The 72,089-nt window shown below is 43.7% G+C and overlaps 2 protein-coding genes and 2 non-coding genes across 4 annotated transcripts in view; 2 read left to right on the plus strand and 2 right to left on the minus strand.

Annotated features, from left to right (window-relative positions):
* Positions 1–608: 608 nt before the first annotated feature.
* POLR2A (RNA polymerase II subunit A) lies at positions 609–46,777 on the plus strand. Its single transcript, XM_060779851.2, has 29 exons — positions 609–1,024; positions 7,979–8,111; positions 9,688–9,824; positions 11,722–11,895; positions 17,743–18,024; positions 20,634–20,795; positions 21,116–21,336; positions 21,447–21,579; positions 22,322–22,446; positions 23,663–23,873; positions 26,050–26,259; positions 27,484–27,652; positions 28,183–28,277; positions 29,711–29,914; positions 30,017–30,239; positions 31,580–31,763; positions 32,276–32,447; positions 34,031–34,136; positions 35,564–35,769; positions 36,387–36,611; positions 36,727–36,973; positions 38,037–38,137; positions 38,249–38,353; positions 38,491–38,673; positions 41,105–41,308; positions 41,424–41,610; positions 43,423–43,536; positions 43,799–43,948; positions 44,694–46,777. The coding sequence occupies exons 1-29, from the start codon at positions 935–937 to the stop codon at positions 45,848–45,850; spliced, it is 5,910 nt and encodes a 1,969-aa protein (XP_060635834.1). The 5' UTR covers positions 609–934; the 3' UTR covers positions 45,851–46,777.
* Positions 46,778–59,647: 12,870 nt separating this feature from the next.
* On the minus strand, positions 59,648–59,719 carry TRNAG-UCC (transfer RNA glycine (anticodon UCC)). The gene has a single exon. It is a non-coding gene; the product is annotated as a tRNA-Gly (tRNA).
* A 193-nt stretch (positions 59,720–59,912) lies between these two features.
* Positions 59,913–59,994, minus strand: TRNAL-UAG (transfer RNA leucine (anticodon UAG)). The gene has a single exon. It is a non-coding gene; the product is annotated as a tRNA-Leu (tRNA).
* A 10,077-nt stretch (positions 59,995–70,071) lies between these two features.
* TNFSF12 (TNF superfamily member 12) overlaps positions 70,072–72,089 on the plus strand; it is a 78,794-nt gene continuing 76,776 nt past the window's right edge. Inside the window, exon 1 of the mRNA XM_067469558.1 lies at positions 70,072–70,641. Coding sequence (XP_067325659.1) covers positions 70,072–70,641 — 570 coding nt within the window. The remainder of the gene's footprint in view (positions 70,642–72,089) is intronic.

Raw genomic sequence — 72,089 nt, forward strand, 5'->3', positions numbered from 1 at the left:
GTGCCAGTCAGGTTTCGTATGATATTGTTTCTAGCGCCCACTTTTTGCTTGATATTCAGGCAGTGCTTCTTGTACATCAGAGCACCGAAGCGACCAGCATATATATATAGTTTATTGTACTATATAATATAGTTTATTACAGTACTATCTATCTCTCTATTATACTGTAGTATATTATTATACCACAATATATATACTATATTTGATATAATGTAATATGATATAATATATATATATATATATATATATATATAGTTTATTGTACTAGATCATAACCCAGTTCAAAGCAGATATTGTGGGACTTTCTGTCTTGATATTGTGGGTTATACGATCGTGTGGAAGAGGCAGATCTCCAAAAGGAAACAAAACATACTTCTGTTCCCCCCCCCCTCCTGAGAATTGGTTTCGCCCTTTTCCCCCTCCACAACCCCGCCTTCGTATTTCCTTGCTCTCCGGCTAAGCCCCGCCCTTCGCTTTCTCAGAGACGACGCAGCCGCGGCCCCGCCCACAGGCGCCGTCACCACCCCTGCCGCCCTGGCCGTGCAACCCCGTAGAGGGGGTGAGCCTATTTAAAGCCGCGCCAGAGCGCCACAGGCTCAGAAGCGCTGTAGAGCGCGGAGGGGAAGGATAGCAGGGAGGGGAGAAGGCGGCTGGACGTGGTCGCGGTGGGGGCGAGTGGAGATTGTCAGACGGTCGGCCGGCGGGAGGAGTTCGGGAGTAGCGGCGTGAGGCGGTGTATCGTTCGGCGAAGTGTCTGTGTGAGGAGGAGAAGCGGCGGGGAAGGGGAGAGAAGAGGAGAGGAGAGAAGGGCGGCGCTCCTCCTCCGTGGACGCCTCCTTCCAGACTGGCGGCGGGCTTGTGAGGCGGAGGCAGAGCTGAGGCGGCTGCGTCACGTGACCCCGGGAGGAGCAGAGCCACTGCCACCGCCGCCAAGATGCACGGGGGGGCGCCCTCCGGGGACAGCGCATGCCCACTGCGCACCATCAAGCGCGTGCAGTTCGGCATCCTCAGCCCGGATGAGATGGTACGCACCCCCCCATGCTGGTGCACCCCCCCAAAAAAGACAAACCAAACAAACACACAATAATTACAATAATAATGGCACCCTTTCTTTCCGTGTTGTCATTTAGCTTTGCAATGGATGGGAGGAATAATTGGGTTAACGATTCCCTATTTTACATATATTTATATTGTTTTTTAATACATTTATATTATTTGTTTTGGCATGACATCTGGAGGCGTTTTATATTTATTTTTACCATGCATTTGCAAGATTTTGTGCATTCTTGCATTATATTGTAATTTATAATATATAATTATATATTATAATTGCATTCTCCATTATATTTTGGGTTTTCTTATCCATTTATTTACATTTATATGATGCTTTTTATTATCTTTATTATATTATATATTTATTACATTATATATTTATTATATTTGCAAGAGTTTATGCATTCTTGCATTATATTTTGGGTTTTCTTATCCATTTATTTACATTTATATGATGCTTTTTATTGTCTTTATTATATTATATATTTATTACATTATATATTTATTATATTTGCAAGAGTTTATGCATTCTTGCATTATATTTTGGGTTTTCTTATCCATTTATTTACATTTATATGATGCTTTTTATTATCTTTATTATATTATATATTTATTACATTATATATTTATTATATTTGCAAGAGTTTATGCATTCTTGCATTATATTTTGGGTTTTCTTATCCATTTATTTACATTTATATGATGCTTTTTATTATCTTTATTATATATATTATATATTATATATTTATTACATTATATATTTATTATATTTGCAAGAGTTTATGCATTCTTGCATTATATTTTGGGTTTTCTTATCCATTTATATTTATATTACGCATTTTATTATATTTATTATATTATATATTTATTATATTATATTTTCAAGAGTTTATGCATTCTTAAATTATATTTTGGTTTTTTGTATCAATTTCTTTATATTTATAATATGCTTTTTTATATTTATTATATTATATTTGCAAGAGTTTATGCATTCTTGCATTACATTTTGAGTTTTCTTACCCATTTATTTACATTTATATTATGTTTCTATTTTTATTATATTGTATATTTATTATATCATTTGCAAGAGTTTATGCATTCTTGCATTGTATTTTGGGTTTTCTTATCCATTTATTTATATTTATATTATGCTTTTTATTATATTTTTATGTTATATATTTATTATGTTATTTGCAAGAGTTTATGCATTCTTGCAATTTATTTTGAGTTTTCATATCCATTTATTTATATTTGTATTATGCTTTTTATTATATTTATTATATTATATTTGCAAGATTTTATGCACTCTTGCATTGTATTTTGGGTTTTCTTATCCATTTATTTTATGCATTTTCTTATCCTTTTATTTTATTTATATTATGCTTTTTATTATATTTATTATATATTTATTATATTATTTGCAAGAGTTTATGCATTCTTGCATTACATTTTGAGCTTCCTTATCCATTTCTTTATATTATTATTGATATTTATATTATGTTATTTTTTATAATATTGCATTAATTCTTCCATGACATTTGGAGGCTTTTATTTATTTTTACATTTGTGAGAGTTTATGCATTCTTGCATTACATTATGGGTTTTCTTATCCATTTATTAGACTTTTATTTATTTTTACCTTGCATTTGCAAGATTTTGTGCATTCTTGCATTATATTTTGGATTTTCTTATCCATTTATTTATATTTATATTATGTTTTTATTATATTATATATTTATTATATTATTTGCAAGAGTTTATGCATTTTTGCATTACATTTTGAGCTTTCTTATCCATTTATTTATATTATTTATTTTTATATTATGTTATTCTTTTATAATATTGCATTAGTTTTTGCATGACATTTGGAGGCATTTATTTATACCTTACATTTGCAAGATTTTGTGCATTCTTGCATTACATTTTGAGTTTTCTTATCCATTTATGTTATTATAGTCCTTTATAATAATGCATAAGTTTTTAAGACATTTGGAGGCTTTTATTTATTTATACCTTGTTATTCCTTTATAATAGTTCATTATTTTTTGTATGACATTTGGAGGCTGGTATTTATTTTACATTGCATTCAGAATATTTTGTGCATTCTTGCTTTACTTTTTAAAAAAAATCTGTGTTATGTGTATGTATATATATATATTGCATGATGACATTTAGAGGCTTTTGTTTATTTATTTTCACATTGCTACTGGAAACATTTATGCATTCTTGCATTACCTTTTGGGGTTTTCTATCCAATATATTATTTTATTCATTTATATTATTTATTTTTGCATGATATTTTGAGGCTTTTATTTATTCATTTTAGGCATTTCATATATCCTTCCACTGAGGGTTTTATTTAATTTTTAATTTCATTGGAAGGCTTTTATTCATCTTGTTTCCCTTTGGGGAGATAAAGCAGAATAATAATACTCAATAATAATACTCAATAATGCTCAAAGTTGAGGCAGTCTCCAAGTTATAGACCGGTTAGGTTCTGCTTACCTATCTGAACGCATATCCCTTTGTGAGCCAGCTAGAACATTAAGATCTGCCGGGGAGGCCCTACTCTCGGTCCCACTGCCTTTGCAGGTGCAATTGGCAGGGACAAGAGACAGGGCCTTCTTGGTGGTGGCCCCTCATCTGTGAAACTCCCTCCCTACCAAGATCAGATTGTCCCCTCCCTCCTAGCATTTAGGAAACAATACCTGGTTGTTCAAGAAGGCATTCAGTGAATGATAAATATGGAAATAGTTAAGATATCCTCGTGATCGATGCAAGACTTAAATGTTTATGTTGTGTTTGTGATTTATAGTTTAATGGTTTTAATCTATTATATGTGGCTAATTTGATATGTTTTATATGTGTTAGGCATTGAATTGTGCCATGGATTATGTTGGGAACTGGTTTGAGACACCCCCCTCCCCCCAGGGGTGAGAAAAGTAGTATATAAATAAATAAATTCAGTAGGTTTGTTCTTAAGTTGAATTTGTATCTAAGTCAGAACTAAGTATTACTCCAGCCATATAGATAGATGCGCTTTGGATAGCATAGGGAAACAAGGATTGGTGATAAGGCTTTAGTTGAGAGACTTTTTCCCTTGATAATATTCTTTCAGGAATGAATTTCCCATCTGAGAGGGAGATCTCTTTCACTTCCTGTTGTCTCAGCCCTATTCTTAACTAGGAGTCATCTATAAGTTGGATGTCTGTAACCTGGGGATTGCCTTTACCTGAAACTTAAAACTGTGAATGTTACTCCACCTCTCCCTTTATTATACATAAATGAGGGATTTTATTTGGGAAGAACAGTAATCAAGACTCCCTCCAAGATTACTTCTATGCAGCGGTCACCACTGGCGTCTGACCCACTTCTATGGGTCATTGAAATCAATGGTGTTTCCTAACATAAAACATCAAAAGTCCATGTTTTATATGTGGATTTATTTGTATTTTGGTGAGTATTTTCAACCTGTTGGTGGTTGTATCCATAGCTGGAGAATCTGGGGATATGGGGGGCCAACTGTATTTCTGTAGCGTTCCCCATTCTTGAAGTACTTTGGCCACATCATGAGGAGACAGGAAAGCCTAGAGAAGACAATTATGCTGGGGAAAGTGGAAGGCAAAAGGAAGAGGGGCCGACCAAGGGCAAGATGGATGGATGGCATCCTTGAAGTGACTGGACTGACCTTGAGGGAGCTGGGGGTGGTAACGGCCGACAGGGAGCTCTGGCGTGGGCTGGTCCATGAGGTCACGAAGAGTCGGAGACGACTGAACGAATGAACAACAACAACCCCATTCTATCAGGCAGCATTTCTCAACCTGGGGGTCGTAAGGAGGGGTAAAAGGAGTCGCCAAAGACAAAAATAAAACACAGTATTTTCCGTTGGTCATGGGATTCTGTGTGGAAAGTTTGACCCAATTTTATAATTGGTGGGGTTCAGAATGCTCTTTGATTGGAGGTGAACTATAAATCCCAGCAACTACATCTCCCAAAGGTCAAGCTTTAGTTTCTCCAAACTCCACCAGTGCTCACATTTGGGCATATTGAGTATTCGCTCCAAGTTTGGTCCAGATACATCATTGTTTGAGTCCATAGTGATCTCTGGATGTAGGTGAACTACAACTCTCAAACACAAGGTCAATGCCCACCAAACCCTTTCAGTATTTTCTATTGATCATGGGAGTTCTGTGTGCCAAGTTTGGTTCAATTCCATTGTTGGTGGAGTTCAGAATGCTCTTTGTAGGTGAACTATAAATCCCAGCAACTAAAACTCCCAAATGACAATATCAATCCCCCGCCCACCCTCCGAACCCCACCATTATTCAAATTTGGGCATATCAGGTATTTGTGCCAAATTTGGTCCAGTGAATGAAAATACAACCTGCATATCAGATATTTACGTTACAATTCATAACAGTAGCAAAATTATAGTTATGAAGTATCAACAAAAATAATGCTATAGTTCGGGGTCACGACAATATGAGGAACTGTATTGAGGGGTCGCGACCTCTGAGGATGCTTGCCATAGATGCAGGCGAAACGTCAGGAGAAATGCCTCTAGAACATGGCCCTATAGCCCGAAAAAAACCACAAGAACCTAGTGATTCCAGCCATGAAAGCCTTCGACAATACATTGACATTAGGAAGGTTGAGAAACACTGCTATAAGGACTTCTGAGGTGATATTCCTTCAAGTGTGGAAGCATTTGGGGATTTAAATCCTGTAACACTCATATTTTCATATAACACGGTGACTTGGTTTATCTAACATTGTTATTTGGAGGCTACTGTCGAGTTGGTTTTGGTATGAGTCATATATTTCTATAGCAACCAGAGCTGCTGGACACGGAGTAAATATCGAAGACTTAGATTTTTGTATAAATTGTGTATTTCTATTCGAAACCTCTTTGATTTTGTCCAGAATCTCCCTGCATAAATCTTGCATTGCACACAACACTTCCAATGGTTTTCTTTGTTGTCCTTCCTTCCAATATGTGCAGTGAGAGAAATATGTAAAACCAATCTCTCAGATCATGCTGCCCTTTGTTTCTGGCTGTGTACTTGGAACTCTTTTTACAGTTACAGAGTTGAGTTGACAGGAGAGAATAGCATCGAATGTGACATTACACTTTGTATTGGAGCATTTAAAAATTCTTGCATTAAATAGCTGCTTGGTGGGTGAACAAATTTGTGCCCCACTCTCTAGTTTTGGAGTGCAGCTACACTGTAGAATCAGTGCAGTTTGACAACCCTTCAAACAGCCATGGTCCAATGCTGTGGAATCCCAAAAGTTGTAGTTTGATTAGGCTTTTAACTTACTCTGCCAAAAGAGTCCTGGAACTTCATGAAGCCACAACTCCCAGGATTCGATAGCATTGAGCTGTGGCAGGAAAAAGTATCAAAACTGGATTCATTCCATAGTTTTGAAGGCCTCCTTAACCCATCAGAATAAAATTCATTTGGGAGATTATTAAGGAGATATTTATTTATCGTGTCATCAGCAACCATACCATTGTATTACATTTCAACAGAACAAAAGAAACAAACAGATTAAAAAACAAACACAGATTTTGCAAACTTGGTAGTTGATTAAATGTCCTTTGACCAGTATCTGGCCTCTTGGAGTGCCTCTGGTGTTGCCGCAAGAAGGTCCTCCATTGTGCATGTGGCAGAGCTCAGGTTGCATTGCAGCAGGTGGTCAGTGGTTTGCTCTTCTCCGCACCCGCATGCTGAGGATTCCACCCTGTAGCCCCATTTCTTAAGATTGGCTCTGCATCTCGTGGTGCCAGAGCGCAGTCTGTTCAGCACCTTCCAAGTTGCCCAGTCTTCTGTGTGCCCTGTGATAATGCGGCATGTCTCATTAAGGGCCACATCTACTGTTTTAGTGTGGTGAGATGCGTTCCACACTGGGCATGCGTACTCAGCAGCAGAGTAGCGTAGCGCAAGGGCAGATGTCTTCACTGAGTCTGGTTGTGATCCCCAGGTTGTGCCAGACAGCTTTCATATGATGTTGTTTCTAGCGCCCACTTTTTGCTTGATTTTCAGGCAGTGCTTCTTGTAGGTCAGGGTATGGTCCAGAGTGACTCCCAGGTATTTGGGTATGCTGCAATGCTCCAGTGGGATTCCTTCCCAGGTAATCCTCAGAGCTCAGGATGCTTGTCTGTTCTTAAGGTGAAAGGCGCATGTCTGTGTGTTAGATGGATTAGGGATCAGCTGGTTTTCCCTGTAATAGGCAGTAAGAGCACCTAGAGCTTCTGAGAGCTTCTTTTCAAACCATCTCAAAGCTCCCTGCTTGAGCGGTAATGGCACGATCATCAGCATAGATGAAGCTTTCTGTCCCTTCTGGCAGAGGCTGGTCATTTGTGTAGATGTTGTACATGGATGGAGCAAGCACGCTCTCCTGAGGCAGGCCGTTCTGTTTCCGCCATCTGCGTCTCTGGCCCTGGAACGCAACAAAAAAGCTCCTGTTTTGTAGCAGGTTTCCTATGAGGCGGGTGAGGTGGTCGTCCTTTGTGATATACATTTTCCCATTAAGGAGATAGAATAACTGTAATGTACTGTAGTGTTCCATTTCTTATTTTCCTGTGCCTAGAGCAAACCTCTCATAGATTTGATGTGCCTTATGGTTTTTGGGTACTCTTGGATAAAAATACTATATTTCTGCAATTCTGAGATGCATTTTCCCCATATAAACGTCTTTAACAATTGAATGCATCCTAGAATTAAAGAAATGCAGTAGATCTGTTAGCACCACTTCTCTAAGTTTTTGAAATTTGCATTGTCTTGTTATATTGGCTATAATACCAGGCATGGGCATGGTTAGGTTGTTAGGAATTATGGGAGTTGAAGACCAGAATATCTAGAGGGACAAAATTTGCCCATGCCAAGGCTATACTGATTTTGTCTTTGCTTTTCCTTTCCAGAAACGGATGTCGGTGACGGAAGGGGGGATCAAGTACCCCGAGACAACAGAAGGGGGCCGCCCCAAGCTGGGAGGCTTGATGGACCCTCGGCAAGGTGTCATTGAGAGGACCGGGCGGTGCCAGACTTGTGCAGGTTAGTCTGTCGATTAAGGCTTTCATTAACACCTACTGTCAATAAAGGTGTACAGATTCACCCTAACCCTTACACAGCATTCATTTATGCTTCATATACAGCTCATAAACATCGCCAGAAGGTAATTTTATACATTGTTTAAAAGTTTTGGTTGGTTTTTTTTTACTTGAAACAAATTTTGCTTACATTGAGCAGTGGTGACACTTTCTTACTAGACACAGTAATTCAATTTTACTAGCAAACCGGAGGTTAAGCCAGTCCCTCCCTTATAAGAGATATGAACACATACATACTGTATGTATTCCAGTATAAGCCTAGTTTTTCAGCCCTTTAAGGCTGTAAAAGCTCCCTTCAGCTTATACTCGAGTCAAAAGTTATTTATTATTCTACTGTGTTATTATTTATTACATTTATTTTATGCTAATTATTATATGTATTATTTTACTCTATTATTTTTATTATTACATTTATTATTTTATTATATTGTTATATTATTTTCTCTATTATTACATTTATTATTTTGCTCTATTACTGTTATTACATTTCCTTTTTACTTCAATATTATTATTTTTATTACAGTTATTATTTTACTCTTATTATTGGAAGGATACGTAAGCACATTTACATTGAAGAAGGTTAGAATAATGGTTTAATCAGAGTTGGACAGTCTTATCTTAAATTACAGGTTTATGTAAATATTCAAAAACATTTAACCTACCGATGCTCAGTTAACGTATTTCTATTTTGACATTTACCAGTAGCAGCTGCATTTCCCATCCTCGGCTTATACTTTTTATACTTATAGGTTTTTAATTGCGTCATGTCATTATTGTTTTGTTTTGAGTTATTTATTGTTGTATTGTTGCTGTTATGTTTTATGATGTATTGGGCTCAGCCACTTGTAAGCCACACCGAGTCCTGCGGGAAATGGTAGCGGGGTATAAATAAAGGTTTATTATTATTATTATTATTATTACTTGAATTAATAGGTTTTCTCAGTTTTTTCTGGTAAAATTAGGTGGGTCGGCTCATACTCGAGTAAATACGGTCAATTGAAATGTAGGGGGAACACAACATATCTCATTAAAAGTTTTCATTTATATTTTTAAAAATACATGAATCAGAAGATAAGAACATACCTTTCTAAGTTTTTTTGTCATTTCTCACTACATTCCTGCAACACACCCATGAAGCTCATTGTATCACCATAAGACAACGGGGAACTTGAAGGCACATAGCAACATGTATACACAGACAATGAAAACATTATATTGCATATTAACCATTGTGATTGTAGCATTACATGCTCTTAAAATCGTTCTCAATTAGTGGTTTTAAGGTAGTTGTAATTGTTTTAAAAAATCACTGTTTGAAGCTGTGTAACTTACATTAGTTGGTGTATTTGATCCAATATTGAGAGAGTGGCAGAATCTAAATGAAACAAACGGGTATTGGCTAGAATGCCTTCATTAGGAAGGTAAGACTTGGAGTTGGAAGAGACCAACCACCGAATTGTTGGGTGAGGTTCTCTGAGGAAGAGGGGCTGATGGTGTCTCCTTTCGCTCCCACCCGGCAGGCAACATGACAGAATGTCCTGGCCACTTTGGACACATTGAGCTGGCCAAGCCTGTTTTCCACGTGGGTTTCTTGGGCAAGACAATGAAAGTTCTCCGCTGCGTTTGCTTCTTCTGCTCCAAACTGCTGGTTGACTCGGTGAGTACAGAAGCTGATTTGTCTCCTTGGACATGAATCCAGACAAGATTTTTTTTACTAACCTGTCTAGTAGGGCTCTTTTGTGTCTAGTTGGGCTCAGGAAAGATAACTTTATACCTTTTTCCTCATTGGGCAATAGCTTTTTTGATTGGTTGCTTATAGTTATGTGCCACAGGTGAGACTACCTGTATTCCTTGTATTGTCGAAGGCTTTCATGGCCAGAATCACTGGGTTGTTGTAATTTTGGTTGTGTTCCAGAAGCATATCTGTATTCCTGTTGACAAACTTCAGTGGTCTTCAACATTTCATGTCTTATATCTCAGCAATCTCTGTCAAATTGTCGCGACCCACAGAACACAGATTGTCTTAAACAGCAATTGAGATGCAAATCTCCTCTGCTTCTGCATCACTCCTTCTTCTTCTCCTACTACTAGTAGTAGGTATGGTGCCAGAATGCTGAGTCTCAACACAAATAAATGGTCTCACTAAGACAGAAAAGTCCCCTTCTTTTTGAGAAGAGTATTGGTACTTTGAAGACTTTTTGGTGCTTACCACAGTTAATTGTAAGCTTTAAGGATAAACATTTCAATTGTGTTATCAGAGGACACACTCTCGGCCTCCAAGGAAGGCAAAAGCCAAAATAAAAACAATCCTGTGACCTAGTTTTACCACGTTATAGGTGCAATAACAAGCAAAGGAAATATAATTGCACCGATAGTTAAAAATTGCAGTGGTCATGCTGGTGATCATTTCTGCTCATATAAAAAGGTACAAACGAATTCAAGTTGGAAATAATTTGTCTTTATTTCACTGGCTGATGACTGCGCAGGCAGTCCCCTGAGGCTGCTTTTTGCAAACCAGAAATGGACTCTTGGCCACTTAGCATTTTATTAATTTCCTTTTCCATTGGCTTTTAAAGTGTCCTCTTTCATGGAGAATTTCTACAGGAGGACCATCTGCCCTTCTGTCTTGTCCATGTGACTCAAGCTTAACTTCTTGATATTCACTTAGCTCCCCCCCCCCCCTTCGATGTTTGACACTGAAACCATTTTCCATACATGCAAGGCAACAGAATTAGTGATGCCCCGGAGAAGAGAAGGGGGCAGGGTTCCTTGAGGTAAATTGACCATGGATCTCCAGTAATCCACCAGAGAGGATAACCATATGGAAGGGAGAGAGTTACACCATGAAAGGTGGCCTGTGGCCCTTGCTGCCTGAGGCATTGAGGAAAAGTACTTTCAAGGCACTACTTGTATCTCATTGGAGACAAAGAATACCAATTGGGTCCTACATGACCTGCCTTTCATCTGTGGTCCAGCAATGTGCCTTTACTCTTAACACAGACACGGGCAAACTTTGGCCCTCCAGTGTTTTGGACTTCAACTCCAAGTCCAAAACACTTGGAGGGTCAAAGTTTGCCCATCCCTGCTCTAAGAGTTATTAGGCATAACTGATCCATGGTATGAGACTGATCTTTCTTTAGATTATAAGGAATCTCCATTTTATGTGAATTTATCAGTGAGGTAGGTTTGTATAGCTACAATCTCCCAAACTAGCAGGTGTCAGGAGGCCTGCTGTGAGCTGAGGCTGGACGAGGATGAAGTGTCTACTCACTTCTGATAGAATCTGTGAGGAGCTGTGATTAAATGTTCACATTTTTACCAACTCAAATGCACATGTGCAAATGTAGGTATGAATATATGAAGTTGTTGTAGCACTGAATTCAACCCTGCAGTCTGTTCAGTATGGTTTGGATTACACTGGACACGAACAGATTTCTGGAATTTATATGCAGGTGTTTAGTAATCTGCATGTTTGGGGCAAATAGTGAAGTGTCAGGAAGGTCGGGTTTTAATCACCTTTTCCAACAGGTCTCTGTTTTGCTCTGTTTCTGCAGAACAATCCAAAGATCAAAGATATCCTGACCAAATCCAAGGGACAACCAAAGAAGCGCCTGACCCATGTCTATGACCTTTGCAAAGGCAAGAACATCTGTGAAGGGGGAGAAGAGATGGACAACAAGTTTGGCGTGGAGCAGCCGGAGGGAGACGAAGACATCACAAAGGAAAAGGTCAGAAGGACAAGTCGTGGGGCGCAGGGGGTGTGATGCTCATATCTGAGATGTCGTTTTCTGGCATCTCCTTTTTAAGTATCAGGTTTTTCTATTCTTGACGTCGGCCTTCTTGAAAACATTCCTGGTTGCTCAAAACATTGATGGGATTTTTGCAACAATATTTGCTTTTTGCTCCCTTTTCCACGATGATGTGTTTTGTTGTACGTAATCACATTTGTGCAAAATGGCTGCCTTTTTTCATAGGTAAAGAGGAACAGCTTGTTGGTTGTCAGAAATGTATAAGTTCACATAACGATGAACTAAAGGCAATCACAGCACATGTGCGTATAAATATTTAGTTCATAGAATCATAGAATCAAAGAGTTTGAAGAGACCTCCTGGGCCGTCCAGTCCAACCCCATTCTGCCAAGAAGCAGGAATATTGCATTCAAATCACCCCTGACAGATGGCCATCCAGCCTCTGTTTAAAAGCTTCCAAAGAAGGAGCCTCCACCACACTCCGGGGCAGAGAGTTCCACTGCTGAACGGCTCTCACAGTCAGGAAGTTCCTCATGTTCAGATGGAATCTCCTTTCTTGTAGTTTGAAGCCATTGTTCCGCGTCCTAGTCTCCAAGGAAGCAGGAAACAAGCTTGCTCCCTCCTCCCTGTGGCTTCCTCTCACATATTTATACATGGCTAATTCTCATAATAAAACTTAATGGGGTCATCAAAGGAAAAAAAACCAAGGTCAATGGTTCAGCCATACAGTCTTTAGTTACAATTCAGTTCAATTTTGTTCTGTCCTTGAGCTGTTACATTTTATGCCTCAAGGCAGTGGGTGAAACTGAATTAGGATGCTGACATGTTAACACAGACCTCAGTGCATTCCTTTTCTGTTGTGCCTTGTCTAAAATGGAGGAGATTGAGATGAAGGTTGCTCAAGAAGATGGGGGCACTTTGTTTTTGAAGCCACTCTACATCCCGCACGACAGAGTTCTGAACTAAAAATCCCTTCTCAAAAGTGAAATTAGTTAAGGGTGGGGAACTATTGATGAACAGTCTGTTAAGGGGCCCCTTTACTACTTCCTGGGATTATAGTTGAGCCCCATTACATGTCTCTGTTGACTCACCTTGCCTGCAGAAATCCCAGGCATTTAATGTGGATTAATGTCCAAAAACAAAAGGGAAGCAGGAGGGTGTAGAATGTCAAGAATGGCTAGCAATAGGAATATACACCCAGGAAAGTTGAGCCAACCTCACCTTATGTACCAATCTCACGGACAACACAAAATACAGCAGCAAAGACACTCTGAGATGAATCTGAGGGTCCTGTTTTCAATGCTTTCTGCAACAGATTTCCAGCAAGTTCCAGTCCTCCAAACCAGGTCACAGAAGGCAGAATCTTCTGGCATTTGGCCCACATGCTGCTGACTCCCAGCCCCACTGCCAATTAACTCCAATTAGCAAAGTGCTGGTTTGTTGCCTTTGAGGTCTCCAGGCAACTGATAAATTTAGGTGCACAGCTTTAGAGCTTGCTCCATTTACAGTGGGAGCTGCTAGAATCAAGTGCTCGTAGCTCTGAGGCTGTTAAACCAGGAAGCTTAAAAAAACCTTTATAGGATAATGATATCGAGTAAATGTGTAAATTCAGGCATTAGTAACTTATTACCTTTTAAAATAATTAGTTGCAATTCAACCTGGGTCTATGTTGCAAGTCATAAAGTACGCTACAGTTATGTGAAGTGAATAGATATGTATCTAAATAAATTTGTTACATTTTAAACCAATAGTTATGCTTGATATTTAAAAAAATGGCTTATTATCAGTAATGTTATAACTGGATATGTAATATTTTACAAAAATGGTTTTGGAAATTTAGTTTATTATTTACAGAACTTATATTCATAGAATCATAGAATCAAAGAGTTGGAAGAGACCTCCTGGGCCATCCAGTCCAACCCCATTCTGCCAAGAAGCAGGAATATTGCATTCAAATCACCCCTGACAGATGGCCATCCAGCCTCTGTTTAAAAGTCTCCACCACACTCCGGGGCAGAGAGTTCCTCTGCTGAACGGCTCTCACAGTCAGGAAGTTCTTCCTCATGTTCAGATGGAATCTCCTCTCTTGTAGTTTGAAGCCATTATTCCATTGCGTCCTAGTCTCCAGGGAAGCCGAAAACAAGCTTGCTCCCTCCTCCCTGTGGCTTCCTCTCACATATTTATACATGGCTATCATATCCCCTCTCAGCCTTCTCTTCTTCTCACCCCAAAGGAGACTCAGGGCAGATCATAGAACACATATACAGCAAACATTTAATGTTGATTATAAAATGACAAGACAGACAACAGATAGAGGTATATATAGGTTTTTTTCTCATCATTCGGCATCTTTGGAGGCTGTGCTCGGTTCCAGCTACAGGGGGGTGCTATCGCTCCATGTCCTTGCCAAAGAGCTTTCTTTGTTTGTAAACTTTCCTTCGAAACGCCATGCCTAAAATACCTCCCTGCTTAATGCAGTTCCTATTCATCTACTCGCATTGCTGTTTTCGATCTGCTAGGTAGGTAGGGAGCTGGGCTGAAGGTCAGGAGCTCACCCTGACCCAGTCTTTTGATTGGCAAGATTTACTACAGCTGTTGAGTAACCTGCTATTCTAAAGCCGGCTCTTTAGATCTCCAAGGAAGTACAGTATGCTCATATTTGTGGAGGATACAATTCTGAACTTGTGGAAAGAGGAAACTGAATAACAGTATACCATATTGAAATAAATCACAAGTTACCTTAAAACTAGCTTGAAGGACCTAGAAAACTCCTAGGAAGGTATTCTCTAGGATTTTTTTAGGTTCTCTAGCATAAATCTGTGGTAATGCCTAGTTGAAGCATAACGGAATTGTATGGAAGACCTAAAAAATTGGTAGGGATGACACCTTTTCCCTAATGTGGATGATACTACTGATTTGGGGGCCGTGGTATATCTGTCATTAGAGGTGGGTCATCCACTAAAATTATTGCTGTAAAATTATAAGATACTTGTTACATTTAATACTGAGTCAAAGGTAAGAAATTAGGGGAAGGGTTCATAATTTTTCTCAGCATAGGACTTCAGACTGAACCTGTCTGCCACCGAGCAGAATTCAGAGTGCTGGCTTTAGCCTATAAATCTCTAAACAGTTCCAGTCCAGCTTACCTGTCTGAACGCATCTCCCTTTATGAGCCAGCTAGAACACTAAGACCTGCCTTGCTCTCGGTCCCACTGCCTTCACGGATTCGATTGACGGGAACGAGAAACAGGGCCTTCTCAGTGGTGGCTCCCTTGGGAACTCCCTCCCTAATGAGATTAGATCAGCTCCCTCCCTCCCAGCATTTAGGAAAGAACTTAAGACCTGGTTGTTAAAGAAGGTATTTAGTGAATGACAGGAGTATCAAAGTATGGAAACAAAGATAACCTCAATACTGATGCAAGACTTAAATTTTTATGTTGTGTTTGTTGTTTATTGCATTATAATTTTAATGGTTTTAATCTATTGTTATATGTGATGCTTTATACATGTAAGGCATTTGATTTTGTCATGAGTTATGTTGGGAACCGCTTTGAGTCCCCCAGGGGTGGGGAAGGCAATATATAAATACAGTAAACAAACAAACAAACAAGTAAAATACAGTAAACAAATAAACAAACCCATTGAAGAACCAATCAGCTTCCCTCCAAACAAAGAGGCTTCTGGACATCCAGTCCAACCCCTTCTGCCTATCAGGAATATATACCGTATATACTCAAGTATATACGGCTTATACTCAAGTATAAGCCAACCCAAATATAAGCCGAGGCACCTAATTTTACCACAAAAAACTGGGAAAACTTATTATTTCTAGTATTTTTACCCTGTCACTTCTCTACCCTCGAAGGGGGACTCAGGACAGCTTACAATGGGCACCGATACGACGCCCATTGGCACCGATACAACTACATAACAATTATAACAATTACAATTGTTACAATGGGCAATTGTAACAATTACAATTACAATGGGCACCGATACAACTACATAACAATAATAATAATAAAACTACAATTGAACACAAATCATAATTAAAACAATACATCAGCAATTATTAGAACAGTAAAACAGTCTCATCAGCCATATCGCCATTCCAGTCAATGTCCCTCTAAAGTGCTCCATACATCTACAGTCTGAAAGCCTGGTCCCAAAACCATAATTTTAATTTCTTTCTGAAAGCCAGAAAGGAGGAAACAGGTCTTATCTTATTGAATTGAGTATAAGCTGAGGGTGGGAAATAAATAGAATCAAATAAGAAATGTAGTAGTAGTAGTAGTAGTAGTAGTAATAGTAGTCATAATAATATTAATAATAACGACAACAACAACAACAACAAAGTAAAATAATAAATAACCTTGACTCGAGTATAAGCCGAAGGGGACATTTTCAGCCTTAAAAAAGGACTGAAAAACTAGACTTATACTTTTTTATTATTTTTTTATTAGATTTTCCACAATTACAATAAAAGAAAGAGGTCAAAGCAGAGGAGTGGGGGGGGGGGAAGGTTTACATAGACATTGGGATGGGGGTAGGGAATAGAGAAAAAGGGGTGAGGACGAGGTAGGGAGGGGATACACTATGTGGAAGGTAGGGGGGAGGAGGGGGAAGATAGTTTTACTTCCAGGATTGCCCAGGTTGTCTCTATCCATTATATCAGTTATACATGTTTGTCCTTGTTTATATCTGTTCAAATTATAACATTATTACAGGATAATACATTTTTCTTTCCATAATCTTGTTTGAAAAATCAATTAAATCGCAAACATATTAATCTCTTCGCTTACTTCTATTGTTATCTATTTTTTCTTTTATTATTCTCCTTGGGTTTCAGTTACAAATCCATAATATATATCTCTTTGTTCTGTTCTCTAACGAAATCTAAGACTGCTTTCTAGTCCGTTTTTTGGGGCTTTGCGTTACTGAGTGAAATTTTTTGAGTTAGTATATCCATACTAATTATATCCATTATCTTTATTGTCCACTGTTCTACTGTTTTCCACAATTTTGCTAGTGTCATCCTTGCAGCTGTGATTAAGTAGAAAAACACTTTATCTTTATTTTTTTCTATTTTGGTGACTAGTATTCCCAACAGTAGTGTTTCCGGTCTTGGGTTAAATTTTATATTTAAGATCTTTTCCATGTTTTTGTGGATTTGTAGCCAATAGTTTTTTATTTTTCTACAGCCCCACCACATGTGAGTGAAATTGCCTTTTTCTTTTTCGCATTTCCAGCATAGGTCTTTCGTTTTACCCTTATTAATTTTTGTCAGGCTTATACTTGAGAATAATAATAATAATAATAATAATAATAATAATAATAAGCTTTATACTCCGCCACTATCTCCCCAATGGGGACTCGGAGCGGCTTACATGTGACAGCAAAATAAAACTGAAACATAAACAACAAGCAACATCATCTAAATTACATAGAAAAAAAGGTATAAATACAGTAACAAAATAACATTCCAATAAACACAATCACGATAATAGTGGGCAGGCCACATGTACAGGATAAAATGTTAAAAGACTCTAATGAGATAAAAATAGGAGCAAATTATTTGCAGGGAGCTCATAAAAACACACAGGGTTGTGAAACTAAACTTCCCAGCCTTCCTGACACGTGACCATTCAGCCTCTGCTTAACATCCCCCACCACCACCCCCAGCCTGAGAAGGAGACTCCACAGTAGCATGTTCAGTTGCTGAACCTCTCTTGCCATCAGGAAATTCTTTCTAATGTCTAGGTTGAATCCTTTTTTTCCTGCAACAGTCCTCCCCCTGATGCCTCTTCTTCCTTTCTCTTGCTGCAGGGCCATGGCGGATGTGGGCGCTACCAGCCGAGGATCCGCCGCTCGGGCCTGGAGCTGTACGCTGAGTGGAAGCACGTCAATGAGGATTCCCAGGAGAAGAAGATCCTGCTCAGCCCGGAGCGGGTGCACGAGATCTTCAAGCGCATCTCGGATGAGGAGTGCTTCATCCTGGGCATGGACCCCAAGTTCGCCCGGCCAGAGTGGATGATCTGCACGGTGCTCCCCGTCCCACCGCTCTCCGTCAGGCCGGCCGTGGTCATGCAGGGCTCCGCGCGGAATCAGGTAATAAAGCAGGCATGGCATGGGGCAAAGTTCGGCCCTCCCTCCAGGTGTTTTGGACTTCAACACCCACCATTCCGAACAGCCGGTAGGCTGTTCGGAATGGTGGGTGTTGAAGTCCAAAACACCTGGAGGGAAAGCCGAAGTTTGCCCCATGCCTGGAATAAAGGGATGGACTGGGCCAGTGGAGTGGACTGTTGGCTTGGCTTTGACTCCCAAGCCCTCCCAACAGATAGCCATCCAGCCTCTGTTTAAAAAGCTCCAGAGAAGCTAGACTCTCAGGCTGTAGTAGATTCCACTGTCAGATGGCTCTTACCGTCAGGGAATTTCAATTGGAATCTGTTTTCCTGCAGTTTGAATTCATTGTTCCATTGTGATCTGGTCTCTAAAGCAGCAGAAAAAAGCCTTCTCCATCTTCAATAGGATATCCTTTAGAACAGGGGTCCTCAAACTAAGGCCCTCCAAGGTCATTGCTCTTGCTCAGGGTCAACCTAAGTCTGAAACTACTTGAAAGCACACAACAACAACAACAACAACAATCGTATCTCATGAGCCAAAAGCAGGCCCACACTTAGAATCATAGAATCAAAGAGTTGGAAGAGACCTCATGGGCCATCCAGTCCAACCCCATTCTGCCAAGAAGCAGGAATATTGCATTCAAATCACCCCTGACAGATGGCCGTCCAGCCTCTGTTTAAAAGCTTCCAAAGAAGGAGCCTCCACCACACTCCGGGGCAGAGAGTTCCACTGCTGAACGGCTCTCACAGTCAGGAAGTTCTTCCTCATGTTCAGAAGGAATCTCCTCTCTTGTAGTTCCGCATCCTAGTCTCCAAAGAAGCAGAAAACAAGCTTGCTCCCTCCTCCCTGTGGCTTCCTCTCACATATTTATACATGGCTATCATATCTCCTCTCAGCCTTCTCTTCTTCAGGCTAAACATGCCCAGCTCCTTAAGCCGCTCCTCATAGGGCTTGTTCTCCAGACCCAGTCGCCCTCCTCTGGACACATTCCAGCTTGTCAATATCTCTCTTGACAAGCTGGGGTGTGTCCAGAGGAGGGCGACTAAAATGATGGGCGACTTCCTATTGAGATACGAATAAGTTTATATTTGTTAAATTGTTCTTCATGTTAATTATTGTATTGTTTTTAAGTGATTTTTGCACTACAAATAAGATATGTTATAATCCGGCCCTCCAACAGTTTGAGGGACTGTGACCTGGGCCTCTGTTCAAAAAGCTTGTGGACCCCTGCTTTAGAATATGGTTTTAAAGATAATTTTTACCCTACTCTTCATTCATAAAGTCGCTTAGAATTGCTTGCAAAATGTTAATTTGCCCTCAGGCTTACAAAATCTTAGAAAAAAAAGATGTAGTACAAGGTGAGGCAGCATAACTTTCTTTTTCAAAACTTAATAAAACCCATTGTATGAGTCAGATTTTTTTTAAAAAAATGTATAATGTAGGTGCATACCTAAAGTTTTGTTTTACGTAGTTTTGAAGATCAAATTAGGTAGGTGCCGTCCCCCATCTCCATACACTGAGTAAACCGATTTCTGGTGTTTGTCATGACTCTTGCCAGTATAGCAGGCGTTCTGTTGGCAATTTCTTCCTGGACGTTGGTCTTCAAATCTTGTAGGGTCCTTGGACACGGTTCACATAAACACGGGATTTCAAAAAACCCCATAGAAAAAAATTCAAAGTGCTGGCGTTGGCCTATAAAGCCTTAAACGGTTCCGGCCCAAGTTACCTATCCGATCGCATCTCTGCCTACGAACCCACTAGGACTTTGAGATCTTCCAGGGAGGCCCTGCTCTCGATCCCACCTGCAACACAGGCACGGCTGGCGGGGACGAGAGACAGGGCCTTCTCGGCGGTGGCCCCTCGGCTATGGAATGCCCTTCCTACGGACATCAGATTGGCTCCATCATTAATAGTATTTCAGAGAAAAGTGAAAACCTGGTTATTTGAACAGGCGTTTGAATAGGCAGTGCAATGAATATAGGAACGGAACAATGGATGACGAGTTTGGATCATGTTTTCAGTTATGAGACGCCAGTGAATGGTTATTGTGTTAATTGCTTAATCTGTTATTGTGTTAATTGTTTTTAAATATCCTGTTGTTGTTAGCATTGAATTTTTGCTGCTATTGTTGTTGACCGCTGTGAGTCGCCTAAGGGCTGAGAACAGCGGTATACAAATAAAGCAAATAAATAATAAATAAATAAAATCACAAGGGGCCAAGTCTGGAGAGCGGGCCGGCCACTCTGCTCAAAAAGTAGGCCTCAACGGCAAAAGCACGCTCCTCACTGTTCCAACGCATGATGGCAACTGAACTGTGTCAGGATAAAACTTTATACTCCCGCCTCTCGAACGGGACCACTAGCGCTCCGCTACATCTTGAACCGACTGAATGGCGCACATTTTTAAAAAGGAAGTTATGCTGCTTCACCCTGTATATAAGACACGATGTAACTGTGTCTTGCTGGCTGCCTCCTTCCCACTCAGAGGCCAACAGAATAGCAGTTAAGCATATGTTCAACACCTGCAGAGGTGTACATGTACACATTTGTGTTCTAGCATGTATATCTTTCCTTATCCTTCCCACCATTCTCCAGGATGACTTGACTCACAAACTGGCCGACATTGTGAAGATCAACAACCAGCTCCGGAGGAATGAACAGAACGGGGCAGCTGCCCATGTCATTGCTGAAGATGTCAAACTCCTGCAGTTTCACGTGGCCACCATGGTGGACAACGAGCTGCCCGGGCTGCCTCGGGTAAGTGCCTGGAGCAGATTTCCTCCATAGTAGGAAATCCGATTGCTACTCTGCTTCCTCAGCAGGGGAAAATTGCACTCTGTTGCCTCCTTTCCATGGGCACAGCAAGCAGGGAGACATTGGGTTGTTGTAGGTTTTTTCGGGCTGTATGACCGTGTTCTAGAGGCATTCTCTCCTGACATTTCGCCTGCATCTATGGCAAGCATCCTCAGAGGTAGTGAGGTCTGTTGGAACTAGGAAAAAGGGTTTATATATCTGTGGAATGACCAAGGGAGACATTGCTTCAGCTTTCGTTGACTTTTCTCCCTCCTGGTTCACAGGCCATGCAGAAATCAGGGCGACCTCTGAAATCCCTGAAACAGCGGCTGAAGGGAAAAGAGGGGCGCGTGCGAGGGAACCTAATGGGGAAACGAGTGGATTTCTCAGCCCGGACTGTCATCACCCCGGATCCCAACCTCTCCATCGACCAGGTGGGAGTGCCTCGCTCCATCGCTGCCAACATGACCTTTGCAGAGATAGTGACGCCCTTCAACATTGACAGGTGAGGGTCCATGCACCATAGCTGCTGCACCTGTTGTTCGGATTTGGAGTCAGAGGCCTAGATCTTCATTCCTCTGAACTGTTCTTGTTCACTCTCCCCATCTCCTCCAGGCTCCAAGAGTTGGTCCGCAGAGGGAACAGCCAATACCCGGGAGCCAAATACATTATTCGTGACAACGGGGACAGGATTGACCTCCGTTTTCACCCCAAGCCCAGCGACCTCCACCTGCAGATTGGCTACAAGGTCAGTTCAGCTTTCTGCAGGGAAGGCTTTTTAGGGAATCCTATTGAATGGGAGCATCAAATGCCTAGGACACTATTTCTCAACCTGGAGGTCAAGACCTGGGGGGGGGGTCACGAAGGGGTGTCAGAGGGGTCGCCAAAGACCATCCAAAAACACATTCTTTTCTGTTGGTCATTGGGGTTCTGTGTGGGAAGTTTGGCCCAATTCTATTGTTAATGGAGTGCAGAATGCTCTTTGATGATAAGTGAACTATAAATCCCATCAACTACAATTTCCAAATGACGAAATCAACCCTCACCCAAACCCACCAGTATTCAAATATGGGCGTATCAGGAATTTGGATCAAATTTGGTCCAGTGAATGAAAATATATGCTGTATATCAGATATTTACATTACAGTTCATAACAGTAGCAAAATTAAAGTTATGAATTAGCAACAAAAAACATTTCATGGTTGGGGGTCACCACAACATGAGGAACTGTATGAAGGGGTCATGCCATTAGAACCACTGGCCTAGGAGATGTGCCAAGATAATGGCAGACCAAGGAAGGGTGTGAGAAGGCAAAAGAAACCAAGGATCTCCTATTCTACATGTATATTTACATCACATATATTTTTATCATCACCGTTGAGCCCTAGGACATTTGCATTTGACTGCAGAAATGTGTACATTTTATTTCAGTGTTCCTTTCTGATCTTGGAGGTTACTAACAAAGGCTCTTCCATTCTTCCACCTTCCAGGTCGAGCGACACATGTGCGATGGGGATATTGTCATTTTCAACCGGCAACCCACATTGCACAAAATGTCCATGATGGGGCACAGGGTCCGGATCCTGCCGTGGTCCACCTTCCGCCTCAATCTCAGGTGAGCCCTTGTTTTTCCCCCTTCTGTTTTGCAATACTCCATTGCTGTCTGTGTGAGAGCAGAGAGAGGGAAATGAGAAGGCGGAGCAGGTGTGGTGCAGATCTTGGAAATGTTGCTGTGAGGCAGATAAGTCCAAATGCTTGCTACACTGAGTTGCATTGCATCCTCCTCCTTTTAAGAACCAGTGATTTGCTGTTGACATCTTTAAGGTTTTAGGAATTACATAATCCAAAACAGATTTTGAACACCAGCTTGAATGTAAGTTTAAGAAGCAATAGATGAAGTCGCTATATAGTTCAAGGGTAGGAATCTAAGGACTTCACCATGTCCATTATTCTGCCAAAATACCCGTTGCTAAAAGATACTTGAGAATGCATCCCCCACCCAAAAAAAACACCAAATGTCCCTCCAAAAACAATCAAGAATGATCCAACATCACTTCAAGTTAACCTAAATGGCTCCTGCAGTGCAGCAAGGTGTGCCTGTCCTCAACTGATGCTCAAGGCAATGCATCAGGGGCATTAAGCTAGGACATTTTCAGTAGTAATAGCCCCCAGTCTGGTTGAGCATCTCAATCTAAAAGGTTACTATGCATTTTCCATCAGTCCTCTTTGGTTGGGATTCAATGTTTACTTTTAAGCTCTTTTTTGTATTTATATTTGAATTATTGTATGTTTACTTTTAAGTTTTTTTATTGTATTTCTATTTGAATTACTCCTAAGCTTGTTATTGTATTTATATTTGAATTATTATCTCATGTTTATTATTGTATGTTTAAATTGATATGTTAATTGTTTAAATTAATGTATTATGTTTATTATTATATGTGTAATGCGGCATTGTATGCCATGGATTGTAAGCCACCCTGAGTCCCCCACTGGGGTGAGAAGGGTGGGGTATAAATGTAGTTTAATAATAATAAAAATAATAATTGGTCTTTTGTACTGAGAAGAAGTTAGTTTAACAATAGGGACACAGTGGTTTCTTGGAGAGAACCTTGTCAAAGTTGAATAAGAAATCCACCGCTATTGTTGACAGTTGTTGTCTTTAATATTATATATTGTGGGAATTACATAGATGAACACAAGTTTGTTTTGGGCACCCTTCAGCCTGTAAGGAAGGCCTTTGAAGGATGGGAAGGTGCCTAGAGTGCAGTCCCTAGGTTGGCTCTGGATCAAGGCAGAGGCTTATATGGCTGTCTCTCTTGTCCTGGCAGTGTGACCACCCCGTACAACGCTGACTTTGATGGAGACGAGATGAACCTGCACCTCCCCCAGTCCCTTGAGACCCGGGCAGAAATCCAGGAACTGGCCATGGTGCCCCGTATGATTGTCACTCCCCAGTCCAACCGACCCGTCATGGGCATCGTGCAGGACACCCTCACGGCCGTCCGCAAGTTCACCAAAAGAGATGTCTTCCTGGAGAGGGTGAGTTGCGACAGGGGGGGGGGATGCTCTCTACATAAGGGTTCTGTTGGGTGATTGGGCTTCTTAACAAAAGACCCCTTCCCATAATTGCACAACACAGTAACTTCTTTGCAGCAGCGTGACCCAGTACCAGTAGCCAAAAGTGATGAAAAGAACAAAAACACCCAGACCAATGTTATCTCTTCCTTAGAAGGCTTTTCTTTGTAATAAAATAATATGGTCACACTATTTACAAAAACAACAACAATAATAATAATAACAATTTATTTATACTCTGCTACCATCTCCCCAGGGGACTCGGTGCGGCTTTCATGAGGCCGAGCCCAGAATACAACAATACAAGCAATAACAACAACAATACAAGCAATTTAAAAACAACAAAACAATAAAACAATAACATAAGCATTATCAATAGGACAACACACTTTAAAATCTACGGGTAGGCCAAATGTAATTAAAATTAAAAATAATGCTGGACATGGGCGAAAAAGTGATGGGGCGATTTGTGGAAACATACAAGCAGACGTAAAACAATGGAAAGTGCTTTGGAGGACAAAGGGTTATGGGATCATTATTCTGGGAAGGCACACTGGAACAACCACGTCTTCAAGCTCCTCCTAAAGACTGCCAGAGTTGGGGCATGCCTGATGTCCTTAGGAAATGAGTTCCAGAGTCAAGGGGCCACCACCGAAAAGGCCCTCTCTCTCGTCCCCACCAATCGCACTTGTGATACAACAAGGTTTCCATAACACAAATAAAGTTCTTTATATTCTTTCTTTGCTTCCACACTGGGCTTCCTCATACAGATAAATGGCTTCTCTCACACGGAAGCTACACAGGAGCTTCACACAGGAGTTTTACACGCAACTTTACACATGAGGACCTCAACCTGGGGTTTCTCTCACCAAAGTGTCTCATACCAGACCTTCTCATAGGCCTACCTCACACTGTGAGGCGTTTTCACAGACTGAGAATTTTCTCCCACTGAGGTTTACCTCAAACTGACAGCTACTAAGCTACAGGCACACCTACTACAACTTCCATGCCATAGAATGGAACCATGGCAGTTGAAGTGGTGTCAAACTGTATTCATTTGAGATGTACTCATAGTTGTCATGAAATTTGCACATGGTTTTGTGCACAGAAGGCATACTGATATATAGAAATATTGACTCATGTGCAGCACAGGATGCTTCCTGAGGACAAAAGCTTGTTTTTAAAGGTTTATCCTGCACACATAGAATCCTAGAGTTGGAAGAGACCTCATGGGCCATCCAGTCCAACCCCATTCTGCCAAGAAGCAGGAATATTGCATTCAAATCACCCCTGACAGATGGCCATCCAGCCTCTGTTTAAAACCTTCCAAAGAAGGAGCCTCCACCACACTCCGGGGCAGAGAGTTCCACTGCTGAACGACTCTCACCGTCAGGAAGTTCTTCCTCATGTTCAGATGGATTTTCACAATTCAGACATGGGTCTGTTTGCAACCAAACAGATCAGATAACAAACATTTCTGAAATTTTCCCAAACATAACCCCAAATTAAAATAAAACCTAGTTAATTTTAATATTTCTGACAGGTCCCCCCTTTCACATCTTGATTTCAGCATAAAAGTCTCCTAGCCTGCTTTGTTCTACTCTCTCATTTCCATTACAATACCAAACTCTAGAGAAGAATCACAAGTTGGTGGACAAGATCTGAATTCTTTGCACTTTAGAGCAGGGGTCCACAAACTCTTTAAGCAGAGGGCCAGGTCACAGTCCCTCAAACTGTTGGAGGGTCGGATTATAATTTGCAAAAAAATGAATGAATTCCTATGCACACTGCACATATATTATTTGTAGTGCAAAAAAAAAACCTTAAAAACAATACAAAAATTAAAATGAAGAACAATTTTAACAAATATAAACTTACTAGTATTTCAATGGAAAGTGTGGTCCTGCTTTTGGCTGATGAGATAGGATTGTTGTTGTTGTTGTTGTGTGCTTTCAAGTCATTTCAGACTTAGGTTGACCCTGAGCGAGGGCCGTATTCAGCCCCCGGGCCTTATTTTTTGGACCCCTGCCTTAGAGTTTAAAAATGGCCTGGAGATTTCCACAGTGGAGTTCATTTTGGGTTGAGAACTTTGACGTCTAACTTTCCGGCTCCCCTTCTTGTTTTCTTTCCTCTCCTTCAGGGTGAGGTGATGAACCTGCTGATGTTCCTCTCCACTTGGGATGGCAAGGTGCCGCAGCCGGCCATCCTCAAACCGCGCCCGCTCTGGACCGGGAAGCAGATCTTCTCCCTGATCATCCCCGGCCACATCAACTGCATCCGGACACACAGCACCCATCCCGATGATGAGGACAGTGGCCCTTACAAGCACATCTCTCCTGGAGACACAAAGGTACCGTATTGCCAGGAATCAGGCTTTGAGATGAGTGTTAAACAACTAACTACTTGCAAGATGGCTGGGGATGGTGGGACACCCAAGTTGGGGAAGCAGCACATCACCACTTTTCTCCTGCAGATGGCAGTAAGAGCCCTTTATTCCAGTGTTTCTCAAACTTCTTAATGCCGCGATTTGGCACAAATACCTAATATGCCCAAATTTGAATTCTAATAGGGTTGGAGGGGATGGATTTTTGTCATTTGGGAGTTGTAGTTGCTGGGATTTATGGTTCACTGACAATCAGAGCATTTTGAACTCCACCAATGATGGAACTGAACCACACTTGGCACACATAAGTTCTATGACCAACAGAAAATGCTAGAAGGATTTGGTGGGCATTGACCTTGAGTTTGGGAGTTGTAGTTCACCTGCATCCATAGAGCACTGTGGGCTCAAAACAATGATGGATCTGGACCAAACTTGGCACACAGAACTCATGACCAACAGAAAATACTAGAAGGATTTGATGGGCATTGACCTTGAGTTTGAGAGTTGTAGTTCACCTGCATCCAGAGAGCACTGTGGACTCAAACAATGATGGATCTGGACCAAACTTGGCACGGATATGCAATCTGCCCAAATGTGAACACTGGTGGAGTTTGAGGAAAATAGACCTCAACCTTTGGAAGTTGTGGTTGCTGTGATTTATAGTTCACCTACAATCAAAGAGCATTGGGAACCCCACCAACGTTAGAAGTGGGTCAAACCTCCCACACCCAGAACCCCCATGACCAACAGAAAATACTGTGTTTTCTGATGGTCTTTGGCGACCCCTCTGACACCCCCTCGCGACCCCTCCAGGGGTCCTGACCCCCAGGTTGAGAAACGCTGCTCTTCATTCTTGCTTCTCTCCAAATAGGACTGACCACTTCCATCACGCTAGAACATGATGTGGGTGTTTTGGACTTCAGCTCCCACACTTCCTAAGAGACAGTAGGAATTGTGGGAGTTAAAGTCCAAAACACCTGGAGGGCCCAAGTTGGCCCATGCCTGCTTTAGCCTTTTTTAGATGCCTTATTGGTAGGTTGCCAGTTCAGAACTAAAATCATGGCCCCCAATTTTGGACAAAAATTGATCCAGTTGGCAAAAATACCTTTTGAACTTTGGTTTGCATTTTTCTGTTTCTAAGCAGGTGTCTGCTAATAAGTGCCAGGTGTAATTTTCAATCTGCTGCTCTAGGTGATTGTGGAAAACGGGGAGCTGATCATGGGCATCTTGTGTAAGAAGTCTCTGGGCACCTCGGCTGGTTCCCTCGTCCACATTTCCTACCTGGAGATGGGCCACGACGTCACCCGCCTTTTCTACAGCAACATCCAGACTGTCATCAACAACTGGCTCCTGATCGAAGGTGAGTCTATGCTACATGGACATCAAGGGCAGCATTGTCTTGCATTGCTTCTTCCACAGGATCCTTGAAGTCTTAGCCTTATGGGAAGGAAAGGGGATGATGGTGAGGAGGATGGTCTTGATTTATACGCTGCCTTTCTCCCTCTGTATTCAACTGGCAGGACTTGGATACCGGTCTAGCATAGTGAACATCATAAAACCAGAATCTGAGAAGTGGATAGAGTGCTTTAGGGAGGTTCATTTTCCTATGATAGTTTTTTTTGGGGGGGGGGGGGGGCATTTTTGGGGAGTTTTGGCATTTCAGGCCTGAGAACACATACATACATTCATTTGACTGACAGTAGGAGACTCACAGAAAAGGAACTTGAAAGAGGGTTACTTATCACTATGGGCAAACTGCTCCCTTCCTTGTTGGCTTAACTTTCTGTCTACCGTATTCTGTGCAGGGAAGCCTCTCTTTTCAGGGGTGTGGAGAGAACCTTGTAGGGTTTCGCACTTCCTTCCTAGCTTTGAACCTTCCTCCTTTCACAGGTCACACCATTGGCATTGGAGATTCCATTGCTGATGCCAAGACCTACCAGGACATTCAGAACACCATCAAGAAGGCCAAGCAAGATGTGATAGAGGTAAGAGGAAGTGAGCACAAAACTGCAGCGGGTGGTCACCAGGCCATGGAGAGGTGTTGGTTTTTTTTTTTGGGGGGGGGGGGGACATGCAGAGGAAATAATAATAATCATAATAATCATAATAATATTTATTTATAGACTGCTCTATTTCCCCGAGGGGACTCAGAGCGGTTCCCAGTTTAAAAAACACAGAACATACAAAGCAAAAACGACATAACCATAAGATTAACAAAACAAAATATACATAAAAATTGTTGCCATATCACACATATATTAAAAGTAATCCTGCCTGTTCAAGGCAATTAAATTTTTTTAGAAGGTTTGGCCAAGATTTGTGCAAGCCCAAAAATTCTAGGGGGCCCAGGAATTAAATGCAATGCTATGGCAGGAAACAATAATATTAGGTACGGGTCTGTGGCTGTTCATTCCGGGGCCGACTAGAGGAAATGATCTGGGTAATTGGTAGGAAGAATAAGGCTGTATTCGACAATGTATAGGGCTGAGTTAGAATTGGCCATTTTCAAAGGCTTGTTGAAACCACCAGGTCTTCAAGCTCTTATGAAAGGAGGGGAGGGATGGGGCCTGTCTTATTAATCTTTATTTATACGCCAAAGGGATCCGGGGGCGGCTCATAAAGCACTAAAGGTGCAAACACACAAAACAAAAAGTGTAAAAACAATAACATTAAAAGAATAAACAACATAACTCATCACAACTTCACAATCTTCCCTGGTTGAAATCAGTAAAAAAAAAAAAAACAGATTCCAGCGCTTTCTTGGCAGGTTATTTCCCTGACTATGGTACCAGGAAAGAGCTATACTTGTAGCCATGTGTTTTAAAAAAATCTGTTAAGGGAGAGGGTGATGTGGGCCAGTAGAAACCAATAGAGCACAAAATGAGGAGATATGGATAGAAATCATATGAGGGAAGGATTGGGAGCAGAGTTGGTGTTTAGGAGCCCCTGTAGTTTGTGTTGAGTGTGAGATGGTGTACTGTATTCTGTCACTTTCTTTTTCCCACAGACTGCAAAGAGATCTTGTTGCATCTCTTAGATTGAGAAATAAATCAATGGCATAAGCTGTCTACTGGCTTCTGTGTCTCTCATATTCTGTCAAAATACCCATTGCTAAAAGATACTTGAGAATGCATCCCCCCCAAAAAACCCCATATGTCCCTCCAAAAACAATCAAGAGTGCTCCAACATCACTTCCAGTTAACCTAAATGGATCCTCCAGTGCAGGAGGTCTCTGAGGTGCTACATGAGCCCTATGCGTGCAGATCCAGACTAATATGGCAATATCTTTGAATTCTGCCACTCCAACAGTAGGCCACAAATATTTGGGAGCAGAATCAGATTTTAAAAGGAAATAATAGATCCTTGGGACTTAGAGTTTCGGGTCCCAGAGCCAATCTTTTTCCCTTGCTGCCACCAGGTCATTGAGAAGGCTCACAACAATGAGCTGGAGCCCACCCCTGGCAACACGCTGCGGCAGACCTTTGAGAACCAGGTCAACAGGATCCTGAACGATGCCCGAGACAAGACCGGTTCTTCGGCGCAGAAGTCCCTCTCGGAGTACAACAACTTCAAGTCCATGGTGGTGTCGGGAGCCAAAGGCTCCAAAATCAACATCTCACAGGTAAGGTCCATTGAATCCTGCCTCTTGGGTAGACTTGCTTGCTTGCCTGCTTGCTTCATCACAGATCCCTGTGCATGATCCTCTGACTCTCCCTCCCTGCAGGTCATTGCTGTGGTGGGGCAGCAGAACGTTGAAGGGAAGCGCATCCCTTTTGGCTTCAAGCACCGGACACTGCCTCACTTCATCAAAGATGACTACGGTCCTGAAAGCAGGGGCTTTGTGGAGAATTCCTATCTGGCCGGCCTGACCCCAACAGAGTTCTTCTTCCATGCCATGGGAGGTCGAGAGGGGCTGATTGACACAGCTGTGAAAACTGCAGAAACTGGTGAGTGGGAAATGGTGGGATGGAGCATGGGTAAGAGGAAGGGAAGGCTTCAATTGGCAGACAAACCTGTGAGGTTGATGTACCTGCAATTAGCAGTGATGGCATCATCACCATCTTTATTTGCATCCACTTTCCCCCCATCCTGAGAGTTAGAGCCACTTATAAGCAAGAACAAATACAGTTGAGTTAAAGCATAATAATACATTTAAAATGGAATTACAATAAAACATAATTATTCCATTAGTAATACCAAAAGGTTGAATTTTTTAAATTGTTGTTTTACTATGGTCTTGTGTATTTGTAGGATTTTAATGTATGTATTAAGTTTGTAAGCTGCCTTGGGTCCGTGCAGAGGAGAAAGGCAGGATAGAAATATCCTAAATAAATAAATAAAAACAATGTAAACTACACAAAAATAAGCAAGGTTAAAGTCCCTATCAAAATTATTTTTTTGAAATAGTAATATAGAATCCTAGAGTTGGAAGAGGCCTCATGGACCATCCAGTCCAACCCTATTCTGCCAAAAAGCAGGAATATTGCATTCAAAACAACCCTGACAGATGGCCATCCAGCCTCTGCTTAAAAGCTTCCAAAGAAGGAGCCTCTACCACACTCCGGGGCAGAGAGTTCCACTGCTGAACTGCTCTCACAGTCAGGAAGTTCTTCCTCATGTTCAGATGGAATCTCCTCTCTTGTAGTTTGAAGCCATTGTTCCATTGCGTCCTAGTCTCCAGGGAAGAAGAAAACAAGCTTGCTCCCTCCTCCCTATGACTTCCTTTCACATACTTATACATGGCCCTCATCATGTCTCCTCTCAGCCTTCTCTTCTGAATGCTAAACATGCCCAGCTCTTTAAGCCGCTCCTCATAGGGCTTGTTCTCCAGACCCTTGATATCTCAAAAAGTGTGTTAGAATAAAAAAAAATGTGTTGTGTTACACTAAACATACTTCCAATTATTTATTATTTAAGACATTTATATTCCGCCCTTCTCACCCCGAAGGAGACTCAGGGCGGAGCACAGCATATATACAGCAAACATTCCACCTCTTCTCCACCCAACCTGTACTAAATAAAAATAAAAATTACTAATATTCACTTCCCACTGAGTATAGAATGTATTGCAGTTTGTCCATAATGCTTGCAACATTAAATCTATATGGCAATAATTAATTAAAAGTATTTGCCATTCTAATGACAGCAAGGGAGGAGGGCATTCTAGCCTTTCTAGAAAGGAAGCTACAGAGACGAGGGGCAGCCACTAAGAAGGTAATCTATTTGCATAGAAGTAAGCATTACCACCACAATCTTATCAGTGTCGAGTTTCTCTGCCCCTCCCCAGGTTACATCCAGCGTCGACTGATTAAATCTATGGAGTCTGTGATGGTGAAGTACGATGCCACCGTGCGTAACTCCATCAACCAGGTGGTGCAGCTGCGTTACGGTGAGGATGGTCTGGCCGGGGAGAGCGTGGAATTCCAGAACCTGGCCACCCTCAAGCCGTCCAACAAGGCCTTTGAAAAGAAGTGAGTCCAGGGCTTTGGGTTGGGGTCTGTGAAGGAGTTTTAGTGGTTCTTTGAGTTCACAAGGGATTCCTCAACCATCCCATGTATGTGACACTGAAACCCAGATCGGTCTTCCCTCCTGGGAAGGTGGCCGGATCTCAAGGAAGGAGAAAATAGCATGCCAGACATGGGAAGGACTCTGGCTAGGCATTCCTTAGAGAAGGCCTCTTGCCTCACTTTAAATAGCTCAAAATGGTTGTTTATGTGGTGTCTCCCACACAACCCAGGAATGCTTTCCCTCACCCAGGGCTGCCACAGAGCCCTGAAGAAACAAAAGCGTGGTTGTTTCTCAACTCCTCCAAGTCTCTGGAGAGAAGACATTCCAGCCATCGCCTGCTATTGTGCAAAGAGCTCCAACCACAGCTCTCCATAGGATATTGCCTTGGCGTTGTTTTATTTGCTGCAGGGTTGAATGTTTCAACGACCTAGGTCTGATCACAGCATCCCTCCATCTCTTGTTTTTCTGCTCCCAGGTTCAAATTTGACTACACGAATGAGCGGGCGCTGCGGCGCACCTTGCAGGAGGAGATGGTGAAGGACATTCTCAGCAATGCCCACATCCAGAACGAACTGGAGAGGGAGTTTGAGAAGATGAAGGAGGACCGGGAGGTGCTGAGGGTCATCTTCCCCACTGGGGACAGTAAGGTGAGGCCAAGCCCTGGCACCTCCCTGCCTCCCTCTGGAAACACAGTGGGCCCCAGGCATCTGCTGAGGTTTGGTTCCAGGTCTCCTCATGGATACCCAACTCTGTGTGACATCAGTTCAGCTTTGAATTGACCCTATGAATAAAAGTCAGTCATTTACTGTCCTGCTCAAAAATTGTAAACTCCGGACTGCCTTGGCTCCTGTAATTGGGTCAGACCACCTGTCATTCAGTCATCACAGATTCCCACAGAGTTGTGCCAGTCAGCAAATCGAGATAAATCATCCATCTTTATATTTAGTCTTTCTGAGACTGTTCAGCAATGGAACTCTCTGCGCCGGAGTGTGATGGAGGCTCCTCCTTTGGAGGCTTTGAAATAGAAGCTGGATGGCCATCTGTTGGGGGTGCTTTGAATGTAATATAAATTAACTGATGGATTCATTTATAATGTGCTATAGGAAAGGAGATTCCACCTGAACATTAGAAAGAACTTCCTAACTGTAAGGAGAGCTGTTCAGCAGTGGAACTCTCTGCCCCAGATTGCTGTGGAGGCTCCTTTTTTGGAGGTTTTTCAGCAGAGGCTGGATGGCCATCTGTCAGGGATGCTTTGGAGCCCCCGGTGGCGCAGTGGGTTAAAGCTCTGTGCCGACAGGACTGAAGACCGACAGGTCGCAGGTTCGAATCCGGGGAGAGGCGAATGAGCTCCCTCTGTCAGCTCCAGCTCCTCATGCGGGGACATGAGAGAAGCCTCCCACAAGAATGATAAAAACATCCAATCATCCAGGCATCCCCTGGGCAATGTCCTTGCAGATGGCCAATTCTCTCACACCAGAAGCGACTTGCAGTTTCTCAAATCACTTCTGACACGACAAAAAAAAAAGGAGTGTGTGTGCTTTGAATCCAATTTTCCTGCTTCTTGGAAGAATGGGATTAGACTGGATGGCCCATGAGGTCTCTTCCAACTCTATGATTCTATGACCTTTTCAAGTTACTCATCTTGAAAGACTCAGAGATAAAGTTCAGACACATCGTAAATTCAGCTTTCAATGAAAGTGGATTTTCTCCTGTATTAACAAAGCTGTTTACATTGCCATGTTTCATACCCATCTGCACTTAATTAAGTCATGGCAAATAGCATGCAGCACATTGTCTTTCTTTTCCAGTTTGTGCAGGAAATTCCAAATGTTGCACTCTTATCAATTTTACACACCTCCATTGTTTTAACCCATGTACTACTGAAACATGCAGTTTAAACTATTTGCTCTTTTCATTCAAACACTATTATTTACTGATAGTGTCATCGTATGAGAGGTCCTGAAAATCTCAGTCTGGACATTTTGGCTTCTAGGGAGAGTGTAGGCCTTCCTATCTTAGATCGAAAGGAAGAGAAGCCTTCCCCTATATTTTAGCTTCTTCCTTCATTGTGACGTGGAATATGATGCTCTGTTTTGAAGAAGGAATGTGAGGCTGCTCTTGGGGTGGGAGCAAAGAGATGTAAAACTACATCTAGCCCAGGGGGCCATACAGCCGTGTTGTTGGATGCTCATTCCTGCCATCTCATCTGCAAATGTCCCTTTCCAAATAGGTGGTTCTTCCCTGCAACTTGCTGCGTATGATCTGGAACGCTCAGAAAATCTTCCACATCAACACCCGCCTGCCTTCTGACTTGCACCCCATCAAAGTGGTGGACGGTGAGTTTGGGGATGGAGGACCAGGCTGGTGGTATATGGAAAGGAGACCATAATTCTCTATGCATCATAACACCGAGTTGTGCAAACCTAGCCCTAGTATATATTCTTCTTAAGGGTAACGGAAGTGGAATAGTCAGATAGTGTCTAAATGAATATTCATTTCGTGGAAAGCTAAAAAACTTGTGGCAGAAGAACTACCTATGCTCGCTAGGTCCAATTGAGCATAGATATCTCTAGTACGTTGCATGAGCACTTGTTTTGCCCTCGGTCCTAGATCATTCAGAAATTGTAAAGGCAGGCCGACTTTAGCTAACTCATTATTTAGAGCCATTATCCATGATGACTTTTGGTCACGCTGGACATTCCTTTTTCAAGGACAGGAGAAATCTACCATAATCAGAGTAAGCCTTTTTATTCTGAAAGCTATCAAGAAAAGAGGACATGGTATTGTCGAAGGCTTTCATGGCCGGAATCACTGGGTTGTTGTAGGTTTTTTTGGGCTATATCGCCATGGTCTAGAAGCATTCTCTCCTGATGTTTCGCCTGCATCTATGGCAAGCATCCTCAGAGGTAGTGAGGACATTTCTTGAAAGAAGAATCAGGAAAATAAAATTCTGACTGTAAATAGAATGTCAGCTCCTGTCGTCTCCTTTTCGCCTTGTCTTTTATTCGTGTTGTATTTTGAAATAGTCATATGATTGGTCAAATAAATAAATTTTTGCTTGGAAAAGCAAAGATTTTGTTTTTTCTGTCCGAATTCATCTCCCTCTACATCCCACCTCAGAATCTGAGATCATCTGGGGAGGCCCTACTCTCGACCCCACCTCTATCACAAGTGAGGCTGGTGGGGACGAGGAGCAGGGCCTTCTCGGTGGTGGCCCCTCACCTGTGGAACTCACTCCCTGGGGAAATCAGATCAGCAACATCCCTCCGCTCCTTTAGAAGGAAACTAAAAACGTGGTTATGGGACCAGGCAATCTGGCAGTTAAGGACAATGGACGACTAGAATTAACAGGACTGACAATGTGGAATTGAAACTACGGACTATGAGACGGCGAACGCTGAGTGTTAAACTGGTTTATTGACGTGTTGTAGAACTAAGAACCGACTGTTTAATTGTTTTAACTGGAATGGTTTATGGTGATGTTTTGGGTGGTGTAACAGCACTCCATGTAGTCATGTCGGCCACATGGCCTAGGAGGTATCTAGGGACAACGCCGGCTCTTTGGCTTAGAAACAGAGGTGAGCACCATCCCCCAGAGTCAGACCCGATTAGACTTATTGTCAGGCGAAACCTTTACTTTTGGGAGGGAATAGGTGTTTAAGATGGCAGCTAGATAACCAAATGAGGATCGATGTCCTTGTTCTCCATATGGGGATCCCAGGAAGAGTCTTCATCCCCCATCTCCCTGGCCTCTGCTTCTCAGGTGTGAAAGAGTTGAGCAAGAAGCTGGTGATTGTGAATGGGGACGACCCCCTGAGCAAGCAGGCCCAGGAGAACGCCACCCTCCTCTTCAACATCCACCTGCGCTCCACGCTCTGCAGCCGGCGCATGATCGAGGAGTTCCGCCTCAGTGGAGAAGCCTTCGACTGGCTCCTGGGAGAGATCGAGTCCAAATTCAATCAGGCCATTGTAAGTATCAGTCACTGTCTGGAACCCTTTGCTTTCTTCAGGGACAGTACTTTACTTACTTAGGCGATCCCGCGTTGGCCGAGTAGGATAGTCTTCCAGGATCAGTGTTCTGGTGGGTCCGTAGGTGACAGTGGAGCCCTATTCTTGATCTGCTTCTTCTCCCACAGTGAGGGCATTGGTTTCCAGGTGGAAGGCGGTCTCGGTTGGGGTTGGCTTGATGCGCCTTCCTCTTGGCACGTTTCTCTCTTTCACCCTCCATTTGTGCCTCTTCAAATTCTGCAGCACTCCTGGTCACAGCTGACCTCCAGCTGGAGGGCTTCCCAGTTCTCAGTGTCTATGCCAGAGTTTTTGAGGTTGGCTTTGAGCCCATCTTTAAATCTCTTTTCCTGTCCACCAACATTCCGTTTCCCGTTCATGAGTTCGGAGTAGAGCAACTGCTTTGGGAGACGGTGGTCAGGTGGTCAGGACATTGTGTAATTCAGGCTTGGGAAAGCTTCGTCCCTCCTTCAGGGCAAAAACCAGAACTAGCCAAAGTGGGACAGGATTGGCTTGCAGAGAACTCTGAGGCCATACCAAGAGAGCCTCCTGATGTGAAGGGCTGCTTCCTCCCCTCCTAGGCCCATCCGGGTGAGATGGTGGGAGCCCTGGCTGCCCAGTCCCTGGGTGAGCCTGCCACTCAGATGACCCTGAACACCTTCCACTACGCCGGAGTCTCGGCTAAGAACGTGACGCTGGGTGTGCCTCGACTCAAGGAGCTGATCAATATCTCAAAGAAGCCCAAGACCCCCTCGCTGACTGTTTTCCTCTTGGGCCAGTCTGCGCGTGATGCCGAGCGAGCCAAGGTAAGCTGAAGGGGCGGTGGTGCTCATTTTGTGAGGTTGGAGCGGGATGGTCTTGACTCACTCGTTCCCCAAGCGACTGCTTCACCCCATTTCCTCTGTTTTTCCTTTTCTCCAGGACATCCTTTGCCGCTTGGAGCACACAACCCTTCGGAAGGTGACGGCCAACACGGCCATCTACTATGACCCAAACCCGCAGAATACGGTGGTGGCCGAGGACCAGGAGTGGGTGAACGTGTACTACGAGATGCCCGACTTCGACGTGACCCGCATTTCGCCCTGGCTGCTGCGTGTGGAGCTTGACCGGAAGCACATGACGGATCGCAAGCTCACTATGGAGCAGATTGCAGAAAAAATCAATGCCGGTATGGGATTTAACCTGGTTTTATTTGTCGTGTCAGGGCAACCAGTCAATTATATTACATTTCTAACAGAACAAAGCAAACAAACAGACAAAATACAAAATTTGTGGGTTTGGTAGTTGACTAAATGTCCTTTGACCAGTATCTGGCCACTTGGAGTGTTTCTGGTGTTGCTGCAAGAAGGTCCTCCATTGTGCATGTGGCAGGGCTCAGGTTGCATTGCAGCAGGTGGTCAGTGGTTTGCTCTTCTCCACACTCGCATGTCATGGATTCCACTTTGTGGCCCCATTTCTGAAGGTTGGCTCTGCATCTTGTGGTGCCAGAGCGCAGTCTGTTCAGCACCTTCCAAGTCGCCCAGTCCTCTGTGCCCAGGGGGGAGTCACTCATTTGGTATCAGCCGTTGGTTGAGGTTCCGGGTTTGAGCCTGCCACTTTTGGACTCTCGCTTGCTGAGGTGTTCCAGCGAGTGTCTCTATAGATCTTAGAAAACTATTTCTAGATTTAAGCCGTTGACGTGCTGGCTGATACCCAAACGGGATGAGCTGGAGATGTCTCTGCCTTGGTCCTTTCACTATTGGCTGCATTTAACCTGGTGGCGCAACAGGTTAAAACGCTAAGCTTCAGAACGTGTTGACCAGAAGGTTGGCAGTTCAAATCCATGGGCCAGGGTGAACTCCCATTGTTAGCCCCAGCTTCTGCCAACCTAGCAGTTTGAAAGCATGCAGATGTGGGGAGATCAATAGGAGGTGATCGCTGGGAAGGTAACAGTGCTCTTTGCAGTCATGCTGGCCACATGACCTTGGAGGTGTCTACAGACAACGCCGGCTCTTCAGCTTAGAAATGGAGATGAGCACCACCTTCAGAGTCAGACATGACTAGACTTAATGTCAAGGGAAACCTTTACCAATGGGGCAAGTCAGGGTAGGGGGCAGGCATAGTGAGTTGCTCTACGTTGCTCCAAAATCCTTTGTTTTCACAACGGTCTCTTTTCCACCTGGAAGTATAACCTGCCCAGTCTCTTTTTCACCTCGAAGTTTAACCTGCCTGCTTCCTACCTTCTTTTGCAGGGTTTGGGGATGACCTGAACTGCATCTTTAATGACGACAATGCGGAGAAGTTGGTGCTGCGTATCCGGATCATGAACAGTGATGAGAACAAGATGCAAGAGGTGTGAAGATGGGAACTGCATGCAGTGGGCCACCTGGAGAAGTGTTTTCTTTACAAATGGTTGTGCGTGCAAAGCTGAACTGATTTTTCTTGCTTTTTTCCTATTTCCCAGGAGGAAGAAGTGGTGGACAAGATGGATGACGATGTCTTCCTGCGTTGCATTGAGTCCAACATGCTGACTGATATGACCCTCCAAGGCATTGAGCAGATCAGCAAGGTGAGTATGATACACACCTCTCTGTGGGATTTGGAGTTCGGGGCTCCTAGCTCACCCTTCACCCAACCTGTGTCTTCTCTGAAAGTGCCACTCCAGGCTTCATCTTGCTTCTGGTTTTTTTTTCCCTCTCTTATCAGGTGTACATGCACCTGCCTCAGACCGACAACAAGAAGAAGATCATCATTACGGAGGACGGGGAGTTCAAGGCCTTGCAGGAGTGGATCCTGGAGACAGACGGCGTGAGCCTCATGCGTGTGCTGAGCGAGAAGGATGTGGACCCCGTCCGCACCACCTCCAACGACATCGTGGAGATCTTCACGGTGAGCATCGGGTTGAAGCCTAGTGTCGTGGCATTTTCTTAAATGGAAATGGGTAGAATAATCCCCCTCCAAACACCCCACCTGGTCATGCCCAGCACTTTTTAATTTTAATTATTACATTTGGCCCGGCCATTGTTTTTAATTGTGTCATTGTGTGTTGTTAATGTTGTTGCCTTGTTTTTGAGTTATTTTGCTGTTTGTTGTTGCTGCTGTTTTTATTGTATTTGGGCTCGGCCTCTTGAAAGCCGCACCAAGTCCTTCGGGAGATGGTTGCGGGGTACAAATAAAGGTTTATGATTATGATTATTATAATAAAAATACTTTTTTTCTGTGCAATAAGTGGATATGGAATAGTGCAGCGATGACCGAAATGGTTTCAGATTATGATTTTGGACCATGTGGTTTTAATCAATGGTTTTAATGATGAGATGTTTTTAGCTTTTTGGTTTTTTTTTACCGTAAATACTCAAGTATAAGCCGACCCAAAAAAACTGAGAAAACATATTTACTCTAGTATAAGCAGAGGGTGGGAGCTGCAGCAACTACTGATAAATTTCAAAATAAAAATAGATACCAATAAAATTATATTAATTGAGGCATCCGTAGGTTAAATATTTTTGAATATATACACAAAACTGTAATTTAACCGGGATTGTGGCACAGCTGGCTGAGTGTCTGCTGCATTAAGATCACTCTGACCAAAAGGTCATGAGTTTGAAGCCAGCCCGGGTTGGAGTGGGTTTCCAACCAATTGTGTGTAGCCTGTTGTCGACCTTTGCAACCTGAAAGACAGTTGCATCTGTCAAGGAGGAAAATTAGGTACCACCTCAAAGTGTGGGGAGGCTAAATTAACTAATTTATGAGGCCATATAAAAAGACTCCAGCAAGTACTCCAGCAGAAAGCATGCGGGGAATGTGGAAATACTTCATCAGTGTCGCAGATGGACGATGAAAGCGACAGCTCCCCTGGCGGCCAGGAAAAGTTAATAGCCTCTGTGTATGTCTGTATATGTTGTATGTCAAAAATTGGCATTGAATGTTTGCCATATATGTGTACACTGTAATCCGCCCTGAGTCCCCTGCGGGGTGAGAAGGGCGGAATATAAAAGCTGTAAATAAATAAATAAATACTGATAAATTTCAAAATAAAAATAGATACCAATAAAATTACATTAATTGAGGCATCCATAGATTAAATACTTTTGAGTATATGCACAAAACTGTAATTTAAGATAACACTGTCCAGCTTTGATTAAACCATTATTCTAACCTGCTTCAATGTAAATGTGCTTATGTGTCCTTCTAATAAGAACAAAGAGAGTAAAATAATAAATGCAAGAAAAATAATAATACAGTAAACTAATGGAAATGTAATAATAACAGTAATAATTGTGTAAAATAATAAAAGTAATATTAATAATAAAGTAAAATAATAAATGTAATAAAAATTGAATAAAATAAATGTGTTATATGGAAATGTAATAATAACAGTAATAATTGTGTAAAATAATAAAAGTAATAATACTAACAATAATAATAAAGTAAAATAATAAATGTAATAAAAATTGAGTAAAATAATAAATGTATTATTGTTATTATAATTGTCTTTGTTTATGCATCTAATGGTTTCCAGTTGTGAGGCTGCCCTGAGTCCCCCTCCGGGGGTGAGGAGGACAGGATATAAATGTATGAAATAAATAAATGTAATAATAATAATAGAGTAAAATAATAAATGTAATAAAAATAATAAGTAGAATAAAGTTAATGTAATACTAACAATAATAAATGTAATAGTAATAATAATAATTAGGTTCTTGTGGGTTTTTTCGGGCTATAGAGCCATGTTCTAGAGGCATTTCTCCTGATGTTTCGCCTGCATCTATGGCAAGCATCCTCAGAGGTAGTGAGGTCTGTTGGAATTAGGACAATGGGTTTATATATCTGTGGAATGGCTGGGGTGGGGCAAAGAGCTCTTCTCTGCTGGAGCTAGGTGTGAATGTTTCAACTGACCACCTTCATTAGCATTTGAAGGCCTGGCTGAGCCTGGGAAAATCTCTTGCTGAGAGGTGTTGAGATAATAATAATAAATTGAGTAAAATAATAAATAACCTTGATTCGAGTATAAGCCAGGGAAGGCTTTTTCAGCCTAAAAAAATGGCTGAATAACTAGGCTTATACTTGAGTATATACATTATATATTTTATTGGATGTATTTCATGTGACATGAAATTGTTGCCTTTCTATAAAGCAGTTCTGAGTCCCCTTTGGGGTGAGAAGGGTGGGATATAAATACAGTAAATAAATAAATAGACATCTGTCTGATATATTTTATTTGTGTTGAAAAGCATGTACTTAAGCTCTGTGGGATAGTCTTTCGGTCATGTTTCCCATGTGGGAAAATACATTACTGGGATTGCTCTCTATCCCACAGGTCTTGGGCATTGAGGCTGTGCGGAAGGCTCTGGAGCGGGAGCTGTACCACGTCATCTCTTTTGACGGTTCCTACGTCAACTACCGCCACTTGGCCCTGCTTTGCGACACCATGACGTGCCGCGGGCACTTGATGGCCATCACTCGGCACGGAGTCAACCGTCAGGACACGGGACCCCTCATGAAATGCTCCTTTGAGGAGACGGTAAGTTGGAGGCTGTGCAGGAAGGGAAACCACCTTTTCCTCTGGGGGAAAAGTGGGGGATTTTTGAGGGATTGCTTTGAGTAAACGTTGAGGTGTGCTCTGCCTTTTGTTGCAGGTCGATGTCTTGATGGAAGCAGCCGCCCACGGTGAAAGCGACCCCATGAAGGGCGTCTCAGAGAACATCATGTTGGGCCAGCTTGCCCCGGCAGGCACCGGCTGCTTCGACCTCTTATTGGATGCGGAGAAGTGCAAATACGGCATGGAGATCCCCACCAACATCCCTGGGTTGGGTGTGGGCGGCCGTAAGTATTCTGTGGTGCTTTTCCTTACTTATGCAGTGCGGGAAAGAAGAAACTATTGGGCGAGTGGGCTTAATAACAAAAGACCCTCCTCACAAATGCACAGCAGAGTAACTTAGCAGCAGCAGCGTGACCCAGCACCAGTAGCCCAAAATGATAAAAAGAATAAAAACACACAGACCAATGTTATTTCTTTCTTAGGAGGCTTTTTTCGTAGCAAAATAATGTAATATAATTCGTATTATTTTGTAGTAAAATAATATGGTTGCACTATTTACAACAACAAGGTTTCCATAACACAAATAAACAAATACATAGGAGCTTTACGCACAGCAGCCTTCACACTGGAGCTTTCTCACATGAGGTTTCTCTCACACAGAGGTTTAACTTACACTCCTCAGGATGACAGTAGGTTTGGGCCACTATAACAGGCTTCGGCCTACTCACTCTCCTCAGGACGACATTAGCTTTGGCCCACTGACTCTAACAGGCTTCGGCCTACTCGCTCTCCTCTGGAGGACACTAGCTTTGATCCATTGACTGTAGCAGGCTTTGGCCTACTCACTCTCTTCAAGATGACACTAGCTTTGACCCACTGACTCTAACAGGCTTCGGCCTACTCACTCTCCTCAGGAGGACACTATCTTTAACCCACTGACTAACTGGCTTCAGCCTACTCACTCTCCCTTGAGGATAACACTAGCTTTAGCTCACTGACTCTAACAGGCTTCGGCCTACTCACTTTTCTCACAACAACACTAGCGTTGGCCCACTGACTCTTAAGAGGCTTCGGCCTACTCACTTTTCTCACAACAACATTAGCGTTGGCCCACTGACTCTTAAGAGGCTTCGGCCTACTCGCTCTCCTAAGGATGACACTAGCTTTGGCCCTCTGACTCTCAACACTCTTCGGCCTACTCACTTTCCTCAGGATGACACTAGCTTTGACCCACTGACTCTAACAGTCTGCGGCCTACTCACTCTTCTCAGGATGACACTAGCTTTGACCCATTGACTCTAACAGGCTTCGGCCTACTCACTCTCTTCTGGAGGACACTAGCTTTGGCACACTGACTGTAACAGGCTTTGACCTACTCACTTTTTCAGTGCTTGTCTCACATGTTTGTAATTCAAAATAGTTAATTTTAAATATTTCTGAAAAAAACAACTTTACTTGGATTTCCCTTAATCAGCTTTACAGGGAAAGGAGTGGGCAAGATGGATCAAATGGGAAAGAGATGGGACAATTGGCTGCCCTCATGAAATAGAATAAAAACCACAAAAATTAATTCTACACCAGTCTTGAGAACCTACTGCTTCCCCTTCCTTTTTCTCTCTTTTGTTGGTCTGGGAAATTACCAAGCAGCTCGGACACAACATACTTAGCAAAAGGCATCCAGGGATGCAACCAGAGACCAGTCAATGGGGTCAGGATTAGGTGCTTGGTCTATCATTTCCTCCTTAGTGGGATTCTCAGATTTTCCTGGACATATCTAGTGTATATAACAGGCCTGGGTCAATTTGGGCCTTCCTCCAGGTGTTTTGGACTCCAACTCCCACCATTCCTAACAGCTTCAGGCCCCTTCCTTTTCCCCCTCAGCCGCTTAAGCGGCTGAGGGGGAAAAGGAAGGGGCCTGAGGCTGTTAGGAATGGTGGGAGTTGGAGTCCAAAACACCTGGAGGAAGGCCCAAGTTGACCCAGGCCTTCCTTTAAAGAGAGGCAGTGCTTAAGCACAAACTTCCAATCTCTTTTCTCGTGTCCCCAACCCGGCTGGAGCCAAAATCCTCCTTTCTAACTCCTTATATTTCCTTCCAGCCACCGGCATGTTCTTTGGCTCCGCTCCCAGTCCCATGGGAGGGATGTCGCCCGCCATGACCCCCTGGAACCAAGGGGCCACACCAGCCTACGGAGCCTGGTCTCCCAGTGTCGGTAGGTATCAGGGGCTTTGTATTGGGGGATCAGGGAGGAGGCTATGAGCAAGAGAAATGTCAAATTTAGATTTTAGAGTTTTATGTCTCTCTACTTTTTTCCCTGGACCACATGGGGAATAATCATCGTTCCTTCCTGCTTGGAATAAGCAATCTTTTAAGTCATTTCCAGTTCCTTGTTCCCTTTCTTGGAGCCTGGGGGGATTCTGCGGTCTGTTTTCTCCCCTTCTGATTGTGCATATTCACTTTTGTTTCCTCCGCAGGGAGCGGAATGACTCCTGGGGCAGCTGGCTTTTCGCCCAGCGCTGCCTCAGATGCTAGTGGCCTCAGTCCAGGCTACTCTCCTGCCTGGTCGCCTACTCCAGGCTCTCCTGGGTCTCCGGGACCTTCCAGCCCATACATCCCATCACCAGGTAGGTAGCGTTGTTGTTCTTACAGTGAGACTCATGCGTAGCTATCTGTACCGGTTCTGTTAGTTTGAGCAGTGTAATTTTCTGGCAGAAAGATTTACCAGGTGGTTTATCAACCAGTCATGGGCAAACTTCATCCCTCCAGGTGTTTGGACTTCAACTCCCACAATTCCTCTTGGTTTTTTTGGTTTGTTTGTTTGTTTGACATGTTTTCTGTTAGGATTTTTGATTTGGGTCTATTTAATTTAAATCCAGATCATTTCCCAAATTCTTCTCTTTCAGTTAGCCAATTCTGAATATTTTCTCTTGGATTTTCTATTATACAAACTAAATCTTTTTATATGTATCTTATTTTCGTTACCAATAACTCTTTGTCTTCTCTTATATTGTTTAATATTAATTTTGTTGCATTTGTAAATTGGTAGCCCATATCCACTTCTTGCAATAGTAACAGAATAAAATCCCAATTGATATTATCAAATGCTTTTTCAGCGTCTATGAAGATCGGTGCCAATTCTTTTTCATTGTTTGCCTCGTATTCAATTATGTCTAATATAGTCCTCAAATTTTCTGTTCTATGTCTCTGTGGTAAAAATCTGCTTCAGTGTCTGATGGGCAAAAGGAAGGGGCCTGAGGCTGTTAGGAATTGTGGGAGTTGAAGTCCAAAACACCTGCAGGGTTGAAGTTTGCCCATGCCAATTATAACCAATACAGATAATTGACTCTTCTTCCTCTTTCATTTCCACAGGTGGGGCCATGTCGCCCAGCTACTCCCCAACATCGCCTGCTTACGAACCCCGTTCCCCTGGAGGATACACACCACAAAGCCCCAGCTACAGCCCAACTTCCCCCTCATACAGCCCAACATCCCCCTCCTATTCTCCTACCAGCCCCAATTACAGCCCCACCAGCCCCAGCTACAGTCCTACGTCCCCCAGTTATTCTCCAACCAGTCCCAGTTACAGCCCAACTTCACCCAGCTACAGCCCAACTTCGCCCAGCTACAGCCCTACGTCACCCAGTTATTCTCCAACTAGCCCCAGCTACAGCCCCACTTCACCCAGTTATTCCCCAACCAGTCCCAGCTACAGCCCCACTTCACCCAGTTATTCCCCAACCAGTCCCAGCTACAGCCCTACATCCCCCAGTTACAGCCCTACGAGTCCAAGTTACAGCCCGACATCTCCTAGTTACAGCCCTACAAGTCCAAGCTACAGCCCTACGAGCCCCAATTACAGCCCAACTTCTCCCAATTATACCCCCACCTCTCCCAGTTACAGCCCAACTTCTCCCAGTTACAGCCCGACATCTCCCAATTACACCCCTACGTCTCCAAACTACAGCCCGACCTCCCCCAGTTATTCTCCAACCAGCCCAAGCTACAGCCCCACTTCGCCCAGCTACTCCCCCTCCAGTCCCCGCTACACCCCACAGTCCCCGACGTATACTCCTTCCTCGCCCAGCTACAGCCCCAGCTCTCCCAGCTACAGCCCGACCAGCCCCAAGTACACCCCCACCAGCCCCTCCTACAGCCCCAGCTCCCCGGAGTACACCCCGACGTCCCCCAAGTACAGCCCCACCAGCCCCAAGTACAGCCCGACATCGCCCAAGTACAGCCCGACGTCGCCCACCTACAGCCCCACCACCCCCAAGTACAGCCCCACCTCGCCGACCTATTCGCCCACCTCGCCCGTCTACACCCCGACTTCGCCGAAGTACAGCCCCACCAGCCCTACTTACTCACCCACCTCTCCCAAGTACAGTCCCACTTCGCCCACCTATTCGCCCACCTCGCCAAAAGGGTCCACCTACTCGCCCACCTCGCCGGGCTACAGCCCCACTTCGCCCACCTACAGCCTCACCAGCCCGGCCATCAGCCCCGACGACAGCGACGAAGAAAACTGAATGTGTGGGGAGGCCCCAGAGAAGACCGGTTGGGGGGTGACTTCCCTGCCGTCGTGTGCTTTGTCGTTGTGCTGAAAAGCTTCGAAACAGTTTGGGAGACGGGGAAACTTGCCTGAAACCTCTTGTCGCTTTGCGTCGGCTGCAGCCTTGACAATGTGCGGCTGAGGATGGGAATCCCGCGACTACAGATCCCATCTCTCTTTTCCCCCTGCATATCCCCCAAATGGAGGAAGTTTTAGTCTCCGCTCTTCATGTTTTGGTATTTTTATCTTTGGGGAGAAAAAAAAAATAATAATCTTGTAAATAATCAAATAGACTACCTAACCAATCGGGAAATCAGGACCTCTGTGTGAAAGGGGTGGGAAAGTGTGACCTTCCACCCCGCTAAAAGTCAAGTTTCTGGTCTCTCTCTTAACTGTTCAGGAGGGAGAAAAAAGTGGCATTTTGAAGCCGCGATTCCTTTGAGTGCCCATTGATCCCCTAGCTTCTGTAATACTCCTTTTCCATGTCTATTGAGAATTATTTATGTTGAAAACAGTAGGCAGTTTCTTGACTTAGGTGCATTATGTGTTGGCTTTTCCTCTCCTCCTTTTTGGCCGAACGAGAACGAAGGGCGGCCTTTTTTAAGAGGAGCAGGTTTTAACTCTTTAAAACAATGGATCCAGGGTGGTTTGGTTTCCTTTGGTCCTGCGTTGCATGTTGGAAAGTTTGGAATTGGGCCCTGGCTTTGGATGCTTCGAGCAGGTTTTCCTCCTGGTTCTGCTCAACAGGATCGAGAGAGAGAAAAAGGAACGAGGCCGGGCCACAACAGTTAAAAACAACGTCGTTTTGTTGGGTGTTTGGAATTCTTGCTTTTTTTCCCCCTTCTGCACTCAAAAAAATTGTAACTTTCGGGAAGGGGAGGGGAAATAAAAACTTTTTTACTAACTGTTGACCTTGTGTGTGTTTTCATTATACAGTTTTTTAAAGTGTTCTGCAATTTTTTAGCTTTGAATAGCTTTTAGTCACCAGAGAAGGATGACTAAAATGATCAAGGGTCTGGAGAACAAGCCCTATGAGGAGTGGCTTAAGGAGCTGGGCATGTTTAGCCTGGAGAAGAGAAGGCTGAGAGGAGACATGATAGCGATGTATAAATATGTGAGAGGAAGTCACAGGGAGGAGGAGGGAGCAAGCTTGTTTTCTGCTTCCATGGAGATTAGGACAAGGAACAATGGCTTCAAACTACAAGAGAGGAGATTCCATCTGAACATGAAGAAGAACTTCCTGACTGTGAGAGCCGTTCAGCAGTGGAACTCTCTGCCCCGGAGTGTGGTGGAGGCTCCTTCTTTGGAAGCTTTTAAACAGAGGCTGGATGGCCATCTGTCAGGGGTGATTTGAATGCAATATTCCTGCTTCTTGGCAGGATGGGTTTGGACTGGATGGCCCATGAGGTCTCTTCCAACTCTGATTCTATGATTTTAAATTGAGAATTTATAATACTGTTCTGTTTAATTTTGTTTCAGTCTTCGCATATTTGTATATTTTCAATTGTGTGGTCATCCTTTTAATTGTAAGCCGCTTTGAGCCTCTGGGACAGATAAAGCTAGGTATAAATAAACATAATTTTTTTCATGTCAGGAGCAGCTTGAGAAACTGCAAGTCGCTTCTGGTGTGAGAGAATTGGCCGTCTGCAAGGACATTGCCCAAGGGACGCCTGGATGTTTTGATGTTATACCATCCTTATGGGAGGCTTCTCTCATGTCCCCGCATGGGGAGCTGGAGCTGAGAGAGGGAGTTCATCCGCGCTCTCCTTGAATTCGAACCTGCAACCTGTCGGTCTTGCCGGCACAAGGGTTTAACCCATTGCGCCACCGGGGGCACCTAATAAATATAATAATAGGATTGCTGTGAGTTTTCCAGCCTGCATCTATGGCAGGCATCCTCAGAGGCGCAGTGGGTTAAACCCCTGTGCCAGCAGGACTGAAGACCGACAGGTCGCAGGTTCGAATCCAGGGAGAGGCAGATGAGCTCCCTCTGTCAGCTCCAGCTCCTCATGCGGGGACATGAGAGAAGCCTCCCACAAGGATGATAAAAACATCAGATCACCCGGGCGTCCCCTGGGCAACGTCCTTGCAGACGGCCAATTCTCTCACACCAGAAGCGACTTGCTCCTGACACGAGAAAAAAAAATAAAATCCTCAGAGGTTGTGAGGTCTGTTGGAAACTAGGCAAGTGGGGTTTATATATCTGTGGAATAATTTCCAGGGTGGGAGGAAGAACTCTTGTCTGCTTGAGGCAAGTGTGAATGTTGCAATTGGCCACCTTGATTAGCATTGTATGGCCTTGGAGAAATCTGCATTAAAAATTCACACTTGTCTCAAGCAGGCAAGAGTGTCAATAAAGTTTGGCCTCAGAGCAACTGCTAGGAGGCACACAATGAAAACGGAGTGCACAGTCCTTCATCAACTTCAAAGCCTTGAAGCGGCACATTTATTTAGTTACTTTCTAAAACTACAGAAACATAAAAGTTTAACTAGGGTGAGATATAGTTTATAGTTCTTAAAACTATGTGTGCGGTGCAGGATGGCATGCTATGCAAGGGTTAAAGGCATAGATGTGATTTACTGCCTAGAGCCATGATGGCGAATCTATGACACGTGTGTCAGCACTGACACGCATAGCCATTTTCGATGACACACAGCCGCATACAGAGAAGATGGGGCTGCCTCCCAAGAAGGACATTTCATCCTCGGCTCTTACAACAGCATTTTTCTATAATGCCGAGATATATGGCATTATAGAAAAAGCAGGTAAGTTAAATAATTAGTTTTTGCTTTATTAAATACAGTTATATATTACAATAATATATTTTTGTTATTAAACTATAAATACCATGAAATTATGGGTTTTTCTCGAAGTGACACCCTACTGGAGTTATGCTCGGTTTTTTGGCGAGTATTGACACACCAAACTCAAAAGGTCGCCCATCATTGGAGCATGAACTGTGAACGGTTCCGGTATACGTCACACATTCCAGTGACATGGATTTGAGATAATGGACTGCTGGGCATTCTCTTCCAGCCATGCTGGAGAAATCATACACCTGTCTTGCTTGTTCCCCGGCATGGCTGGAAGAGAATGCCCAGTCCATTATCTCAAATCCATGTCATTGGAATGTGTGACGTATACCAGAACTATAAACTATATCTCACCCTAGTTAAACAATTATACTGACAAAGAGTTTTTTTCCCACCCTGGAGATGTGGTCAGCCAAATAGCCTGGGCCTGAACTGTCTAGGGCAGTGGATCCCAACCTTGTTTTGAGAGACCACACTCCAACATGAATACCAAAAGGGTTACAAATCAGTTTTTCGTCAACTTTAGATTCAGTTTGGTTATTTGGGGTGCTGGTTAAAAAAATTGCATTGGATAGACCACACCAGCTCTAGTTTCTGATTCAGAACATATGCCATCCAGTGGTCTCCATCTGCTTGACCACAGAAAACCATATACATCCCGTATAGACTACTGCAACGCACTCTACGTGGGGTTGCCATTGAAGACTGTTCAGAAACTTCAACTGGTCCAACGAGCGGCAGCCAGATTGATCACCGGAGCGACATACAGGGAACACACCACCCCCTTGTTGTGTCAGCTCCACTGGCTGCTGATTCAGTTCGGAGCACAATTCAAGGTGCTGGTTCTGACCTACAAAACCCTTTACGGTTCCGGTCCAGCGTATCTGTCCGAACGTATCTCCCTCTACGTCCCATCCCAGAATTTGAGATCACCTGGGGAGGCCCTGCTCTCGACCCCACCGCTATCACAAGTGAGGCTGGTGGGGACGAGGAGCAGGGCCTTCTCAGTGGTGGCCCCCCACCCGTGGAACTCACTCCCGGGGGAAATCAGGGCATCTACGTCCCTCCTTGCCTTCAGGAGGAAGGTAAAGACGTGGCTATGGAACCAGGCCTTTGGGCATCCTGACAATTAGATTTGGAAACCAGACGGATAGGACCGATAATGTGTGGTAGTAGAACCTAAACTATGAGTCTGTTAAAACTGACTAGCAATGAGGTTTGTATTATTTTATTGTGTATTGCTTTTATGGGTTTTATGGTTGTTTTATCGATAATAATTATTGCCTACGTTAACTGTTATCACTGTTATAATTGTTGTTAACTGATGTTGTGTTTTGTTGTCATGTAATGCGGGCATTGAACTGTGCCTTGCTTGTGTGTAAGCCGCCCTGAGTCCCGTTCCCCCCCCCCCCCCGGGTGAGAAGGGCGGGGTATAAGCGACCGTAATAAATAAATAAATAAATAAATATTTAATAATCTAGAGCTGATGTAATAATCTTTTCATAGAATCATAGAATCAAAGAGTTGGAAGAGACCTCATGGGCCATCCAGTCCAACCCCCTGCCAAGAAGCAGGAATATTGCATTCAAATCATCCCTGACAGATGGCCATCCAGCCTCTGCTTAAAAGCTTCCAAAGAAGGAGCCTCCACCACACTCCGGGGCAGAGAGTTCCACTGCTGAACGGCTCTCACAGTCTTCCTCATGTTCAGATGGAATCTCCTCTCTTGTAGTTTGAAGCCATTGTTTCGCGTCCTACTCTCCAAGGAAGCAGAAAACTAGCTTGCTCCCTCCTCCCTGTGGCTTCCTCTCACATATTTATACATGGCTTTTGTGGGTAGTCAGCCTCTCCCCTCCTGATATCCCTATTGCCTCGGCACTATAAACGTTTCATGAGACTAGTCGTGCTCGTTGCTGTGTGGTTTCAAGACAATGATGTAGTAATGGTAAGGCTGTGGACCATATTTCTGTTCTTGGGGACCAAAGGTGGTTCACAGATCACAAGTTGAGAACCACTGCACTTTGAATTGTGCCAAGAAACAGACTGACAGCCAGTGGAGCCGCTGCAACAGTGGGATTTTCTCCCTATAGCCAGCCCCAGTTGGCAATCTGACCGGAGCTGTTTGGACCAACAGAAGTTTCCAAGCACTCTCTGAAGACAGTCCCATGGAGAGCGTGTTACAATAATCCAGATCTGGCTTCTCAAGGAACAGATACAGTTGGCACATATTTTAGCTGAGCAAAAAAGACCCTCCTGACCACCACAGATCTCTGGAGAGTTCAATGCTGAGTCCAAGGAGGACTCCCAAACTGCAGACCTGTGTCTTCAGGGGGAGTGTAACCCCATCTTGCATAACCTGGATCCCTATTTGCTGATCTGTCTTCCAACTCACCAGAAGCATCTCTATCTTGTCTGGATGGACTTACAGTTTGTCCTCATCCAGTTCATTGCTGATGATAGGCACTGGTTGAGGGTCAGCATCTTTAGCTTTAGGTGGGAAGTGGAGTTGGGTCATCTGCATATACGTGGCGCCGCACTCCAAAATTTCAAATGACCTCCCCCAGCAATTTCATGCATATGTTAAGCAGCATGGTGGACAAATCTAGTGTATATACCAGGCATGGGCAAATTTGGGCCTTCCGGGTGTTTTGGACTTCAACTCCTAGAATCATAGAATCAAAGAGTTGGAAAAGTCCTCCTGGGCCATCCAGTCCAACCCCATTCTGCCAAGAAGCAGGAATATTGCATTCAAATCACCCCTGACAGATGGCCATTCAGTCTCTGTTTAAAAGCTTCCAAAGAAGGAGCCTCCACCACACTCCGTGGCAGAGTTCCACTGCTGAACGGCTCTCACAGTCAGGAAGTTCTTCCTCATGTTCAGGTGGAATTTCCTTTCTTGTAGTTTGAAGCCATTGTTTCGCGTCCTAGTCTCCAAGGAAGCAGAAAACTAGCTTGCTCCCTCCTCCCTGTGGCTTCCTCTCACATATTTATACATGGCTAAACGGCTGAGGGGGAAAAGGAAGGGGCCTGAGGCTGTTAGGAATGGTGGAAGTCCAAAACACCCAGAGAGCCGAAGTTGGCCCGTGCCTTTGTCCTCTTGGAGCCTCCATCAAGGAATCATCTGCAAACCCACATTGTGGGAGCCCAAGTCCAAAACACCTGGAGGGCCGAAGTTGGCCTGTGCCTTTGTACTCTTGGAACCTTGGGGTTAGACTAGATGGCCTTTGGGGATCCCTTCCAACTGGCATGATAGCGTTGCATTAATTCTTTTTTGAGGATATCCACGTAGAGGATTTCCAGACCCAATTTTGACTGACTTAAGTCATTTTTGTCATAACATTGCATGCCAGAAATCACATTCACATCTCACCTTGCACATCATTTATTTTGCAAGCTTTCATTGTTTAGCCAAAGGTTTGGAGCAGGCCTTGGCTTCCTCTGGAGTGCCATGGCATGACCGAACCAACATTGGTTTCTGTGGTCACATTTGGGTCAGAAGACAAGTCCTATTTTAAGGCACATCAGGCCAATGGAGGCCCATGGAAGCAGCTGTGTGCCGCACTCGTGACTTGGCCGAAACGAGAAGCTGCGTGCTTTCTGCAAAAAATCTGGATTTGTCTCATTCTGTGTAAGAGGAAGTGGATTGATAAGCTTTCCCACAAATGGGGAATGGAAGAATTGCAGAGGTTGGAAAGAGGGTTTTTAAATGTAACTTGAGCTTGGACAACATATTTGTCCTGCCCCTCATGCCCAAGAATTCCCTGATTTAATGTATTTATAGGAAGCCTCTGTTGCTCGGTATATTTATTTAGATTGGGAAATAAACCCACGACTTTTGGCCTATTAGTTTGCCTTCATCGTGGCCTCTATGTGTGAGTTTTAGTTCATGTATAATTCGATAGATAATTTTTAGTTCTCCATTGTGGCCAACTGTGAATCGCACATATCGTCATTCCAGCAACAATAACTTCCAAAGGTCAAGGTCTATTTTCCCCAAATTCCATCGGTATTCACATTTGGGCATATTGAGCAAATGTTTGGTCCAGATCAATCACTGTTTGGATCCACAGTGCTCTCTGGATGTAGGTGAACTACAACTCCAAAACCCAAGGTCAATGCCCACCAAACCTATTTTATGTTGGTCATGGGAGTTCCATGTGCCAAGTTTGGTTCAGTTCCATCGTTGGTGGAGAATGCTCTTTGATTGTAAGTGAACTATAAATCCCAGCAACTACAACTCCCAAAATGGCAAGGTCTATTTTCCCCCAACCCCACCAGTATTCAAATTTGGGCGTATGGGATATTTGTTCCAAATTTGGTCTGGTGAATTAAAATACATCCTGCATATCAGGTATTTATGTGACAATTCATAACAGTAGCAGAATGACAGTGATGAAGTAGCAGCAAAAATAATTTTATGGTTGGGGGACACCACAACATGAGGAACTGTATTAAGGGGTTGCAGCATTAGCAAGGTTGAGAAACACTGCCTTAGTGGATGACCTACATAGGGAACTGGGCAGGAGGAGTGTGGCCCTGTTGGTTCTCCTGGACCTCTCAGCGGCTTTCAATACTGTAGACCACGGTATCCTTCTGGGACGTCTCCCAGAATTCCTGACAATTGAACAAGCTTCTGGGAGGCCCAAACATCTAAAGGACTGCAGTTTGAGGATGCCTGCGACCATTGTATCCTTCTAGGAAGCCTCGCAGGAATGAGTCTTGGAGGCACTGTTCTGCGGTATCTTAGGTCGTTCCCGGAGAGCCATTCCCAGAAGGTGTCATTGAGGAACACCTGCATGACTCCGCAACCATTGTCCTGTAGAGTCCTGCAGGGTTCAGTATTGTCCCCCATGTTGTTTAACATCTACATCAGTGTTACTCAACCTGAGGGTCGGGACCCCTGAGGGGGTCGCGAGGGGGTGTCAGAGGGGTCGCCAAAGACCATAAGAAAACACAGTATTTTCTGATGGTCATGGGGATTCCCTGTGGGAAGTTTGAGCCAATTCTATGGTTGGTGGAGTTCAGAATGTTCTTTGATTGTAATGAACTATAAATCCCAGCAACTACAACTCCCAAATGTCAAGATCTATTTTCCCCGGACTCCACCAGTGTTCACATTTGGGCATATTGAGTATTCATGCCAAGTTTGGTCCAGATCCACCATTGCATGAGTCCACAGTGCTCTCTGGATATAGGTGAACTACAACTCCCAAACTCAAGGTCAATGCCCATCAAACCCTTCCAATGTTTTCCATTGGTCATGGGAGCCAAGTTTGGTTTAAATCCATCGCTGGTGGAGTTCAGAATGCTCTTTGATTATAAGTGAACTATAAATCCTAGCAACTACAACTCCCAAATTACAAAATCAATCCTCGCCCAACCCCACTAGCATTCACATTTGGGTGTATTGGGTATTTGTGCCCATTTTGGTCCAGTGAATGAAAATGCATCCTGCATATCAGATATTTACATTATGATTTACAACAGTAGTAAAATGGCTGTTATGAAGTAGCAATGAAAACAATATTATGGTTGGGGGTCACCACAACATGGGGGACTGTATTAAGGGGTCACGCCATTAGGAAGGTTGAGAACCACTGATCTACATAAAGCCGCTGAGACCGGGCTGTGGTGCAGCTAGTTAGTAGCCAGCTGCATTAAATCACCACTGACCGAGAGTCCGAAGCCAGCCCAGGTTGGAGTAAGCTCCTGACCATTAATAGTCTAGCTTGCTGTCGATTTATGCAGCCCGAAAGACAGTTGCATCTGTCAAGTAGGAAATGTAGGTACCGCTTTATGTGGGGAGGCTAATTAATTAATTTACGACACCATAAAACTTTGGAGATATTGACAAGCTGGAATGTGTCCAGAGGAGGGCGACTAAAATGATCAAGGGTCTGGAGAACAAGCCCTATGAGGAGCGGCTTAGGGAACTGGGCATGTTTAGCCTGAAGAAGAGAAGGCTGAGAGGAGATATGATAGCCATGTATAAATATGTGAGAGGAAGCCACAGGGAGGAGGGAGCAAGCTTGTTTTCTGCTTCCTTGGAGACTAGGACGTGGAACAATGGCTTCAAACTACAAGAGAGGAGATTCCATCTGAACATGAGGAAGAACTTCCTGACTGTGAGAGCTGTTCAGCAGTGGAACTCTCTGCCCCAGGGGGAGTGTGGTGGAGGCTCCTTCTTTGGAAGCTTTTAAGCAGAGGCTGGATGGCCATTTGTCAGGGGTGATTTGAATGCAATATTCCTGCTTCTTGGCAGAATGGGGTTGGACTGGATGGCCCATGAGGTCTCTTCCAACTCTTTGATTCTATGATTCCAGCAGAGTGCAGAAGAATGAGGAAGCACTCCATCAAAGGGGCCGGTGTCACAAGTGGACGGTGAAGCATTGGCTTCCCTGTGGCCGAAATTGAGCATACCCCCATAAAGCCGGAAAAGCTGGAATGTTAAATTACCTCTGTGTCTATATATGTTGTATGTCTAAATGGCATTGAATGTTTGCCATGAATAAGTGTATTGTAATCTGCCCTGAGTCTCCTGCAGGGTGAGAAGGGTGGAATAGAAATACTGAAAATAAATAAATAAATCATTCAGAGTTCTGGAGTTTGATGCCACCTGTATGCGGATGACATTCAACTCTATCACTTCTTTCCATCTGCTGCTGTTGGAGTTTAAGGATCAGGGTTCTGGTAAACTAACAAAATGAAGTTCAACAGTGACAAATGCAAGATACTCCACTTTGGCAGAAAAAATGAAATGCAAAGATACAGAATGGGGGACGCCTGGCTCAAGAGCAGTACGTGTGAAAAAGATCTTGGAGTCCTCGTGGACAGGAAGTTAAACATGAGCCAACAATGTGATGTGGCAGCAAAAAAAGCCAATGGGATTTTGGCCTGAATCAATAGGAGCATGGTGTCTAGATCTAGGGAAGTCATGCTCCCCATGCTCTATTCTGCTTTGGTTAGACCACACCTGGAATATTGTGTCCAATTCTGGGCACCACAATTCAAGAGAGATATTGACAAGCTGGAATGTGTCCAGAGGAGGGCGACTAAAATGATCAAGGGTCTGGAGAACAAGCCCTATGAGGAGCGGCTTAGGGAACTGGGCATGTTTAGCCTGAAGAAGAGAAGGCTGAGAGGAGATATGATAGCCATGTATAAATATGTGAGAGGAAGCCACAGGGAGGAGGGCGCAAGCTTGTTTTCTGCTTACTTGGAGACTAGGACGCGGAACAATGGCTTCAAACTACAAGAGAGGAGATTCCATCTGAACATTAGGAAGAACTTCCTGACTGTGAGAGCTGTTCAGCAGTGGAACTCTCTGCCCCGGAGTGTGGTGGAGGCTCCTTCTTTGGAAGCTTTTAAGCAGAGGCTGGATGGCCATCTGTCAGGGGTGATTTGAATGCAAATTCCTGCTTCTTGGCAAGGGGTTGGGCTGGATGGCCCATGAGGTCTCTTCCAACTCTTTGATTCTATTATTCTATGATTCTATGATTCTTTGGATGAGGGAATGATGACAATGAGGTTCATGTAGGTAATGGTGTTTCCAGTGATGAACTGGCTATTGAAGCAGAGAATGGCCAGATCCCTGTTCAAAGTGTATTTTCTTTATGAGAATGTTCCTGAAGGGTTTGGGGATGATGGTGGGTTCCCTGAATTGCTACCAGAGAATTCCCATGGTTTGGAGTCTGAGAATGAAGAGTTTGGGGAGTTTGGGGAGTCTGGAGTCCTGAAGAGTTTAGGGATGATGGTGGGTTCCCTGAATTGCTACCAGAGAATTCCCATGGTTTGGAGTCTGAGAATGAAGAGTTTGGGGAGTTTGGGGAGTCTGGAGTCCTGAAGAGTTTAGGGATGATGGTGGGTTCCCTGAATTGCTACCAGAGAATTCCCATGGTTTGGAGTCTGAGAATGAAGAGTTTGGGGAGTTTGGGGAGTCTGGAGTCCTGAAGGGTTTAGGGATGATGGTGGGTTCCCTGAATTGCTACCAGAGAATTCCCATGGTTTGGAGTCTGAGAATAACTCGACATCTGGGCCAGCTGCAGAAATTAATGAGCCAGTAGATAAGACGAGATGTTATTAGTCAAAATAGGAAAGCAAACCAGTTGCTTAGGCGTTCTGCCTGGCTCGAAGAAAGAATGATAAGGGATTCAAAGCTAAAATGAAACCCATTTCTGGCCGCTTGGGACATAGCGTAATTAGGAGATAAAAGTCCCTAGTACAGGATCTGTCCTCATCAGAGACACTCTGTGGTTCCAGCTGAGTCGCAACAATCAGCCCCCTCCCTCTTAGCATTTAGGAAACAACTTAAGACTTGGTTGTTCAAGCAGAATGACAGAAATCTGGAAGTAGTTAAAGATACTCTGGGATTAATGCCGCTCTTCTCACCCCAAAGAGGACTCAGAGCGGCTTACAAGATAGATAGATATAGATAGATAGACCGACATATATACATACATATATACAATATATTATATTATTAGCATAGTACAATATCAGTATTATATATTACTATATTGTACTATACCATTATATTGCAATATTATTAGTAATATTACATGTAATACAAAATATATAATTATAATATTGTATTATTAGCATTATATTGTATTACATTGTAATATTATAAATATTATATGTATATATAACATATTATATTGTACTAGCCGTCCCCTGCCATGCTTTGCTGTGGCCCACTCTGTGTATATGTGTTTTGTATGTGTATGCATGTGTCTATATATTTGCATATATGTGTTTGTTTGCATATATATATATATATATATATATATATGGGTGTATATGTGTGTGTGTATATGTGTGTGTATTTGTTTGTTTATATGTTTACATGCATATTGTGTATATGTGTATGCTTGTCTATATGCATATTTGTGTGTATGTGTATATGCATATGTATATGTGTGTGCTTGTCTATATGCCTATTTGTGTGTGTGTATATGCATATGTATATGTGTGTGCTTGTCTATATGCATATTTGTGTGTATGTGTATATGCATATGTATATGTGTGCATATTTGTGTATATGTGTATATATTTGTGTGTATGTGTATATGCATATGTATATGTGTGCATATTTGTGTGTATGTGTATATGCATATGTATATGTGTGCATATTTGTGTGTATGTGTATATGCATATGTATATGTGTATATATTTGTGTGTATGTGTATATGCATATGTATATGTGTATATATTTGTGTGTATGTGTATATATTTGTGTGTATGTGTATATGCATATGTATATGTGTGCATATTTGTGTGTATGTGTATATGCATATGTATATGTGTGCATATTTGTGTGTATGTGTATATGCATATGTATATGTGTATATATTTGTGTGTATGTGTATATGCATATGTATATGTGTGCATATTTGCGTGTATGTGTATATGCATATGTATATGTGTGCATATTTGTGTGTATGTGTATATGCATATGTATATGTGTGCATATTTGTGTGTATGTGTATATGCATATGTATATGTGTATATATTTGTGTGTATGTGTATATGCATATGTATATGTGTGCATATTTGTGTGTATGTGTATATATTTGTGTGTATGTGTATATGCATATGTATATGTGTGCATATTTGTGTGTATGTGTATATGCATATGTATATGTGTATATATTTGTGTGTATGTGTATATGCATATGTATATGTGTGCATATTTGTGTGTATGTGTATATGCATATGTATATGTGTGCATATTTGTGTGTATGTGTATATGCATATGTATATGTGTATATATTTGTGTGTATGTGTATATGCATATGTATATGTGTGCATATTTGTGTGTATGTGTATATATTTGTGTGTATGTGTATATGCATATGTATATGTGTGCATATTTGTGTGTATGTGTATATGCATATGTATATGTGTATATATTTGTGTGTATGTGTATATGCATATGTATATGTGTGCATATTTGTGTGTATGTGTATATGCATATGTATATGTGTGCATATTTGTGTGTATGTGTATATGCATATGTATATGTGTATATATTTGTGTGTATGTGTATATGCATATGTATATGTGTGCATATTTGTGTGTATGTGTATATATTTGTGTGTATGTGTATATGCATATGTATATGTGTGCATATTTGTGTGTATGTGTATATGCATATGTATATGTGTATATATTTGTGTGTATGTGTATATGCATATGTATATGTGTGCATATTTGTGTGTATGTGTATATGCATATGTATATGTGTGCATATGTGCGTGTATGTATATGCATATGTATATGTGTGTGCATGTGTATATATATATATGTCTGTGCGCATGTTTATGTGCTTGTGTGAATGTATATATGTGTGTATGTATATGTATGTGTGTATTTGTGCATATATATATACGTGTATGTGAATGTGTTCATGTGCATATGTATATGAGTGTATGTGTATGTGTATTTATGGTATATTTTTGGGTTTTTAAGTCTGTTCTGCTGGGGTTTTGTGTGCGAGTGTGTGTGTGCATGTGCATGTGTGTGTGTGTGTTTATGGGTGATGGACACTCGTTGGACTGTTAGGTGTGTCGTGTCCAAATTTCGTGTCAATTTGTCCAGCAGTTTTTGTTATGTTAACTCAACGAACATTACATTTTTTATTTATATAGATTATTACTAAAGCACAGGAGACAATACATAATAAGATCTCTTGGAGAACAGACCCATGTTTAAAGCCTAACACAATGTATGCTTCCTAAATGTGTTTGTACACATTAGCTTGGAGATCATTTCATGCACAATACCCAAACTGCATTCATTCTACAGTGTGGATTCATCCTCGAATATGTTGTGCTACATTCCTCCTTAGCATGCTTTTGCAACCACAGGCTGCAACAAAACAATCTCAAGGCTGCAGAAAAGCATTTTTTAAAAAAAAAAAAAATTCCAAAATAAGATTGGGAATTAAAAAAAAGTGAATTGCGTTGGCCGGGAATCGAACCCGGGTCAACTGCTTGGAAGGCAGCTATGCTCACCACTATACCACCAACGCCTGCTTGAAAGCAAAGCAGCTGGAAGCTCCTAATATGAGAATACTTCTTCTCTCAGTTGGCAGTGGAAAAACAAATTGGGATTTTAATTTTTTTTACTTCCTTTAGTTCTTTTTTTTTTCTTTGATTTATTTGGCTGATTTTTGGGCAACTCAGCAAAAAAATAATTTTATATAAAATATTCAAAAAAGTGATTGGCAGCGGTGGGATTCGAACCCACGTCCCCGGAGAGACTGGAGCCTAAATCCAGCGCCTTAGACCGCTCGGCCACGCTACCTGAGATGGGGCCAGCCGCAGATTCAGCCCTGGAAATTTTGTTTTGGTGCCATTGTTTTTGCAAACTGGCCCATGCAAACCCACAGATGCAGAGATGGGATGCTTATTAGGTTCTTGTAGGTTTTTTCGGGCTATAGAGCCATGTTCTAGAAGCATTCTCTCCTGACGTTTCGCCTGCATCTATGGCAAGCAACCTCAGAGGTTGTGAAGTCTGTTGGAAGTAGGAAAAATGGGTTTATATATCTGTGGAATGGCTGGGGTGGGACAAAGGACTCTTCTCTGCTGGAGCTAGGTGTGAATGTTTCAGCTGATCACCTTCATTAGCATTTGAAGGCCTGGCTGAGCCTGGGAAAATCTTTTGTTGAGAGGTGATTAGCTGTTCCTGGTTGTTTCCTCTCCGCTGTTTTGCTGTTGTAATTTTAGAGTTTTTTTAATACTGGTAGCCAGATTTTGTTCATTTTCATGGTCTCTTCCTTTCTGTTGAAATTGTCCACATGCTTGTGGATTTCAATGGCTTCTCTGTGTAGTCTGACATGATGGTTGTTGGAGTGGTCCAGCATTTCTGTGTTCTCAAATAATATTCTGTGTTCAGGCTGGTTCATCAGGTGCTCTGCTATGGCTGAGAAAGTGCGGCATTCAAATGCAGCAAATAAATAAATAAATGAATACATTTGGGTTGTTGTAGGTTTTTTCGGGCTGTATGGCCATGTTCTAGAGGCATTCTCTCCTGACATTTCGCCTGCATCTATGGCAAGCATCCTCAGAGGTAGCGAGGTCTGTGGGAACTAGGAAAAAGGGTTTATATATCTGTGGAATGACCAGGGTGGGACAAAGGACTGTTGTCTGCTGGAGCTAGGTGTGAACGTTTCAACTGACCACCTTCATTAGCATTTGATGGCTTGCCAGTGCCTAGAGCAATTTTTTGTTGAGAGATGATTAGATGTTTGTTTCCTCTCTGTTGTTTTGCTGTTGCAATTTTAGAGTTTTTTAATACTAGTAGTCAGATTTTGTTCATTTTCATGGTTTCCTCCTTTCTGTTGAAATTGTCCACATGCTTCTTGTGGATGTCAATGGCTTCTCTGTGTAGTCTGACATGGTGGTTGTGAGAGTGGTCCAGCATTTCTGTGTTCTCTAATAATATGCTGTGTCCAGGCTGGTTCATCAGGTGCTCTGCTATGGCTGACTTCTCTGATTGACTTAGTTTGCAGTGCCTTTCATGTTCCTTGATGTGTGTCTGGGCAATGCTGCGTTTGGTGGTCCCTATGTAGACTTCTTGTCCAAAGCTGCATGGTACACGGTAGACTCCTGCAGAGGTGAGAGGATCCCTCTTGTCCTTTGCTGAACGTAGCATTTGTTGGATTTTCTTGGTGGGTCTGGAGATAGTTTGTATGTTGTGTTTCCTCATCAGCTTCCCTCTGCGGTCAGTGATTCCCTTGATGTCTGGCAGGAACACTTTTCCTCTGGGTATTTATTTGTCGTGTCAGAGCAACCCGTCCATTATATATTACATTTCTAACAGAACAAAGCAAAGAGACAGAAAAATACACATCTTGTGAGTTTGGTAGTTCGTTAAATGTCCTTTGACCAGCATCTGGCCACTTGGAGTGCCTCTGGTGTTGCTGCAAGAAGGTCCTCCCTTGTGCATGTGGCAGGGCTCAGGTTGCATTGCAGCAGGTGGTCAGTGGTTTGCTCTTCTCCACACTCGCATGCCAAGGATTCCACTTTGTAGCCCCATTTCTGAAGGTTGGCTCTGCATCTCGTGGTGCCAAAGCGCAGTCTGTTCAGTGCCTTCCAAGTCGCCCAGTCTTCTGTGTGCCCAGGGGGGAGTCTCTCATTGGGTATCAGCCATTGGTTGAGGTGCTGGGTTTGGGCCTGCCACTTTTGGACTCTCGCTTGCTGAGGTGTTCCAGCGAGTGTCTCTGTAGATCTTAGAAAACTATGTCTAGATTTAAGTCGTTGGCGTGCTGGCTGATACCCAAACAGGGGATGAGCTGGAGATGTCTCTGCCTTGGTCCTTTCACTATTGGCTGCTACTTCCCAGCGGATGTCAGGTGGTGCAATACCGGCTAAACAGTGTAATTTCTCCAATGGTGTAGGGCGCAGACACCCCGTGATAATGCGGCATGTCTCATTAAGAGCCACATCCACTGTTTTAGTGTGGTGAGATGTGTTCCACACTGGGCATGCATACTCAGCAGCAGAGTAGCACAGCGCAAGGGCAGGTGTCTTCACTGTGTCTGGTTGTGATCCCCAGGTTGTGCCAGTCAGCTTTTGTATGATATTGTTTCTAGCACCCACTTTTTGCTTGATGTTCAGGCAGTGCTTCTTGTAGGTAAGAGCACGGTCCAGAGTGACTCCCAGGTATTTGGGTGTGCTGCAATGCTCCAGTGGGATTCCTTCCCAGGTGATCTTCAGAGCTCGGGATGCTTGTCTGTTCTTGAGATGAAAGGCACATGTCTGTGTTTTAGATAGGTGGATCTTCGTCTTGACTCTCGTGGCTTCTTCTCGGTGGTCTTGCAGCTCTTCTGATGTCTGAGGTGGAGTCTCCCTTGGCCTGGAGAGCCCAGTGGAGGTGGTTCAGTTCATCTTGGAGGAGGTGGGCTTCGCAGATTCTTTTTGCACGGTCTGCCAAGGCTTTAATGGTGCTTCTTTTTTGACTTGGGTGAGAGCCGTTCAGCAGTGGAACTCTCTGCCCCGGAGTGTGGTGGAGGCTCCTTCTTTGGAAGCTTTTAAGCAGAGGCTGGATGGCCATTTGTCAGGGGTGATTTGAATGCAATATTCCTGCTTCTTGGCAGAATGGGGTTGGACTGGATGGCCCATGAGGTCTCTCCAACTCTTTGATTCTATGATTCTATGATTCTATGGTTGGAGTTTTTATGTAGATATCTATCTGTGTACAAGCCACGAGAGTCAAGATGAAGATCCTGGACACACCCATTTTCCTACTTCCAACAGACCTCACTACCTCTGAGGATGCTTGCCACAGATGCAGGCGAAACGTCAGGAGAAATGCCTCTAGAACATGGCCCTATAGCCCGAAAAAACCCACAAGAACCTAGTGATTCCAGCCATGAAAGCCTTCGACAGGAGGCTTATTGTTTGCAGATGCCTCTCTGGGCCTTTGGGACCCATTGTGGCTTTTGGGGGGAATGGAAGGCAGGGCAGAAATAAAACTGCGGGGAGTTTCAATGTTTACAACATCCGGAATCAAACCAGTTTCCAAACCTCCCTCTCCAGGCCTGGCAAAAAAAGGCTTATGTGGCAAAAACTACAAGCAACACATTAAAGGAACAGGTCCAGAATCTCCAAACATGGATTTCTGAGTTGCAACTGACAGAAATCCCCATAAATGCTGGAAGTTGTAGTCCCAAAAAACTAAATTTTTGCAGTATAGCTGGGATTGGGTGTGGGGAGTTCTGGGATTTGTAGTTCATAGCTTTTCCAATATGGTTTCTGTTGATTATATGCTGGGATTTGTAGTCCATAACCTTTTGTATGATTCACACTCTTGGATGGGGATTGTGGGAGTTGTAGTACCCAAAGCAGTCATTCCTCCTTGGCACACTTGATTGCAGGATTATGGGAGTTGCAGTCCTCAAAGCAATCCTTTGTCATTGATCTCTTGATTGGAGGGTTATGGGAGTTGCAGATCCTAAAGCAATCATTCGTCATTGGCACTGATTGCCGGATTATGGGAGTTGCAATCCCCAAGGCAGTCCTTTATTATTGTTCATTTGATTGCGGGATTATGGGAATTGCAGTCCCTAAAGCAATCATTCCTCTTTGGTAACTTGACTGCAGTATTATGGGTGTTGTATTCCCCAAAGCAACCATTCCTTATTGGCACACTTGATTGGGGGATTATGGGAGTTGCAATCCCCAAAGCAATCCTTTGTAGTTAGTCACTTGATTGGGGGATTATGGGAGTTGCAGCCTTCAAAGCAATCATTTGTTGTTTGTCACTTGATTGGGGGATTATGGGAGTTGCAGTCTCCAAAGCAATCCTTTGTACTTGGCCACTTGATTGGGGGATTATGGGAGTTGCAGTCTCCAAAGCAATCCTTTGTACTTGGCCACTTGATTGGGGGATTATGGAAATTGCAGTCCCCAAAGCAATAATTCCTCCTTGGCACACTTGATTGCAGGATTATGGGAGTTGCAGTCCCCAAAGCAATCATTCCTTATTGGCACACCTGATTGGGGGATTGTGGGAGCTGCAGTTCCCAAAGCAGTCATTCCTCCTTACCCACTTGATGGCGGTTTATGGGAGTTGCAGTCCTCAAAGCAATCATTCCTCCTTGGCATACTTGATTGTGGGATTATGGAAGTTGCAGTCCCCAAAACAATCCTTTGTTGTTGGGCACTTGATTGCAGGATTATGGGAATTGCAGTCCCCAAAGCAATCATTCCTTATTGGCATACTTGATTGCAGGATTATGGAAGTTGCAGTCCCCAAAGCAATCCTTTGACGTTGGTCTCTTGAGTGTGGGATTATGGGAGTTGCAGTCCCCAAAGCAATCATTCCTTATTGGCACACCTGATTGGGGGATTGTGGGAGTTGCAGTCCCCAAAGCAATCCTTTGTAGTCAGTCACTTGATTGCAGGATTATGGGAGTTGCAGTCACCAAAGCAATAATTCCTTATGGGCACACCTGATTGGGGGATTGGGGGAGTTGCAGTCTCCAAAGCAATCATTCCTCTTTGGCACACTTGATTGGGGGATTATGGGAGTTGGGGTTCCCAAAGCAATCCTGTGTAGTTGGTCACTTGTTTGGGGGATTATGGGAGTTGCAGTCCCCAAAACAATCCTTTGTAGTTGGTCACTTGATTGGGGGATTATGGGAGTTGCAGCCTTCAAAGCAATCGTTTGTTGTTTGTCACTTGATTGGGGGTTTATGGGAGTTACAGCCACCAAAACAATAATTATTCCTTGGCACACTTGATCATGGGATTATGGGAATTGCAGTCCCCAAAGCAATCATTCATCGTTGGTCACTTGATTGGGAGATTATGGGAGTTGCAATCTTCAAAGCAATCCTTCACTATTGGTCACTTGATTAGGGGATTATGGGAATTGCAGCCTTCAAAGCAATCGTTTGTTGTTTGTTACTTGATTGGGGGTTTATGGGAGTTGCAGTCCTCAAAGCAATCATTCATCATTGGTCACTTCATGGGAGGATTATGGGAGTTGCAGTCCTCCCTCCTTGGAATCATTGCTGGGGGATTATGGGAGTTGTAATCCACAAAGCTGTGTTTCCTGCTTGGCCTCTTGGCTACGGATTCTGGGACTTGCAGTCCGTGTTTAACTGGGGATTCTGAGATCTGAAGCCTAGGGAACTGACTTTCCCAGCCTGGTTCACCGAATCCTTGGCTTGGTTCACCGAATCCTGGGAAGGAGCTTCCCCGCCCTCTCCGTTTTTATGGCCTCAAGTTCAATTCCCGGCCAAGTGCAGGAAAGTTGACTTTTCCGAAAAAGCACTTTAAACCCCTTTTAATGGCTCCAGGTGGGTTTTAGCAGGATTTCCCTCCCTCTTGGGAGCCGTTAAACCGGGGAGCAAACAGAATAATCTGTTCCTGGACGGTTCGGTTTCAAGCACAGAGGGAGCTGCAGAGGAGCGCTCACAGAAGTAAGAAATTCCACACTTTGTGTACAATCCCATCACTTTTACAATATCCTTTCTCTAAAAATCAGTGAGGATGCAGCTACACTACAAATCCCAGGTCTCGAACTGCATTACTTTTACAGGGTAGTAGATCAAAGTTTGGGACCACCAAGCAGGCCACGCCATGAACCCACTTCCATCACAGTGACTCTGGGCGCATCCACATTGTGGAGTTTATTTATCGTGTCAGGAGCAAACCAAACAGTTGTATCACATTTTTTAACAAACAAGGCACAAAGTTTGCAAGCTTGGTAGTTGATTAAATGTCCTTTGACCAGTATCTGGCCACTTGGAGTGCCTCTGGTGTTGCCGCAAGAAGGTCCTCCATGGTGCATGTGACAGGGCTCAGGTTGCATTGCAGCAGGTGGTCAGTGGTTTGCTCTTCTCCGCACTCGCATGTCGAGGATTCCACTTTGTAGCCCCATTTCTGAAGGTTGGCTCTGCATCTCGTGGTGCCCGAGCACAGTCTGTTCAGCGCCTTCCAAGTCTCCCAGTCTTCTGTGTGCCCAGGGGGGAGTCTCTCACTTGGTATCAGCCATTGATTGAGGTTCTGGATTTGAGCCTGCCACTTTTGGACTCTCACTTGCTGAGGTGTTCCTGCGAGTGTCTCTGTAGATCTTATAAAACTATTTCTTGATTTAAGTTGTTGCCATGCTGGCTGATACCCAAACAGGGAATGAGCTGGAGATGTCACTGCCTTGGTCCTTTCACTATTGGCTGCTACTTCCTTGCGGATGTCAGGTGGTGCAATACCGGTTAAACAGTGTAGTTTCTCCAGTGGTGTAGGGGGCAGACACCCCATTATAATGCAGCATGTCTCATTAAGAGCCACATCCACTGTTTTAATGTGGTGAGATGTGTTCCACACTGCGCATGCATACTCAGCAGCAGAGTAGCATAGCGCAAGAGCAGATGTCTTCACTGTGTCTGGTTGTGATCCCCAGGTTGTGCCAGTCCAGTCAGCTTTCGTATGATATTGTTTCTAGCGCCCACTTTTTGCTTGATGTTCAGGCAGTGCTTCTTGTAGGTCAGAGCACGGTCCAGAGTGACTCCCAGGTATTTGGGTGTGTTGCAATGCTCCAGTGGGATTCCTTCCCAGGTAATAATCCTCAGAACTCGGGATGCTTGTCTGTTCTTGAGATGAAAGGCACATGTCTGTGTTTTAGATAGATTAGGGATCAGTTGGTTTTCCCTGGAATAGGCAGTAAGAGCACCTAGAGCTTCGGAGAGCTTCTGTTCAACCATCTCAAAGCTCCCTGCTTGAGCGGTGATGGCACGATCATCAGCATAGATGAAGCTCTCTGTCCCTTCTGGCAGTGGCTGGTCATTTGTGTAGATGTTGAACATGGATGGATCAAGCACGCTCCCCTGAGGCAGGCCGTTCTTCTGTTTCCGCCATCTGCTTCTCTGGCCCTGGAACTCAACAAAAAAGCTCCTGTTTTGTAGCATGTTTCCTATGAGGCGGGCGAGGTGGTCGTCCTTTGTGATATTATACATTTTTCTCAGGAGGAGGCGGTGGTTCACAGTCTCATAAGCCACTGACAGGTCTATGAAGACAGCTCCTGTGATCTGCTGCCTTTCAAAGCCATCTTCTATGTGCTGAGTCAGGTTCATTGTGGAGTTAATGCAGTCCGACACCCCTTGAACTGCCTTTCCTCCATGCTATGGAATCCTGGGATTTCCAGTTTGGTGAGGAAACGACACTCCTTGGCAGAGATGGCCTAGTAAAATGCCAACTCCCACAAATCCATAACCTTGAGCCATAGCAGTTCAAGTGGGATCCAACTGCATTTGTTCCTATAGATTCAGTCTAGAATCGCATTGGCCTTTTTAGTTGCAGCATCACGCTCTTTAGCTTACAGTCTTCCAAGACCTCTAGATCAGTGGTTCTGAACCTTTCTAACACCGTGACCCCTACATATCATTCCTCATGTTGTGGTGACCCCCAACCATAAAATTATTTTCGTTACTCCTTGATAATTTTGCTACTGTTACGAATCATAATGTAAATATCTGATATGCAGGATGTGTTTTCATTGTTACAAATTCAACATAATTAAAGCATCATGATTAATCAGAAAAAAAATATGTTTGGGGGAGTATGGAAAACAGATGATGGGATTGGCAGTACCTTCAACCGATTCAGCTCTGACTTCCACAGACCACAGACTCCTTCCAACTCTATTATTATTATATTATTCTTATGGTCAGGAAGTGCTTATTTTAACTCTGAGAAGGCTTGGTCCCCATGTAAGCTCCCTGAGACTCTTCGGGGAGATGGTGGCGGAATAGAAAAACAAAGTTATTATTTGAAACAAACAAGATGAGTCCACAGCAAACAAAGTCACTCTGCTGGCTGTTGTATTGGATCTCACATCGGACCCTTCCCAAGTGTCTAGGAGTGTGTGATGTATCAGTGAATAATGCATGCAGATCCCAGTAAGGTGGCCTTTTGCAGCTGACAGATTGTGATTTTGTCAGTGCCAGTTGTGTTTAAGTGCAGGCCAAGGTCTTTAGGCACTGCACCCAGTGTGCCGATCACTACTGGGACCACCTTGACTGGTTTGTGCCAGAGTCTTTGCAGTTCGATCTTTAAATCCTCATACCATTGTTGTTGTTGTTGTTGTTGTTGTTAGAAACACAACAAGATGAGTCCACAGCAAACAAAGTCACTCTGCTGGCTGTTGTATTGGATCGCACATCGGACCCTTCCCAAGTGTCTAGGAGTGTGTGATGTATTGGTGAATGATGCATGCAGATCCCAGTAAGGTGGCCTTTTGCAGCTGACAGATTGTGATTTTGTCAGTGCCCGTTGTGTTTAAGGGCAGGCCAAGGCCTTTAAGCACTGCACCCAGTGTGCCAATCACTACTGGGACCACCTTGACTGGTTTGTGCCAGAGTCTTTGCAGTTCGATCTTTAAATCCTCATACCGTTGTTGTTGTTGTTGTTGTTGTTGTTGTTGTTGTTGTTAAAAACACAACAAGATGAGTCCACAGCAAACAAAGTCACTCTGCTGGCTGTCGTATTGGATCGCACGTCAGACCCTTCCCAAGTGTCTAGGAGTGTGTGATGTATCAGTGAATAATGCATGCAGATCCCAGTAAGGTGGCCTTTTGCAGCTGCCAGATGGTAATTTTGTCAGTGCCGATTGTGTTTAAGTGCAGGCCAAGGTCTTTAGGCACTGCACCCAGTGTGCCAATCACCACTGGGACCACCTTGACCAGCTTGTGCCAGAGTCTTTGCAGTTCGATCTTTAAATCCTCATATCTTGTCAGCTTTTCCAGTTGTTTCTCTTCAATCCTGCTGTCACCTGGGATTGCAACTTTGATTATCCATACTTTGTTTTTTGCCTTGGACTGCGAGAAGATCCAACCAGTCCATCCTCCAGGAAATAAAGCCCGGCTGCTCATTGGAGGGAAGGAGACTAGAAACAAAGTTGAAGTCCTTTGGCCACATCATGAGGAGACAGCAAAGCCTAGAGAAGGGAATTATGCTGGGGAAAGTGGAAGGCAAAAGGAAGAGGGGCCGACCAAGGGCAAGATGGATGGATGGCATCCTTGAAGTGACTGGACTGACCTTGAAGGAGCTGGGGGTGGTGACGGCCGACAGGGAGCTCTGGCGTGGGCTGGTCCATGAGGTCACGAAGAGTCGGAGACGACTGAACGAATGAACAACAACAACTTTGTTTTTTAACAGGATCGTGAGGTCAGGAGTCTTGTGCTCCAAAACTCTGTCTGTCTGCACCAATTGTGTTTAAGTGCAGGCCAAGGTCTTTAAGCACTGCACCCAGTGTGCCGATCACCACTGGGAACACTCTGGGACCACTCTGGAAGTCCCAGAGTAGCTTGGCATGTTCATTCTCTGTAACTTTTTCGGGCGTATGGTCCCACCGGTTCTTTGTCGCAGGCAGATGGTATTTGTGGCACAAGTTCCAATGAATCATCTGGACAACTGTTTATTATTATTATTATTATTGTCGAAGGCTTTCATGGCTGGAATCACTCAGTTCTTGTGGGTTTTTTTCGGGCTATATGGCCATGTTCTAGAGGCATTTCTCCTGACGTTTCGCCTGCATCTATGGCAAGCATAGGTCACCTCTGAGGATGCTTGCCATAGATGCAGGCGAAACGTCAGGAGAAATGCCTCTAGAACATGGCCATATAGCCCGAAAAAACCCACAAGAACTGGATTATTATTATTATTATTACTACTACTAATGTTCATCTCCTTTCCTGTCATTTGGGCCTACCGCTGCCTTTCCTTCTACTAACTGCATCCAACCTGAATCTCCCACAACTTTGGCAACCAGACATGAGTGAACTTGGTCCCTCCAGGTGTTTTGGACTTCAACTCCCACCATTCCTAACAGCCTCAGGCCCTTTCCTGGAAACACTTGGAGGGCCCAAGTTTGCCCATGCCTGATTACTTCTGTGAAGAGCAGAGCTATGACTGTCAAAGCTATGCCAGAGCTAGGATTAGTGCTGTGGAGAGCAGAGCTATGACAGGTAGAGTGCGCCTGGCCATGGAGGCTCTGCTGTGGGTTGGCTCAGCTTGGCTCTGCTCCCCGCTGGGCGTTTCCTGCCTCTCTTCCTCCTCCTCCTCCTCCTCCTCTTCTGCTGCATCTGGCAAGGGGCCGACCTCATCTTCCCCTGGCCGGCCTCGCTCTCTCTCTGTGTCTCTCATTCCTCCTCCTCCTGCTGCTCCTCCTCTTCTTCTTCCTCCTCCTCCTCCTCCCCTTGCAGCCTCCTCCCGGCGGCTCTTCCTCGGGGCTGGGGTCCTTCCTTCCTTCCCCTTGGCTGGCTCGGGGGCCATGGGGAGGCAGCGCCGGAGCCGGGACCCTCCTGCCCGGCTGGTGCTGCTGGCTTTGGCGCTGGCTTCGGGCTCGGCGCTGCTCCTGGCCTCGCTCAGCCTCCTCCTCGCCGCCTGGCCCCGATCCGGAGCCCGGCTCCTCCAGCAGGAAGTCCCCGCCGCCCCCATCCCGCAGGTAAGACCTTCCTTTGGGGGGAAGACCCTCCCCAAAAAGTGCCCCTTTTTCCGTGCGCAAAAACTCGTGCGTAAAAACCCGTGCGTAATTGCTTTGCGCACAAGCCAAGCCACTCACTTTTTGGAGAGCGGTTGCTCCCAAACGGGGAAAGATCCCGGGCGAAAGGAAAGGGGGGGTTGTACGCCTGGACCCCCTCTTCCTCGGAGGGTGGAGGGCACTTTTGGGGGGTGTTTTTCACGCGGGAGAGAAAGGCGTGCTCACAGTGCGCCCCACATCCGGAAGCAGAGCCAAGTCTTCTTCCAAGCAGATTTTGGAACGCCTGGAAAGAAGCTCTTCTCTCCCAAAGTCAAAGGTTTGCCCAGGTCAAGAAGAACCCCAGGGATGAGGAGGGGTCTGTAGCAACAGCCAGGTGGTACCACTTGTTTTGGGGGGAAAGAAACCCACCTCTTCAATAGCCAAACCATCCTATTGTTTTTGAATAACCAGGGATGAGAAATCCACTTCCTGAACAGCCAAAACAAGCTCATTGTTATTGTTTTTTTTCACACCAGGGACTAGAAACCAAGGAGCCATTCAGGGGTTGGCCAAACTTTGGCCATTCCTCTAGAATCATAGAATCAAAGAGTTGGAAGAGACCTCATGGGCCATCATCCAGTCCAACCCCATTCTGCCAAGAAGCAGGAATATTGCATTCAAATCACCCCTGACAGATGGCCATCCAGCCTCTGCTTAAAAGCTTCCAAAGAAGGAGCCTCCACCACACTCCGGGGCAGAGAGTTCCACTGCTGAACGGCTCTCACAGTCAGGAAGTTCTTCCTCATGTTCAGATGGAATCTCCTCTCTTGTAGTTTGAAGCCATTGCTCCGCATCCTAGTCTCCAAGGAAGCAGAAAACAAGCTTGCTCCCTCCTCCCTGTGGCTTCCTCTCACATATTTATACATGGCTATCATATCTCCTCTCAGCCTTCTCTTCTTCAGGCTAAACATGCCCAGCTCCTTAAGCCGCTCCTCATAGGGATTGTTCTCCAGACCTTTTATCATTTTAGTCGCTTTCCTCTGGACACATTCCAGCTCTAGGTGTTTTGGACTTCAACTCCCACAATTGCCAACAGCCTATAGGACAGTGGTTCTCATCCTTCCTAATGCCACTACCCAGTAATACAGTTCCTCATGTGATGGTGACCCCCAACCATAAAATTATTTTAATTGCTACTCCATGGAGGCTTCTATGGAGGCTTTTAAAGAGAGGCTGAATGGCCATCTGTTGGGGGTGCTTTGAATGGATGTTCCTACTTCTTGGCAGGGGGTTGGACTGGATGGCCCATGAGGTCTCTTCCAACTCTATTCTATGTAATTTTGCTACTGTTATGAATCATCATGTAAAATATCTGATATGCAGGATGTATTTTCATTTACTGGACCAAATTGGGCACAAATACCTGATATATC

This window comes from Anolis sagrei, chromosome 6 (genome assembly GCF_037176765.1).
Source record: "Anolis sagrei isolate rAnoSag1 chromosome 6, rAnoSag1.mat, whole genome shotgun sequence".
NCBI classification, from domain to species: Eukaryota; Metazoa; Chordata; class Lepidosauria; order Squamata; family Dactyloidae; genus Anolis; species Anolis sagrei.

Bases quoted from the DNA above. Each gene is read 5' to 3' on its own strand.
- POLR2A (XM_060779851.2), top strand. From the start codon at position 935: ATGCACGGGGGGGCGCCCTCCGGGGACAGCGCATGCCCACTGCGCACC. The intron at 29,915-30,016 runs GTAAGGTCCATT...CCCTCCCTGCAG, and splicing joins CCAAAATCAACATCTCACAG to GTCATTGCTGTGGTGGGGCA. The intron at 36,612-36,726 runs GTAAGCTGAAGG...CCTTTTCTCCAG, and splicing joins GTGATGCCGAGCGAGCCAAG to GACATCCTTTGCCGCTTGGA.